Raw genomic sequence first — 72,089 nt, 5'->3', positions numbered from 1 at the left:
GTAAATCCCTCCCATTGATCTGCCAACAGCAACTAAGTCTCAATTACAAAAGGAGAGTGTACTCAGCCCACACGAAGGGCACACCTCAAGTACCCAGCTTGGCTGACAGAAGAGGCTGTGCCACTGACCCTATAGTTCACCTACTACATTAGGCCACTCTACCAAGACACAGAGTCAAAGCAGCTCTACTTAATACATAGAAACAAGCACAGGGAGGCTGCCAAAATGAGGAGACAAAAAAACATGGCCCAGATGAAAGAACAGATTAAAACCCCAGAAAAAAAATGAATATAAGCAACCTATAAGATGCACAGTTCTAAACACTGGTTATAAGGATGCTCAAGGAACTTAGTGAGGACCTCAGCAGCATAAAAAAGATCAAGTCAGAAACAAAGAATTCACTAACTGAAATAAAGAACAATTTACAGGGAAACAACAGTAGATTGGATGAAGCCAAGAATCAAATAAATGATTTGGAACATAAGGAAGCAAAAGCAGAACAAGAAGAAGAAAAAAAGAATAAATAATAATAATAATAATAATAATAATAATAATGAAGGTAGTATAAGCAGCCTATGGGACAACTTCAAGAGATCCAACATTCACACCATAGGGGTGCCAGAAGGAGAAGAGAAAGTTCAGGAAATTGTAAATCTATTAAAGAAATAATAAAAGGAAACTTCCCTAGTTTGGTGAAGGAGATAGACATGCAATTCCAGGAAGCACAGAGTCCCAATCAAATTGGACCCAAAGAGGACCACAGCAAGACACATCATAATTAAAATGCCAAGGATTAAAGATAAAGAGAGAATCTTAAAAGCAGCAAGAGAAAAACAGAGTGTTACCTATAAAGGAGTTCCTGTAAGACTATCAGTTGATTTCTCAAAAGAAACCTTGCAGGCAAGGGCTGGAAAGAAGTATTCAAAGTCATGAAAAACAAGGACCTACAACCAAGATTACTCTATTCAGCAAAGCTATCATTTAGAATGGAAGGGCAGATAAAGAGCTTCCCAGCCCTTATTATATGAAATGTTAAGGGGATTTATTTAAGAAAAATACGATCAAAACTATGAACATTAAAATGACAACAAACTCACAACTATCAGCAACTGTATCTAAAAAATAAAAACAAAATCAAAAACAAACTAAGTAAACAACCAGAACAGGAATAGAATCATAGGTATGGGGATCATTTGGAGGGTTACCAGCTGGGAGGGGGAGAAAGAGGGAAATGGTTCAGGGATCAAGCAGCATAACTGGTAAGAACAAAATAGTTGGGTGGGTGGGGGTGTTAATAATAGTATAGGAAGGGGAGAAGCCAACGAACTTACACATGTGACCCATGGACATGAACTAAGGGGAGGGGGCATTGCTGGAAGGAAGGGGGATACTGGGCGGAGGGAGAAAGGGAAAAAATCGGGACAACTAAAACAGTATAATCAATCAAATATACTTAAAAATAAAAATAAAACCCTTCAAAAGGTTCCCAGTAACTTTGGCTCAGGTATAAACTCTTCAGCCTGGATTTAACCCTCTGTGTCTCCCTCTCCTCCTGCCTATCCCCACATGATCTGGTTCTTACCTCTGCTGCCTTAGCCAATGTTGAAACTAAGACTAAGCCATACTTGGGAGGGAGGTGGTTGAAAGCCCGACAGGTTTTCTATTGCTGTGTAACAAACTGCCATAATTCAGCAGTATAAAACAACACATTTATTATCGAAATTTCTGGAAGCAGGAGGAGTCTGGGCACAACTTAAACAGGCCCTCTGTTTAGGACCTCACAAGGCTGTAATCCTGTGTTGCTCAGGATTGGGTTCTCCTGGAGTTTCAGCTGGGGAGGTGTTCACATCCTCACGCTCATGATCTTGGGGAGCATTCAGTTCCTTTGGGCTACAGGACTCATGGCAGCTTGCTTAGTCAAATTCAGAGACACAGAGATGCTTGCGAGACGCATGTGACAATGTTATGTAATCACATAAACGTGGTCATACCCACCCCTTTGTTTCTGCCACATGCCATGGGTTAAAATCAAGTCACAGGTGCTGGCACCACTCAAGAGGACACGATTATACAAGGGTGTGAACACAAGCAGGTGGGGGTTCACAGGGCCAGTTTATGTCCATCCACCCACAGAGTCTATGCTTTATAGCCCAGAAGCTGCACTAAAGCTCTGGAGAGTCTTCCCAACAAGCTTAAGGTAAAAGGAGAAGATGGACAGTGTCTGTCATCTTCCAACATATACGTTAAACACAATACTTTAAGGATTTTTTTTTCCTCTTATTAGACCTGAAGGTCTTTGCAGGAAGGTACCATATTTTTTATAGCAACTCTAGCGTCATGCCTGACACACAGCATTCCCTCACTGCAAATTTGTGACAGTGAACAGACACACTGGTTTGGGGGTATACAGGTAACTATTTAAACACCTACATAAATTATCTTCAATGTGGTGTTTCTCTCTCATAAGTTTTGTAGAAGTTCTGGTGATTGTTTGCCTATCTCAATCCCTGGATACAAGCAAAATTTCAGATTATAAGCTGTCTCAGAAATCCTGTCTTTTATATGTTAAACAACCCTACTTATGAAGTGATATTCTAGTTAATATTTCCTTGATCACAAATAAATCGTGTCAAGGGCCAAGTTTTGCGAATATCATCCAGAGGCCTCTGTGCTATAGGAATATAGGAAGGGAGACGGCACATGGAGATACTATGGCACAGGCTTGGTCAAGTTGTAAATCATTTGAGAAAGAGAAGGGAAAGGTTGGACTTTGGCTCTAGTTGGACAGCTCACTAATATTTTCCTTGGGGATTTATAACCTTCTAGACCATCCCCCAACCTCCCAATGAGAAGACACATGTGAAAGCCTTTGCAACATGAGCCTTTGTGGGGAGAAATGAGAACCATCCTCAGGTGCAAAATAATAAGTAGAAAGAAAACCCATTGACTGAACCTTCCATGTTGGATGTGTAATATATTAAATATTCTACACAAATGCTTAATTTGTGGTTTCCTTCTGGGCATATGCCAATTAAACACCTATTACATGGTACCCATGTAATGCCAATTGGTTCAATCCCATAGCTCTCTTACAAACCAATAGATGAATGTGGTCTGCAGGAGTGGAGGTTGAGCAGAGAAGCATGTCGAGTCCTACAAATTAAAAAAGGCTTATAAACCATTACATTTCTGTACCTCCTGGGAAATCAAGCAAATTGAAAACTCATTCACACGTGCAAAAATATTCTTTGGGTGCACCAAATTGTACCTGAAACCAAACAGATTTTTCAGCCTTATTCCCCATCCCAGAGTTCTAGCAGAATAACCAGTCAAAGACATTCCTTATGTTTTGTTAAACAAAAGGCTCTGCCTACCTGCAGTTAATAACCTAGAAGAAGAACCATAAGATACAGTAGTAGCTAAATAAATATTGAGGAATCTTGAATGTTAAGTATTATGGTAGGCTGGAAAATATCCCCCTAAAACTATCCACATTCTAGTCTCTGGAACCTGTAACTATTACCTTATATGGCAAAAAGGACTGCAGATGTGATTAAAAACAAGGATGTCGTGAGATACATTATCATCAATGATGTTGTTATGCATTATTGGCATAAGCTTTAAATGCAAATGCATGTATTCTTATGACAGGGAGACAGAGGGAGATACATACACACACACACTCACACACACATGAAGACAATGTGATCACAGAAGCAGAGGTTAGGGTACACAGCCACAAGCCAAGGATCATGGACAGCCACCACAGGTTGTTAGAGGCAAGGCATAAATTCTTCCCTAGAGCCTCACACAGAAGGGAGCACTGCCCTGCCTACACCTTGATTTCAGCTTAGAGAAACTGACTTGGGATCTCTGGCCCCAGAAATGTTGGGAGAATAGATTTCTGTTGTTTTAAGCCAGCAAGTTTGTGGTCATTTGTTACAGATGTCTGAGGAAACCAATACAAGTACCACGAAGAAATAATGCAGGAGGATTTCAAGTGTTACAGGGAGCAGGAGCAGGCAGCTATGATGGACGGGAGAGGCAAGGACAGGCTGAGATGACAGCAGAGCTCGGAGCTAATGGTGAGAAATAGCTGACCGAGGAGACTGAGAATGACCGTTCGGAGGGGTGGGAGGGAGGTCATGGCTCTCCTGATGAGGACGATTTTAGAGGAAAGGTGACACCTGTTGGAGTGAGTTCAAGAGAGAATGAGAGGTGATGGAGTGGAGACAGAATCGAAGATACTTTTAAGAGAAAAGGGACAGTGACTGGAGGGAAGCATGGGGTCGAAGGCCCGGGTATACACTGCGTTTCATTTAATACAACGATCCTGAAAGGAGGAGCCGCTGAGGTCTGCAGAGGTTCTGTGATTTGCCCGCAGTCATACGGCAGAACAGAGACCGAGCAAAAATTCAAAACAGTTTTAACTCTTAGTACAGAGGTCTTTATGATATAGTAACACAAAAGATAAAAATGGCTTATACCAGGAGGAAGGAGAACTGAGCCTGGGGAGATAACTGGGTCCCCTGAGCGAATGCACACCGACAGAGGCCCAGGTTTCCCGAGGCCAGCTCCGCCGCTGGAAGTCCCCGTGGAGATGTACAGCAAACATTCCTGACCAGTAACTTGGTTGATAAATACATGTTCAAGGAGTGGATGAAAAATAAGACTTGTCATCCTCATGTATTCCATGAGCAACTCCAAGGAATCTTAGTGAAGGAAATGTTGTTAGTAATAAAAAGAAAATATTTTGATTATAAATGCTAACTGATTAGACAGAGTAGACAAGTGAAAGAGTGATAGCATATGTTCTGGTGTTAAAAAGAGTGAATGTTTTCAGAAGATCCCCAATAAAACTAAATTGAAAAGAAATATAAGAATTTTAATTTAACAATGAAATCAATCACAAGCATCCAGTAGGCGTTTTGATCATATTGAGTGTGATTCAGCTGACTTGCAGGATTCTGCAGTAATCTGAAACTCTGAAGGAAGTGAGAGCTACTTAGGGCTCTTATTTCACAGTCAATCTTTATGAAGTGCAGATGGCAGTCCCTTCTTTCCCAGGTTGTTGGGTGGATTAAATGAGATGAAGATGATGAACTCCTAGCCATCAGCTGTCCATAGGAGGCCAGCATATACAAAATATTCTCCCCTACTCTCTTCTTCCACTTCCTCCTCCTCCTCCCTACTCCTCCCCCCTCCTCCATCACCACCACCACCAGCCACAGGTCCTGGGAGATCTGGCTCTGCCTACCCCTGCCAGCTCATGTCCACCCACTCTTCCTCCTGCTGATTATGCTCCAGCTACACTGGCCTTTGTTCTGTTCCTTGAACACACTCTGCTTGTCCTCCCCTGAGGACTTCTGCTCAAGCTGGAAAGCTCGCCCCCAAGATCTTGGCATTGGGGATTCTCTCTCTTCATTCAGCTCTGAGCTCATATGCCATCTCCTTAAAGAGGCATTCTACAACCACCACATTAAATCCCTTTCCAGTAATTCATCCTAAATCACAGCACCTTATTTTAGTTTCTTCATAGCTCTCATTTTCTGGAATGACCTTTGCCCTGTGTCTCTACACTGATGGAAAAGACCTAGTCTGTCATATTTCTTCCTTCTCACCCAGCACCTGGGACAGTGCCTGGCACAGAGAAGCAGCAGTCCATAAATATTTGATGGAGCGAATCACTATCTATGGAGTACATACACACACTACTTTATGTAGAGGTAGCTGTGTGATCACAGGTAAGATGCCTGGGATCTTTATTCCAATTCCCTGCCAGTGAAGGGTGATTGAGATCTCCCTGCATCGTGAGCATTCAATGAAGTGCTCCAAGTCAAGCACTTAAAGGTGCTAGATACCACAGAGTAAGTTCTTAATAACAGTTAGCATGCATTTCCTGTCAAGCAGAATCATTGTCATATGGTACAGACTGTAATACCGCACCCACACTTAGCAACTTCTCAGGACTACAGTAGCAAAATCTTTTAAAAAAAAAACATATTCTAGGATAGCCAATTGTAATGCAGTCATTAGGGCCCTGAGGTCTACCAAAGTCAAAGGTTATATCTAGTTTAATGCTAAAAATTCTTTGGTAAACATTTCTAATTTGGATGATGAAAGAGTAAAAGATATCCGAAGTACTGTGAAAACCCACCACTTGACAACCACTTAAATGGAAAAATATCAGTAAATCCCAAGCACTGGTGGCCTAGCCACTCCCTTCCCCGACTGTTACTGTTCAGCAACTTGCACAAAGTCAAGATTTTTTTATACGACAGGGTTATAGATCAGCTTCAAGAAACTAATTTTCCCAAGTTGGAGAAAATGCTCTAGAAGTTAGATAGAAAGGAGGTCCAATGACCATTTTCAGGAGAATTGAAACTTATTTCCAACCCTCAGGCCCTGGGCACCCCGTTGTGACCTGACAGGTGGAGGTCAAAGCACTGTTGAAAATGAATCAAAGAGCCAGGGCATGTGGAGCCGCTTCTCCCAGATGCAGAACCACAGCCTTCCAGCTGACGCACTTGCTCAGAGCCTCACACGACCTCTAATGACGGTGAGTCTAAATCTGTTGTCTTTCTCACCTGTTAAGGACTTTTCAAATCATACTGCAAAAGTATTAGGAAAATCTGCAGGAAAATAGGAAATTTCAGCAGCTCATGTCCTTCTAGACATGTTGATTTTTCTCAGTGGTGGAGGTCCTGCCCAGTGATCTTCATAGCTGAGGTGCCCCGTGACCTTATAGAATCCTGGGGCCGCAGAAGACACCGAAGCCAGTAAAAGTGATGTGTCTTGTTCAAGGCAGAACCATGGCTACAAATAGGCTTCCTGTTTCTAGATTCAGTATAGAATTCATTTCAATAATTGGCAACTGGGTTTTGACTGTTTGTGATCCACTGGACGAGGGGATGGCTACACGGAACACCCTCTAGTTTCTAGTAAATCTCTTGGTCTGTCTGCAGAGCCCTTTGTAACAGGATAACTCAGTCTAAACTCAGGTGTAAAAAGAAGCATAAAGTTCTGTGTTTCTTTAAATGCTTCTGAATGCTCTACCTCTGAGCCGTTATTCCATCTCAGTAATTACTGAGGCTTCCTTCTCCATAGTCCCACCCCACGGCTGGGCCAAGTGCTTGGGAGTTTTATACACCAAAGCTTTCCACTGCCCTGTAGTTATCAATCCACATCAGTTAGCTCAACAACTTGAGTATCTTGGATGAGGCTGGAAACTCTCATGCCTGGGACCCAGCCTCCCTAGGTTGCCAGTGGAGGTCCTGAAAGGCCCCCTGGGGCAATGCCACAAAGCAGAGTTCCTGTCCTCTCTATCCCTTGAACTCAGCGCCAAACATCTCCTGCCTCTTGGCCTCTGGGACTCCTCACCTCCCCAGCACTCCCTTCTCTCCCCTCACCGCTGGGATCCCCCGCATTATCTTTTCAAAAAGCTCAGCATGTCAAGAAAAAGGAAAAAGAAGCACTGACTGCAAGCAGCTTCTTCTTTTAGGTCCTGCAAAAACCCCTCAGGCGGAAAATACTAGGGCTCTAGCTACCTAATTAAAATTCAGAAGAAGAAAAAAAAATTCAGCAAACAAAATTCAAGTGAGTATCTCAACACATTGCTTTCCCTTACCAACACAGGCCTTGCTGCCTCTGGGTCCCTGGTGTATCATATTACACTTTTCTAAAAACTAATGGGAAAGCTTTAGCTAGACACCCAAGACAATTTGATTTAAAGTATGCATCCTTTGTGCACATGCCAACACACACACACACACACACACACACATACAGTTTTGGAGCAATACACTATCTGTGGCTGTATATGTATAAAATATTTGAAGATCTATTTCAGAGCTTTTTAAAATTGTTTCCCAAAGTAAAAGTAATATAAAACTATGTTAAAAACACTGTCTATCAGAATACTCTAAGCTATTTGTCTCACCCCAGAGGGTTAGTTGAGCTGGTCAGGAATATGCAGCCTGGTTGTTGTTAGCTAAACATTTCATCAAAAAGTTCTCTATTCCAGAAGTAACTGCTACAAGTTCTTCGGCTGTCCCTTTCGCATCAATATCAGACATTTTGCTACCACAATGCACATTCAAATTGGTTCTTGTCAGTGAAAGCAATAATATCCAACATATGCGCAGTGGCTAAACTATCTCGGAGACGTGTCCAACCCTTAAATGAAAAGGGTTGAGGAATCTGGACTGCACTGTCCAATGTGGCCGCCACTAGTCACACGGGGCTATTGAGCAATTGTAATGTTGCTAGTTCCACAGTTAAGATGGTAATATTTTGGAGGTTCTAGGTTATATAAAATATATTATTTCAGTTATATGTTTGTTCTTACTGTTTAAATATGGCTCACATTGTACGGCCATTGAACAGCCCTGGTCTTAAAGATCTTTTAACTGTAGGGATGGTACCCTGGGTTTGATCCCTAAATGGTCTTGGGTCCTGCCACTTGTTCAGTGGATCATTCTGTGTTCCCAGCAGAACTATCTGACATAGCTGAGTCCTGCCACTGGAATAGTGACTCATGTAACTCAGGCCTCATGCGTTGTTGGAGGCACTAAGGCAGCTAAAACAGAGGTCAATACATCAACCTACACAGAGATTACAGAAGAGGTGCTTTTGTATCAATTTACTAAAAATTGACCATATGACAAAATTTGATCAGAAAACTTCCTTTCATTATAACCTAGTAGCAAAGTTGCAAAGAAATAGCTAATCTCACCTATTCTAGAACATTGCTTCTAACTCAGAGACTCTGGCCCTGAACAAATACTTTAAAGGGCCCTTTTCTGGGCTTTTCCTGACACATCCCTCCCCCAAGGCAGTGGTGTGTGCCAGAGGTGTTTGACTGCAGCCTGGCGGGGCTCAATACAGTGCTGCTTCAAGCTGATGAAAGTGCTGATGTAATGTAGGGGCCACAGGATGCATGTCAGTGACCAAAGCATCAAATGGTCCAAGCTGGATCACTGCCTGGAACAGACCATCCCCTGGTGATGGATAGGTATGGCTGCGGAACTGTAAATAGGCTGTCTGTTTGCACTAAAATGGGCTGGGACTTGAAGGCCATACATCCATCTTCTCCATCATACTAAAATAAAGGTGCAACAATTCCTCAGAATTGTATTTATATCGCATGTATAAACTGGGAGATTTATAGTGATCTTTATTGACATATAAATTATATTTATGATACACACATATATTCTATATCCTGTGCAAAATTCTTAAGGTAATGACCTCTAATGCATCATGCTTCCTACTATCTATTTCTTCACTAGTCCCTTCCCACTGAAGTCTGGCCTTGGCATGAGACTTGCTTTGGCCAATGGAACATCAGCCAGTGTGATGGTACAAGCAGAGGCTCGCACATTGAAGCTTGCTCTCTTGCTACCCCAAGCCCACTGTGCTATAAAGCAGCTCAGGTTTTTGTAGAGAAAGGCCTAGATTGTCTTATCTGCACCCAACGCCTACCTCCCACCTCATCCACCAGTTGAATGCAACTGTTCAAGAGAGCCCAATGAGAGCAGCAGAACTTTTCAGAAATGTAGGAAACAATAAATGTTGCTGTTTAAATATTTAAACATTTAAAACATTAAAAAAGTTTTTTTGAATGCTTAAAGCCCCTGGGTTTAGGGGTGGTGGACTATGCAGCAATAGGAATCTCATATAATCCACCCATTAAAGATGACATGCTCCCTGCCCTAAAAGGCTTCTCTGCATCCCACCCACATCTGCGTAGCTTGGTATGAGGTTAGTGTTACACATTTATGAATTAACAAAAATGTTACATGTGAAAATCTGGATTTTAATATAAAATAAGGTTGATAATCTGATTCATATAAAGACTTCCTTGTAATACTGAAAATATGATTCTAAGTGTAATGCATTTGATTTTTAGAGTTTCCTTGACTGCTGCATGAGGTAGCCATGAGCTAAATTTACAGCCTTTATAAACTGCTACACTAATACATAGTCTGTCAAATCCTCATCTTATTTTTAAAATGTTGTTACCTATAAGAGACAGAAAGTCCTGCTTCCTGAAAATCTAAAAATCATTCAAGTTAATTTAATATTTTGTCATAAGAAAATAAGATCTACACTTTAGTTAGGGAAGCAAGGCCTCCCATGCACAAAACTGTTAGAAAACTAAAACTATATGAGTAAATGCCAAATTAATGAGCACCGTAAATAAGTGCTTTGAGACTTGAGAAAAAAGGAGAGACTAATCTGGGCTGGAATTGTAATGAAGAGTCTTATAGAAAAGAAGCTTCCAGTTAAATCTGGCAACTGAACACATTCATTCCCTTCTGATACTGCCTAAAATTATGGTACAGGGGATTTTTTTCAAGGCATAAAATAAGGACAAAGAAAATAGGAGAATAGGCAATAGCAACAGAATTTTTGTACAAATAGTATCTGACTTAGCAGACTAAAGAAAGTTGAAAGGTGAACTGGGAATGGGAGAAACCCGGAAGCAAGCCAGTCCACTTGGCAGGACCACTGCCCTGAAAAAACAGACTCAGGGGACCAGAGGCACCAAGTGTCTCTGAATGCAGGTGTAGCAGGTAGAGTTGAAGGCAGGAATGCTTTCAAGAGCTTGCATGCTGACCCCTCCTCAGTGCTGACTTGTGGCCGTCCTTTCCTAACCCTGTCTGGGTCTGAAGCTCTGGATCTGGCAACACCGAGTACAGCTGAGGTCAGAGGTAGCATTCTGACAACAGGACTATTACACTACATGGAAAACTTCATATCAAATCAGACCGCAACTTCCCTTTTCCCATGTCTCCAAGCTCATCAGCAGCTAAGTGTATATTTTAAAGGCAAGAGATTAATGGTACCCTCTGGGGGGAAGAAAAAAAATGACTATTCAATAAAAAAGACCCCTAAGGATACTCATAGTCAAAACGCCCAGACTACAAATAAAACTCTGGTTAGATTTGATGGACCTTACTCTTAAATAGAAGGGATGGCCCATGAATCACCAGATAGTTCAGGACAGCTTCTAACATGAATGAAACATAGTGAGTCAAATAAACAAAGAGACAGTGCAGAGAGGGGAAAAAAAAAAGTCTAATACAGTAGAGTTAATATCGTCAGATGACCTCAGAAAATATTTCATAGCCATTATGCTACAAACAAGATGCTGGGGGAAAAAAAAAGAATATTCAGAGAAAAAGAAGGGGAAAATGAAGTGATTGGAGAAATTTTATAAATCCATATAGAAGGTTTGGAAGCCAAAGTGGAAATAACGTCCCAGAAAACAGAACAAAATAAAGTGAGATGGAAAGTGTGAAAAACAAAACTTGAAATTAGTCTCAGAAGCCAATTATTAAAATAAAAAAGAATTAGAGAAAAGAAAGTGGGGGGTGATGAAAGGAACGAGAAAGTGTTAAATAAAGAAAGAATAGGAATTTCCAGACTGTGAGTACATATCAAGTTATAACAGAATGAATGAAAATAGAAGTGAAATTTTATTTTAAGATTTTATTTATTTATTTTTTAGAGAGAGGGTAAGGGAGGGAGAAAGAGAGGGAGAGAAACACCGATGTGCAAAACCACTTGCCTCTCACACATCCCCAACCAGGGGCCTGGCCAGCAACTCAAGCATGTGCCCTGACCGGGAAGCAAACCAGCAACCTTTCATTTTGCAGGCCAGTGCTCAATCCACTGAGCCACACCAGCCAGGGATATAATGTGAAATTTTAGAAAAATGTTAGACAGAATTTTCCTTTAAAAATCTTTCAGAGATAGAAGAGAAAGATCAAAATAAAAATCAGAAATTAAAATGGCATCTGATATATATAGTTAACACTGGAATTTAAAATAAAAGGAAACAGTAAAATCCTGAGGAAAAATGACTTCCAGTCTAGAAGTCTATACGCAGACAAATAACCAAGTCTGAGAGCAAAATAAAAGTATTTTCAGACAGGTAAGATCTCAAAAATTTGGCCTTCCTTGTAATTTTTTTTTTTCAGGAAGTTACTAGAGTCTGTGCTTTAGCAGAACAACAGAGTAAACCAGGAAACAGGAAGATGGAAAGTTTAGGAAGCACGAGACCCATCTCCAGGGAGAAGCACAGGGAATCCCCAGGTTGGCAACAAAAGGAGATCCTGTCGTCAAGGACAGCCTGTGTGCTGCCGGCCTGGAGAATGGCCAGTCCAGTTAGGAGCCAAAGGACACGACTTTCAGGAGGTCTGTGGCCAGTAATGAGACCAATCTAGAGCACATGTCTCCTGCTGTGATACTGAGAAGGATACAACGCCACTTCGGTAGTAGTTCTGCCCAAAATGCATAACTTGAGTCGGATCGTGAGGCAGGCAAACCCAAACTGAGAGACACTCTACAAAACAATTGATCTGTACTCTTCAAAGTGTCAGTTTTGTGAACTACAAAGACAGACTCAGGAACTGCTGTAGATTAAAGGAGACCAAAGATATATCACAACTGAACGCAATGCATGACCTTGGATATGTTTTTACTACAAAAAATGTTATTGGGACAATTGGGAAAATCTAAATAAGGTATATAGTTTATAGAATCATATCATCAATGTTACCGTATCATATCAATAGTATATTAATTTTCTGATTTTGATCATTGTACTATGGCTATTTAAGAAACTCCTTGTTTTTAGAAAATATACACTGAAGTGCTCGTAAATAAAGGGGAATGACACTGCAACTTAGTCTTAAACAGTTCAGGAAAAAAAGTGTTATCTCTGTCTCTCTGTAGAGAAAAACATACAGCTAATGTAGTACAATGTTCACATATGGGGGATCTGGGTAACAGGTATCCAAGACTCTTTTGTACTATTCTTGCAACTTTTCTGTAAGTTTTAAATAATGTTAAAATGAAACACATATAGGAAAGAAGCTTCACTATCACAATAAGTGTATTTGGTAGCGATGCCCAGAGTCCTTCCCGAAGGAGGTCTATGATCAGATAGCCATTTGTTGGGGGGAAGCCAAGGACCCAGATCTTTAAAGGTGACAGTGATACCCAGAAAACCAAAGCACAATTCTGACCTCCAGTTACAGCAAAGGTACCTAGGAGCAGGTAATAAATGGATTTCTGCCCTGTCCTACCCACCTCACAGTGGGCCTTCTAGGTCCGTGGAGCTACCTAGTGGTTATTTCTTTAGTTCCTAAATGTGTAAATAAAATGACATACTTACTAACATGAAAAACTCTCACATTGGACATTGGTTTCTTAAGTAAGAGAATAAAAGAATTGAAATAGGAAAGGTCAAATGGGAGCCCCTGAAACTACCCTCACCTTTAGTCAAAGTAACAAATTAAAAACCAGTATTGCTTCCTGGGGGATGAGAGTGATTAAAGTCCCTCAGACTTAAATGGTACAGTGGTGAGGGTCCAAGTCCCCCTTTATATTCTCATTTAATGCACCCGAATGGGCCCTACAAAAACCTGATGACTCACGATGGGGAGCAGTGGACTGCCACACACTTAATCAAGTAGGAGCCTCAATAGCAGTTACTGTGCCAGACGTGGTTATCTTTACCGGAGAAGATTAACACAGGGTATCGAATGCGGTACACAGCTAGTAATCTGGCTAATGCCTTCTTTCTTTAATGTTTTCCCCCTTTATTTTTATTGTTGACACTATTGAAGATGTCCCTATTCCCCCCACTCTTTGCCTTCCTCCATCCAATCTCCAGCTCCCCTTCCCTCCTGCCATCCCCAGGCTGTTGTCTGGGCCTATGGGTTATGCACATCTGTTCCTTGGCTAATCCCTTTACCTTCTTTCATCTAGTCCCCCCCCCCAAGGCATTCTTTCCCATACAGATCAGGAGGGAAGATCGAAGCAGGTTGCATTCCCATGTGATGGACAACATTCGTGTACATTCGTGATTTTGTCCCAGATTATTGATTCTTCTGCTCTCTGTCACATCATAGTGCCAAAGTTACCTAGAACATCCAGACATTCTGCAGACTATCACATTTGTCTACTATAATGATGACATCATGTTAATCAGACCTGATGACATGTCTTTGTAAGATACATGGGCTCTGTGTGTTTAGGGGGTTATTCACCATTTGAGAAACAGCCCCTGGCATGCTAGAGACGGAGCATCTTATCATGGGAAATTGAGTGCCTGTATATGACCATGTACCGTAAATGCCCACCATGACCCATGTAGTCTCAGAAGCAATCAGCCATGAGATTAAAGTGGCACATCTGGGATTAGGCTCAAGCAGGTCCAGAGGTCACAAATCAGCTGTAAGAACAGGTGACCTAGATTCCCATGACAGTTACCGCTATTGCACTGATGCCTTTCCCTTGGCGCACACCTATGACCTGATGGGGGAGCTCCCTGTCGTCAGATGACCAGAGAGAAGGAAAACATAAGCTTAATTATTACACTCAGATCCCTCGGAAGTGAGTCTGGGTCATCCTACCAAACAAGTCATTGGACCATAAGAAGTGACAGCTGAGGGTGAGGAGAGTCTATAAGCAATGGTAAAGGAGGCAGATGATGAGTGTTAGTTGTGACATCAGGACTAGTAATACCAGTACTGCTATACTTTTCCCACTAACCCTCCTCTGTATGTTTTTCTAGAAACTGTGACTAACTAGAATCCTGTAGAATCTGTTTTAGTGAGATAAACTTAAGGTTTATGAGCAGGGAATCTGAATAGGGTGGACTATAGTAGATGCTATTAGTTTTCCACTCAAATCTGATTACGGGGCTGTGTACCCATTCCCTTGGGTGCCTCAAGTATTGGCTAAAAATAGCTCAGAGGCATCCTTTCTATGGAAACATGCCCTCAGCCAAGGGGAACTGTCTTGCCCAGAAGACTACCACCCCCACTCTCCACCACTACCAACGTCGCTAAAGATTAATGGGATGTGGGGTATGAGAGTGTGATTTATGCTCCAGACCTTTCCTCGCCCACCCCCATGGAAAAGCCACACTTTCCTGGAAACTACATTCCTCGATTTGCCTCTTTCTCTTTCATGTTCCACACTCCTTTGCTCTTCCACAGATTTTCCCTCTAAACATACTTCTTTAAAATCTACAGACAGAGTATTTTTGCTACTGATTTTTGTGAAGGTTTACCTTAATAAGTTAGCTGTTAACCAGCATTACTTATTATTTTTCCCAGTGCTAATTGCTTATTCGTAAATAAGTTTAGAGAAAAACAAGCCAAAGATGGGGTTGAACTCAATTAACATGCCAGGATTGTCAAGAGAGTCACATTTTCTTTTGTATGTCTGTGAGGTGATGGCGAGGAGAGGCCTGGAGCATAGGGTGGAAGAGTCTCATGCTCCCTCCATCCTCATCTTCTTCATCATTCTATCACTTCTGTCCTGATACTGCAAGGAGTGTGCCCATCTTATTTTCAAGAGTTTCTAAAAACATGGTAAAAGCAGCATTTTAGAAAGGTTAATTTGGAAAAAATTTAAAACAAAACAAAAGGATTGGGGCTAAGACAAGGAAAAGGAGACAAAGTGAAGAGTCTAATACAAATAAGCACCTAGCTATGAAGTGGTGAAAGCTTACATTTTTATCGTAGCAACAGAAATGGAAAGGAAGAAATAGAAGTGAGAGTTATTTTGTGTGACCCTAACCCAAACATTCTCAGGTCCCACCATTCTCTGGGCTCAATTAACCTTAAGACAACATTAATAACCCAGTTTTCCCGGATCATAACCTCACCTGCTAGTGCAAACCTCACCTTCCCCATTCATTCCTGTGCTACCCAAAGAGAGCCTCATCCAGGATTAGGAACAAGTGAGATCATGTCCTTGTGCCTCTGACTTCTCCTCAGTGTTGGCTTCCTCCACACTATTGGAGGATGGTGCCTCAACATTGTGGACCTGAGGCTCCCTGAGCACTGACTGCTGTTCCCAAGGCTTTGAAACCCTTACAGCAACAAGGAGCTGGTTTCCAGCCGAAATCACACCAGAACTACACAGTGTTTGTGCAGCACTGAGGACACTAACTTCTCCCAACCCCCGTTCATTCTTCATGGAGACTTGTGGCATCAAGAGCACTGATGAAGAGTTTCTTTAGAGTTGTTGATGATGTTGATTATATATTTGGTATATATGTTGATTATATACCAACGTCTCATTCACTGAGTACAGGATTCCCTTCTTATTTGAGATTTTGCTTTCCACAGTTTCAGTTACCCATGGTCAACTGTGGTTTGAAAATATTAAACGGAAAGTTCTAGAAATTAACAATTCCTAAGTTTTAAATTGCATGCCTTTCTGAGTAGTGTGATGAAATCTCATGCCATCTGCTCTGTCCCACATGGAACATGAATCATCCTTTGTCCAGTGGATGCACACTGTATATGCCCCACCGATTAGTCACTTAGAGGCCTTTTCCATTATCAGCTCAACTGTCAGGGTATCACAGTGCTTGTGTTCCAAGTAATCCTTGTAGTAGCCTATTCTGCTTCAGAATGCCTGCATTGTTCCCCTCACTTCATCTCAACACACCTCATCTCACATCATCACAAGAAAAGAGGTGCAAACAGTACAATATTTTGAGAGAGAGAAAACATTTACATAACTTTTATTACAGTATATTCTTATAATTGCTCTATTTTATTACTAGTTACTACTGTTAATCTCTTTCTGTGCCTAATTTATAAATTAAGCATTATCAGATGTATATATATGAAAAAATAATAAAATAAATATATTTCATACTATCCAGTATTCAGGCATCCACTGGGGGGTCTTGAAACACATCCCCTGTGGATAAGGGGGGAGCCATTGTATTTCATAGGGGTACATGCTGCCTTAACCAACTACACTGGACCTTTCTTCAAGGAACCTACTTTTTCTGTATTTTCCATAATGTGTGTAGTGGTACAAGGCATATTGATCAAGTTCAAAAAAAAAAATCCCAGTTGAACAATTAACCAATAGAAACCTCAACAAGCTTCCCAAGTCATTGCTTAAAGAGAACAAACTTTCATTCCATATATGATAGAAGTGACTGTAAGTGAAAGTGGACTCTGTTAATTCGACCATATGATCATTTATTATTGTTTGGAGGAGATAGCATGCTGGCAACCAAGACCTTTGACAGAGTTAAACTAAAAATAAAAAATGGTCCAAGCAGTAGAATGACCCTTGGGCATATAAGAAGTACCTACACACTGTCAGCAGGTATTTTCAACCTAACAAGAAAATAGTCTACCAAGAGAGGTGAGGCCAGGAAACAGAAAAGGGGGAGCTGTGGACGTGATGTCGGCAGTTCCTACTCCCAGCCCTCAGACAGCTGGGAAAGGTACCCCACATCATGTTTTGAAACAAAACAAAAAGAAATTTTCTGCATGCACACACCCGCCCTGAGATGGAAGCTAGTGGAAATACACTATTCTGTCCAGTGGCTGGCTAGCTCGGATGACAACACCACATTGCTTAAAAGCAACAAAAGTTCAGATTTGATCACTGAATTGCTATTAAGTGACTACTTTATAAAATGTATTCAGGCAAGTACTTCGTTTCCACAAAGAGATGTGCAGAGCCAAGCAAAATAAAGCATTAAAGCATGCTCACTGATAGCTACAAAGGCAGTTTGTGGTAAGTTCTTGAAATTTTTAGTATAGTATAATGGGATATTAAGACAAAGGATAAAAACCTGTATTTAATTTTGTGTTGAACTGGTAAAAAAACAGGACAATCAAGAATTTTCCTCCTGAAGCAGCTCATTGGTTTTCAGCTACACCCTAGTTGCTAGATCAAGAGGAGGTAAGAATAAACCCATCACCACAACTAGATCAACTGTTCAGAAAGACAAATCCAGCTGATAGCAGACTAAGAGTGTCATTATTATACAAAAAAACAGTTCCCAGGTGGAAATAGAAGTTCAGTGCTTCACAAGAGAAAGTCTGGCAGCAAATCAGCTCCTTTCAAGGCAGCAGCATCAAGGCCTGCACTCAGCAACCTCCCAAGTCCTTCAGTTGGATAGGGAGGCATTTGAGGTAGGAGGTTCTGCACAGGCAGTTAAATGCAGAGGTGTGCTCCCTTGATTTGGTAGCCTGAGAAAACTGGGCCAGTCCATTACTACTAATAATGCAGGCAGAGAAGCAAAGACAAGAATACGTGGCTTTTGAAGAAAAATCCCTCACAGGAAAGCTGCTTTGCTCAGTGTAGGTAGAAACACAAAGGGCTGCAAGAAAAGTCACATCCGCTAACACTTTTATCTCCTTGCTGCCTAGCAACTTTCACAGGTGGTATGTGAAGAGGGAAAATTCTCGTGGAAGCCCACGAATAAGCAGGCACCATGTCTGTAATGCCGTCTCTCATAAGCTTTAGTAACACAAACTGTGAAGAGCTGTCCTGTGAGAGAGCAGGCTGACCAGACCAATAAGGTTTGGGAGAATGTTCTTATCTTTTCATGTGTCTTAATGTAGAGTCTTATTTCTGGTTGGTTTCCTGAGCTTTCTCCTCAGCCTGCCAAGAAGAAGAGGGAAGTTGCTATATTATTTGAAGCCAAAGAAATATTATGATTTAAAAATACACAAGAGCACCCTTTTTCACTGCCCTCTCACTCCAGTACCTCAGCATGACAGTCCCTATTAATGCTGGTGCCAGTCCAGTGACAGAGAGCAGAGCTTGCTCTCTTCATCAGAGATGCCTCCAGCTCCTAGAACTAGCTTCCTAACTTTGACCCAAAATTAGGCTCTCAGGGATTCTGAAGAAACAGTAAAAGAGGGGAAAGGATCATTGCATAGAAAATTACTTTCCTAAGCAGAAATGGGAAGACTTCTCTAACTACAGAACAGAACAGTATTTAAAAAGATAAAAGAGGCAGAGAAGATGGCAGCGAGTTAGGTGGGAGCAGAGTCCACTTCCACCTGCATGTAGGTGAAACACCTAGCCGATCTACTGAGGAACAAAGCAAACAGCCAACAGCACCCCAGCGTTTATGAAGATAGGAGACCAAAAAGTATAGAGGACACTGAAAAAACTGCTTCAGGACAAAACGGTCCCTGGGACCAGCACGGGGACCAGGGTGACTGCAGCCCCAGGCCTGTGCCCACTGGGCCTGCTGCAGGACTCCTGGGAGAGAGCGGGTTAATGGCTCCCTCCCCTGCCAAACAAGGCTTGAGCAGCACAGAGAGAGACCTGGTTGCTTGAAGTTGCAGGGAGGGAAATAAGGACGAAGTGGTAAACCCACGGAGACCATGAGCGCTGGCTGGGGAGAGTTGAGAGTCTAGCTGGAGAGGTGGGCTGTGTGAGAGGACAGGTCTTTCCTTATATGGAGGGAGCAGCAGGACTGAGCAGGAGAATTTTCTCAAAAAGAAAAAGACCCTTGGGGGCACTTTGGGGAATTCTCCTGCAACAGCAGCTCCAGTCTCCTCTCCACCCGGCTGCCTGCCCAGCGCTCCTGTGGGGATGTGGGGGGCATCCCAAATCCGAAGCACTGGGGAGAGTACTCACCTCAGAGGGCCTCCAGGCCCACATCCTAGACATCAGGGAGAGTGCACACCTGGGGGGGCCTGAGACCACATACAAGATACCAAGGAGAGTATGCACCACGGAAGGCCCCACTTGCATGCACCATAGCCTGGAGGAGGGTGAAGGCCTAAACCTGTGGGTCCAGGGGCTGCTAGAGAGCTGGGCCAGAGGGAGAATGGAGAACAGCTGGGCTAGGCCCCCTGAGTCAGCTGCAGCCAAAAAGACCAGCAAAACTGGCTTGGCCAGGTTGAAGCCAGCAGGCTTGGGGGTTTTTTTCTTTCTTTCTTTTTTTTTTTTTAAACTAATTATTTGTTTTGTTTTGTTTTTTAATTACTTTTAACACCTTCTTCCTTTCTTTCCTTCGTTCTTGTTCTACTCCTTCTTTCCCTCCCTTTATATCTCTTCTTCCTTCCATCTTTTTTTTTTTTAATCCCCACAAGTGAGACAATAAAACCTGGAACTCTGAGAAGACCAGAGTTGGACACAAAGAGCGGACAACCCAACAGCTGAGACAGTGAAACAAATTTCACTTTGCTACTCCAGAGAACTTGCAAGTTATTGTATATTTGTATTATTATTTTTTCATTATTCTTACATCACTCATTTTATTAGTATTTTTGTATTTCTCTTCTTTCTGTTTAGTCTTCTTCCCTTGACTGGTTAATTTGTATTGTTTGACTGGTTTCCCCTTGTTCTCTCTTTCACAGTGTATTGCTAATTAACTTTGTTTCACTTCACTTGGGTTCCATTAGCACACTACTCTAGGACCTATACTCCCTATTCTAGTTATCCAGATCACATAGATTCTGTCATATGATTCTTGCTCCATTACTATTGTAAATAATAGCTGTTCCATACATCTGTAAATACTATACAGAACACCTCCCAGATCTCAGCCCACTTCACTGTTTCCTGAACTTTATTACTGGTGTGGTTAACTCTATTCTCTCACACATTATAACTATTTTCTACCCCTTACTCTCACTTTACCTCATAATCTGACCTCCCACAAGCTCACAGCTTTCTAGATCCAACTCATAATCCTTCCCCGCACCAACAAGAGTCTTATCTTCTTTCCATCCTTTGTAAAAAGTGGCTAGGTGGGTGAATTATCATGGTTACCACTATACATATCCAAAGGATCTCCTATCTCTGCTCTAAGGGCTGGTACTTTAAATATCATACAATACACTCCTGCTGTCTTAAGCCATTTCACCTTCCCCCTACAACTTGTCACAAAAAAAGAGTAGGTAGAAGCTGTGAACACCAGGATACCTCCTGGAAGAGGAAACCCACCAACAAAGGAACCACCAACAGCTAAGAACAGAAGAAGGCAACATATTCAACATATCTTGGAAATCCTGGCCACAGCAATCAGAAAAGAAATAAAAAGGCATCCAAATTGGAAAGGAGGAAGCAAAACTGTCATTGTGTGCAGATGACATGATAGTGTACATGGAAAATCCTTTAGACTCCACCAAAAAACTACTCGACCTAATAAATGAATTTGGCAAAACAGCCAGATACAAAGTCAATACTCAGAAATCAAAGGCATTCTTGTACACCAACAATGAAACATCAGAAACAGAAATCAGGAAAAAAAAATCCCATTTGATATAGCAACAAGAAAAATAAAGTACCTAGGAATAAACCTAACCAAGGATGTAAAAGACCTGTACTCAGAAAACTACACAGCACTGAAGAAAGAAATTAAGGAAGACACAAACAAATGGAAGCATGTACCATGCTCATGGATTGGGAGAATTAACATCATCAAAATGGACACACTACCCACAGAGACTTATAGATTCAATGCAATCCCTATTAAAGTACCCATGACATATTTCACAGATACAGAACAAACATTTCAGAAATTTATATGGAACCATAAATGACCCCAAATAGCTGCAGCAATTTTGAGAAAGAAGAACAAAGCAGGAGGGATCACAATACCTGATATCAAACTGTATTACAAGGCCACTGTAATCAAAACAGCCTGGTACTGGCATAAAAACAGGCACATAGACCAATGGAACAGAACAGAGAGCCCAGAAATAAACCCAAGTCTCTATGTTCAATTAATACTTGACAAAGGAGGCAGGAGCATAAAATGGAGCAAAAATAGCCTCTTCAACAAATGGTGTTGGGAGATCTGGACAGCTACGTGCAAAAAAATGAAACTCGATCACCAACTTACACCATACACAAAAATAAATTCAAGATGGATAAAAGACTTAAATATAAGTTGTAACACCATAAAAGTCCTCGAGGAAAACGTAGGAAAATCTCAGACATTCCACACAGCAACATCCTCACAGACACATCCCCTAAAGCAAGGGACATAAAGGAAAGAATAAACAAATGGGATCTCATCAAAAATAAAAAGCTTCTGCATGGCTAAATAAAACATCATTAAAATGAAAAGAGAGCCAACAGTATGGGAAAACATATTTGCCAATGATACCTCAGACAAGGGCCTGATCTCCAAAATATATAAAGAACTCACACGACTCCATTCCAGGAAGACAAACAACCCAATTAAAAAATGGGCAAAGGACTTGAACAGACATTTCTCCAAGGAAGACATACAGAGGGCCCAGACACATATGAAAAGAAGCTCAGCATCTCTAACCATCAGAGAGATGCAAATTAAAACCACAATGAGGTACCATCTCACACCGGTTAGAGTGGCCAACATAAACAAATCAACAAACAAATGCTGGAGAGGATGCAGACAAAAGGGAACCCTAGTGCACTGTTGGCGGGAATGCAGACTGGTGAGGCCACTGTGGAAAACAGTATGGAATTTCCTCAGAAAACTAAAAATGGAACTGCCTATTGACCCAGCAATTCCACTGCTGGGATTATACCCTAAGAACCCTGAAACATCAATCCAAAAGAACCTATGCACCCCAATGTTCATAGCAGCACAATTTACAATAGCCAAGTACTGGAAGCAACCTAAGTGCCCATCAGCAAATGAGTGGATCCAAAAACTGTGGTACATTTACACAAAGGAATTCTATGCAGCAGAAAGAAAGAAGGAGCTTATACCCTTTGCAACAGCGTGGATGGAACTGGAGAGCATTATGCTAAGTGAAATAAGCCAGGTGGTGAGGGACAAATACCATATGATCTCACCTTTAACTGGAACATAATCAACAGAAGAAAAAACAAACAAAATATAACCAGAGACATTGAAGTTAAGAACAATCTAACAATAGCCAGAGGGGAGGGGGGAAGGGATAGTGAGGAGAAGGGTTTTAAAGAAATACTATAAAGAACACATGGACAAAACCAAGGGGGAGGGTGGAGGTGGGGGAGGGAGGTGGGTTCGGCTGGGGTGGGGTAAGAGGGGTGGGGATAAAATGCAGACAACTGTAATTGAACAACAATAAAATAATTGAAAAATTGAAAAAAATAACAGAAAAATAAAAAGATAAAAGAAAAATACCTAAACCCAAAAGAGGTGTATCTAGAGATATTGTGGAGAATTCCTGATTTTCAAATCTAGTAGACCAAAAAATATTCAAAATTAACTTTAAGAAAGATGATTTAATACAGATCTATACATATAAAAATAACTTTGCATTCTTTAAAAAATAGATGTTCTCAAATGCTTCTGGAACAAAATGTGTTCAGGTATGAGATTACCGAAATCCTTTTAAGACTTATAATATGCAATAAAACTGGAAATAAGTAAAAAACAAAAACTAATATGTGTATACTAACCACTTCAAGATTTTAACCAAAAATACCCTAATTTTTGATTCAGAAAAAAGTAAACCATAAAGTTAGAAACTATTCATAAATAATGAAAATATTACTAACAGCAAGCATTCAATTGTTACTTGCATGTCAAATACTTCTTTAACTACAGAGGTACTTTATTTATATTTGACCCTCCTGTTAACACTATCAGGTAGATGCTATCATCTCCATTTTTCAGGTGAGAAAACTGAGGCCCATAAAGGTCAAATAACTGGCCCAAGGTCATATAGACAATAAATGGCAGAGTCAAATCTTGCACCAAGGCAGCCTAGTTCTAAAGTCCATGTCCTTAACCACTACACTGTGTAACTTCATATAAAAACCCACAGGAATTGCCAAAGACTTAAATAGGAAAGTGCATACGCTTAATAGCTTTTTATATTTAAAAAATAGATTTGTTAACTCCAGATTGCAACATGATGGCAGACTTAGTAAATGATCCTATTACCTCCTTCTGCACTAAATGTCTGGGGGCAGGGGGTGGAGGAAATGGAAATGGGCATGCTCTGCCTAGGATCACCAATGTCTGCATTGACGGTGTCAAGCTGCAGTGTGTAGATCCATGTGCATACATGGACGGAAGGTAAGGATTGGGAGGAATCATGACTTTGACCAGCAATGCCATTAGTGTTATAGCATCTGTGTATATTGAGTCAAAATTAAATTGTACTGTAATTGTACATTACATGAGTACATCTCTAATGGTTTTGATTCCAGTAGCTTGCTGAACTGTTATAAATGGGGACTTCTAGAATAGAGTTGAGAGCTCAGGCTGTGGTGTCAGACCTTGGTTTGAGGCTATGGCTTGACCACCTGCTAGTTTTATGACCTTATGATGCACCTTAACCTCATTTTCCTCCTACATAAATGGGAAAAACAATAGCCACCACCAATTCTATCATTTCCTGGGGTTGTTGGAAAGACTGACTATAAGGCACTTAATATGGTTTCTGGCACAGAACAGCTTCACTCTCTCTCATTGTTTATGTGTTCTATATACATACATTGTTGGGCTAAGTAATAGCTATTAGCAGACCAAAAGTTGAAAAATATCCATGCTCCAAAAGTCAGAAATAAGGAAGAAATAAATTGTCGGAGGAAACCATGAGATTTCTCTGTAATAGCGGGCTAGGATATGTAGACAGGTCTTTTGGAAAAGAAGAAAAAACCTAAAATCTCTGGGTAAAGTACTTAAAAATAAAAGAAAAACAGACATCTTTTTTTTTAAGTTAGGAGCTAACAATGTAGTTAGAAGTAACCGGAAGAAAAGGAACTCTAGAGAGAAGTGAAAACAGAAGCCACTTTTGTCTGAGACAATCTCTTGCTCCTACTAGACTTGAACTTGCATGTGAAAATATCTGCAGGAAACAGAAAATTCACCAAGTGATCTTGTATATAGGAAAAAGAACCAAATAGAACTTCTAGAATTGAAGAACGTGATAACCAAAATTAAGAACTTAGTGGATATGTTAACATTAGAGCAGTCACATTCCTGAGTAGGGACAAGAATCAAAAGAAGTTTTCCAAGATGTATCCCAGAGAGACCAACACATGATATAGAAGAGCTGATAAGAATCAGGAGTCATAAAGTCAAGGGTATTTAATTGGGGTCCCCAAAGAAGACAGTGGGACAGAGACCACATTTGAAGACACAATGGCTGAGATTTTTCCATAACCAATCCAGGTTCAAGAGGTTCAGTAAGCCCTGGCTGGTGTGGCTCAGTGGACTGAGCACAGGCCTATGAACCAAAGGGCTGCTGGTTCGATTCCCAGTCCCTGGGTTGCAGGCTGGATCCCCAATGAGGGTTGCTTGAAAGGCAACCACACATTGATGTTTCTCTTCCTCTCTTTCTCCCTTCTTTCCCCTCTCTAACATAAATAAAATATTTTTTTTAAAAACTCAATGAATTCCAAAATTCAGAATAAATAAAAATAAGTTCACATGCAGACACATTATAGCAAAGCTGCAGAAAACCAAAAACAAGGAAGACACCCCTAAATGAAGTCTGAGAAAAAGCAACAGTTAGACTGTCAGGCTGATAGCAACGAGACAGGAAACAATCAAATGCCCTTTTTCTGTGTTGTGTTAAAGATCATTGGCCACCTAGAACTCCATTCCCAGTGAAAATATTCTTAGAACCAAGGTAAAATAAAGACACCCTCAGAAAACAAAATGAGAATTTGCCGCCCAAATACAGGAGAATCTAACACATACCATTCAGGTAGGAGCAAATATGATCTGACCATTGGATGTGAGAAGGACTTGTGAGTTCGTTAAATAAACACTGGACGCATAAACCAGATCTCGTCAGTTTAAATATGAAAAGGGCATTGCATTTACCAGAAGGAGGGTAAAGTTAACTTCAGACTTTGATACATGGTGTAATTTTCAGGATAACATCTAGAAAGGAATAGAAAAAAGAATGTATAATGCCTAAACTAGTAGGGAAAATGGAATTATTAAAAAATTTAAGATGCAAAAAAGGAAAGAGTACAAGAAAACAGGATAAGCACAAAATATAAGATAATATGTTAGATTTAATCCCAAATAAACATTTAATTGAAATCACATTTAATTTAATTGAAATGTACAAAAGAATGAGGAAAATCTACATGAGCATATAAGGTGATTTTCAGGATATATTTTTAAGTGAAAAACATACAAAAACCTGTATGTCATCTTTTCTGTAAGAAAATAAAAATAGGAATATACACATTTATTTTTGTAAAACTGAACAAAGGATAAATGAGAAAATCAGAGGCCAATGGAGTGCGGGGTGTTGGTATCTATGGAATGGAAGGGATAGAGAAGGAATGAGACTTCTAAGTATAACTTTTTATACAGTTTTGACTTTTAAAGCATGTTAACGTTTTAAGCATGCAAAAAAATAACTGTAACAAGAATAGAAAAAACTCTAAAACTGAATGGAAATCAAAACAAAAGAACCCAACCATAGTTTCATTCACATTGATACATAATTACACAGAAGGAAAAATTATTCTAAATTTCTGAACATAGCAGTCTGACAATATACCCTCAGTGGAATACAGTTTCATCTAAGAACGAAATGAAAAACGCAAAGAAACCTTAAACTTGACTTAGTAAATTTTTTGTTGATAAAGCAATTATGAAACATTCTGAATTAATTGCAGGATTGAGCAAAAATATTGTTGGGACCCCAGGTTCTCACTGTGGGAGAAGAGAGGTTCGAATACCGAATGTGCACAGGAGAGAGAGACCCTGTGTTGTTAGAATGGAACTAGAGACATTATCAGTAGAAATTCAGTGCTTCTTAGCTCTTTCCTCACAGAGGGCCTGGAAGCACTTACATCTCTTGCCAAGGAGTTCACCTAGCATCAGATCTTAGTTTTGAATACTATTCCCCACTATAACAGAACATTATGATGTCTTGGAGAAATGACTGGTTTCAGGATTGAAAGAGGAAAAATAAAAGAGCAGCCTGGAAGGCCTCGTTGCACCAGAGAGTGAAGACATGCTCGACAACTAATGGGTGTAATCGAAAGGACACAGGAGTGTGAGGGCTCACAGTGGCCACTGGGGATAATTTAAACCTCAAGACCAGTAATAACAGGAATAGATGATAACACTGAATCAACAAGATAATCCATGAATCCAACCTGATGTTAAAACTTTGTTTTAAAAGGGATGGTGCAAGAGAAGGTAGAAGAAAAAGCATTTCCTTAGAGTAGAATGCCTAGTAATAAATGTAGAAGGAATGACAGAAATAGAAAATCATCACAATAGGAAAAATCACCAATGGATAAAATATTGGGTAAGAGATTGTTGGAGGGCAGATTGTGAAGGAATGTGACAGGCACCCACCTTAACTAGTGCCAGTACCACCCATCAAACATATTACTAACAATGGGACCCACTGGGTCATGCACCCCTAAACACAGCACACGGGGGAGAACACAGCGGTGTCTGCCTATGCGGCACGGACAGAAATGTTTACCGGGGCCTAATCAGGAACCGGGATACAGACAGATACAAACAGAGACACATGCTGCAAAACAACTGAGCTGAATTCTTCAAAAAATAAAAAATAAAAAGTAAAAGAGGCCGGGGACCTGTTCTAGCCTACAGTGAAAACTAAATGCAGTTCATAACCCCTGGGTGGATCCTGGGGGTGGGGAAATTTTCTTAAAGACCTCGTTGGAACATTTTGGACTACCTGAATGTGGACTATATATTAGATGATAACACTGTATCAATGTTAAAATTTCAGAGTGGATAATTATATTGTGGTAGGAGAACGTTCATGTTCTCAACTAAAATGCTCAATCAACCAACTCTCATCCAGTTCAAAAAGACCTCTGTGTGTGTGTGTGTGTGTGTGTGTGTACAGGTGGGCAAAAGTAGGTTCACAGTTGTGAGCACGTGAAACAGAGTTTATTCTTGTATTATATATTTTTCCATGTGAACAACAATAAACCTACTTTTGCCCACCCCTGTATATACATATATTTAAGAATTTTATATATATACACATATGTATTTGTATATAAACATATTCATAGAGAGAGAATGTAGCAGAGTGTTAATGATTGGTGAGTCTAATTGTTGTTTATCATTATTCTTGCAAATTTTCTGTAGATTTGAAATTTTTCCAAAACAAAAAGGTGGGGGAAATTTAACTGAAACTTTTAGTCCTTTAAAAGACAGAGATTACCCTGAGAGGAGTGGCTCAGTGGGTTGGGTATCGTCCTAAGAACTGAAATGTCAGCAGTTCAATTCCCACTCAGGGCACATGCCTGGGGTGCCAGCCAGGTCCCTGGCTGGGGGCATGAGAGAGGCAAACGATCAATGTTTCGCTCACACATCGATGTTTCTCTTCCTCTCTCTCTCCCTCCCTTCCTCTCTCTCTCAAAAATAAATAGATTCTTTTTTTAAAAAACAACGATTATACCAGATTTAAATAAAGAAAGTCCAGCTATATGCAGAATATAAAAGAGCCACACACTAAAGGATTGGAAATAAAGATTTAAAAAAGAGAGCCAGTTGGCCCTTAATATATATTTATATTAACCACAGGTGACAGCTTGATTAGTTGAGACACTGCTGCGTGCCATAGGTTACCCACACTCCATTTCCCATTGGCAAGAGCTGAGCCCTGCGCTGAAACCTAGACTCATCCCAGAACACCTGTGTATGTGGGGGTGGAGGGGTGGGGATCCACCTTCTGGGACCACTCCTGGTACCAGTTCTATTTTGGTCAGGGTCCCGGTGCGAGATAGAAACTGCATAGGAATTTCAACGTGGAAGGTTAACAAGAAGAACCATTTACAGGGAGTCTCTCCAAATAGATAAATACCCTAGAGCTGAGGAACAGTAACCAAGGAAAGAATAAACTCAGAAGATTGGCTCCTTCCCCAGGCTGAGAGTCACATCCTTCCAGAGGACAAGGCTGCAGCCCACAGGATGATGGAGAAGTGCTCTAGGAGCCCAGGGATGTGCTAGTTCAAAGTGGGTGAGGAAGGAGAGGCTGCCTGCGGGTCAGGAAGCCTTCTGCTGCGTGCCGCAGGCACAGCGCTAGTCTGAGGACTGGCAATAAAAAGCTGAGTGAGTGAGTTACCCTGTAATCATTAGAGGGAGAGGAGGCAACGTTACAGAGAAAACCAAGGCACAGACACCTTATGGAGGTTGCACACTTGGAAACATTTGAACTGAAATTCAAAACCAGACCTGATTCCAAAGTTCACCTTGTTTCCAATAAACCACGCTGCCTCCCTACCATCTGCCAAGCTGCTATGAAGTACTGGTGATAAAGTTTCGCACTCCAAACAACCAGTGCTCGCTGAACATCTAAGAGAATCGCCTACATCCCACAGACACACAACACCCAGAGTAGTGCTTAGCTGCTTGCATCATTCCCTGCCTGTTTGTGCTGTTTCATAGCCTAGAGCAGCACCGCTTACCCAAGAATGCCCAAAGTGTCTCACCTGCATAGCTCCAGTTTTCTTCCCTTATCTCAGAGCTGTCCTTTTCCAAGCTTGAAAATACTACAGGAACTAGCTCATGGGGCCAGGCCTCGGGCAGTGTATTGCCACATTTCCTACCCTGTGGGCAGGGGAACTAGTCTGGCTCAAGTGCGGTCTTGCAGAGAAAAAGGCGTAACTACAAGGAGGATTCAAACTTCTGGGAAAGAATCAGCTGACCTTTAAGGACGCCTCCAAGCCAGAGCTTGGCTGTGGAGCCAAAGGAGCAACAGCTGTGAAGGAGCTCAGTCTTCACAGGTGGTCACCTGTCACTGATGCCTCTCCTTTGAGAGATGGTGGGGCGTGGTTAACACGCCTTGCAATATCTCTATTTTGTGAAGATTTCTACCTCCATGGCACACTAAGGGGAGCAGGAGAAACACATGGCTGGGATTTGGAGAAAATACTATTTCCTACAGAAAATGCAGAGTAGTTTTTTATTTTTCTCATAACAAGCCCCTGGCCATAATCTAACAGGGAAGGAAATAAGCATGACATAATTATTCTCCTTAGAGATGAAACTTCATAGTAATACTACTTTCAACTGTGTAGGTCACCACCAAGACCAGGTTCTGATGTGGAATTTAGAGACATGACCTAATTTGTACGGCCCGAAGTGCTCAGCCCAGGTCAGGCATTACTCACCTGCTCATTCCATCTCGCCAGTGAGGCAGAACCCGCCCTGGGAAATGTGAACTGAGAGTAAGTGCCTGCAGCTGCTGCCACCCAGCAGGATGCCACCCCCTCCACGCCTCCCTCGGAGCACAGGAAGCCGGGGCCTCCTTCTGCTCTGCTCCCCGGGTCTGAAACCTACTTCCTGGGTCTATGTTTTTTCTCAGAGTCAGGATGTCCAACCATAAATCTGATTCACAAATCAGCGCACATGTGAGGAGACACATAGGCAGCCTACCACTATTTACGTATATTTTGTAGTAAGATAGAGCTTTCACCTTTTTTTATTAAGTGAGAACAATTGCAATTCGCTTCCATTCCTAACAAGGACCAAAAGAGTTCATGTGACCCTGTGCAATCTGAGGGGCTTGCCCTGGCCACGTGCCCTTCTGAGAGAAACAGCCCTAAACAGCCCTCCATGGAACTACGTGGCACTCTGCCTTCCCTCTCCCCACTTCCACAACACTGGTGAACACCTGACCACAGGGCAGTCAGTCCAGACTTTCGGTCTGGCACTAAAAGATGAACTTCACAAATCAAGATATTCTTTGCTTGGAAACTAGAAAGCTGAAAGCAGCTGGAATGTCACATAACTGGAAAGTGACCTAGGAAAGTCACATAGCTAGGGTACCATGGTCCAACGAAACTCAGCAGCCAAGGGCAAGAGCAGAGCAGGAGAGAGAGAGGAAGGTGGGCGCTGCCCTGAGAGTTTCCTCAGTCCCTGGCTGCTCAAGGCCTCCACTGCGAGTCCAGGAAGGCGTCTGCCATTCTTGGCCTGTTCTTGGATGTCTGTGACATTTCCTTTTCAATCCAGACACTCTGAGAGCTCTACCTAAAGAGGATGAGCATGGCGGCTGACCCGGTAGCATAAAAGAGGCAGCAAAATCCTGTCCTCAAAAGGAAGGCTGATTATGAAAATACTTAACAGTTGTGTGGCAGAGGCTCTGCTCGTCGTAATGGGGGTCTGTGCTGTCAGATGCCAGCAGGAGGCTGACATCTTGTCAGAAAAGTCAAGGCCTTTGCAGGAAGGCCATCAAGAATGGCTTCACGCCCTTCTCTAGATAAGGCAAGGCCACAGAAGCTCACTGTAAATTGTCACGTGTGATACAGTCTTCAGATTGCTCTGACCAAGCCCTGGCTCCTCAAACCTCACTCCCCAGTCAATGGTGACTGCAAGGAGTAGAGTGGGTGGGACTAACAGTCATTTCAAATTTTGGTTGTTCTGCATCCACATAAGTTAGAATAAGTCAGGTGTAGCCATCAGAGCAGGGAGAAAATCTCCGTGAAGCTCTTGGGGGAGATTGTGTAAGTCCCTGTAGGTAAAGAAATACAGTGCTGGTGGCCACGGGAAACAGTACAGGCATGCCACCTTCCCATCAGACTAGAAGGACCACTCACCCCTTTATGCAGCCCCTGTTAGGCACTCCAGCTTCATCAGTGATAGCCAAACATTTTTGTACAACCCGAATAAAAGTCACAAAAAATAAAAATATGCAGCCCCTTGCATATTTTTAAGGTGATATCTAAACTTTTCCCCCTAAGCTTAAACATTTGCAAAGAAGACAACTTCCAGTTAAATATCAACTTTTTAAAATAAAAATGTTCCATTACTCTCTTCAATATAAATGTAAAACTGGCTAGTGAAGTGTAATACGACTGGAGGGTGAGATAGGGAAAATCCTCTTTAAGAGGCTGATATCTAAATGACCCATAATCACCCGCACAAAGCATTAAGGGGAAAGCACTTTAGGCAGAGGTAACAAGTGCAAAGGCCGGGAGGCAAGAACAAGCCAGACTAGTTTGAGGAACCAGAAAAATGCTAGATTAGTGGGAACATAGCAAACTGGGGAAAGAGTAGTAAGAGATGAGCTGTGAGGGGTAGAACCCAGGAGGCTGTTTGTACTGACTCTCTTCTTTATGAGCTCCACACTCCCCACCTCTGAGCCCCTGCACTGACTCATGGGAGGCTGACCTATGTCGCTGTCAGTGGGCTCAGTTGACTGGTGACTTCTAGTCCAGGGCGTGCTCCAGCAGGTCCGAATAGGGAAAAGCAGGAGGGTGGTGTGTTTATTTCCCTGGCTGTCTTTGTGCAGGGTCCATAGGCCAGCTGGGTTCCTCCAGCAGGGGCCCCAACTCCTACCCAGCCTGTGTCTGGTTATGTGCCTTTCCCCTCCTTTCCTACTCCCTTTCATGCCTGGGATGGTACTGCTCAATTTCTTATAGTTTCCCTATACCCTCCCAACCTTGGTAAAAAGTCCCTTTATTTAACTCTTCTCCAATTCTCTAATTTGTGGGTGTCATCGATTTCTTCCTGTTACCAGAAAAAGGACCTGGCCCTGAGCAGGTCTGCCTAGGCCAGCCCATAGTGTGTGGGGTCTTGACTTCGTGCAGGCACGAGTTCCCAATACAAGTCCAGGTGATTTTTAGAGGATGGTTATTAAAGCCAAAGACAGTGAAACAAGAAAGGGCCCAGGATACTTGCTAGGTGGGGAAATGAGCCTAGGAGGGGCTGCTTTGACTCACTGAGTCAGAAAAGGGGGCTGTAGGAACAGGTTCAGGGGGTTAACCCTGAGAAGCACTTCTGCTGCCCTTTGATTCCTGGTAGCAAGCCTCCTGGGGTCCTTACTCCTGCGGGGGACAGAGGGGGAGTGGTTCAGAGGTGATCCTGGGAGGGAGAGAGCATGCTGGGACCTTCGTTTTGAGGGGTTTTAAAGACTGGGGGTTTGGAGTAGGTCTTAGGGGAGGATCTCAATAGAATATTCATCAGTTTTATGCTGACATCCCAAAATTTATTATTTCCTCAACTTTATCCGTCCTTGGGTGTGGTTGGCAAATGGCACTAATTGGATTTCTGCTATCAGTCTCCCTGAGAAGGCTGATTTAAGCTATTTACCCTCTGGTTGGGAAGGAGAAGTACAAACCATTTACTCTTAAGTGGCTTTGGTTTAGGGAAGATAGGATTTACTAGGTGGCTGCAAACTGCTTGGCCATTTGACTATCTGTCTCAGTTTTCCTATTCTGCCTGTCCTGGTTTACTACCCTGTCCCACTCCTGGGACCCTAGTTGGTACATGATAAAATGCTCACATATTAGTGGTAGTATTCTTAGATCCTTTGACGTTTGTCTGCCATTCTGCGAAGCTACTCCACGAATCTCTTTTGGTTTTTAGCATTTGTTTCCAAGTGCCTATTACAGTGTTATAGGAAATGCATAGTGACTGTATACAGGATGCGTGACAGAACTAAGTGATACTTGAGAGACAACTGGTCCACTGAGAAGAAAATACCGTAGGAGGCCATGAAGTTCAAGTCTGGAGCACATTCCCATGCACAGCCCTCTCTGGGGAATGCAGCCAGTCACTGCAAACTCCATTCCCCTCTCAGGTTAAAAACTTTCTCTTCAGCCTAGTGTTGGTTGGAAAACTTCCAGTCATGACTATATTTAGTCATATTTGGGGAGGAGGGAGTGGCAGGGCAAAGGCAAAAAAGAAAAAAAAGAACGTATATGTACCCGTATTTTGCCAGGTATAATGCACTCCCGTGTACAATGCACGCCCGTGTTTTTGTGCACATTACACATGGGATTATTATGCCCATTATTATACATGTGGCATGTGGTCATGTATACCCATGTATAATGAACATCCTTAATTTTCCCTCAAAAATTTGGGCAAAAAAATGTGCGTATTATACACGGCAAAATACGGTACTCAATGTAGCTGAGGTCAGTTTACTCCTAACATAATTGTCTGGGAAAGCCTCAGTCAGAGGTCATATGACCAACAAAACAAAACAGAGCCCTTTCCCTTCACTTGGGTGGACACTGGCTGCTTTCATTCATCTCAATCCAAGAATCATCATGTTAAGTCATGACTCAGTCACACTGTGGGAGCCCTAAGTGGCTGCAAGGCCACTGCTGATGGGAGACTCAGTCCCTTCTAATCACAGCAACCACAGCTGTCCTGTTTTCTTAAAGCACGTTTCCTTCATCAAGATAAGATAAATATACTGACCAAAGGAAATTCACAGATATCTCAGAGGGGAAGAGAAGATAAGAGTGAATTGCCCAATTTAAAGCAGGAAGGAACGTGGGCAGAGGAGAAAGTTTCCCTGACCTCAGCCTGTGAGCCAGTTTCCCGCCACCCTGAGCAGCTGCTCCTGGACCGAAAGCCCTGGCGCTGTATACTCTAACCGGACGTTCTGCTCGCACCTTGTGAAACCAGAAAAGGCCGAGCAAAAGGCAGAAAAGGCTCAGGAAAATAAGCAAAGAGGAAAGGATGTAGAGGTTGGTTAAAAATAAAACATATCAGATGAGAATTAAGTCCTGAGAATGTTATCTCTCCCTACAGGAGTGTGGAAAAAAAATAGGCTTGTCAAGGAGAACACAGGCCACAGGATGAATAAGCATAAAAAGAGGAGGAAATGACAGCGCAAACGAGCCACCGCCACCGTGCAGGGGAAGGCCCCTGTGGAGGTGCTGACTTTCCAGGATTGGGCAGATAACCAAGGGGCTGTTTCTGGTGGAAAGAAACATTTTGTCCCTTTATACATTTTTTCGAACAATTTGCTTTTGGTTTTCCATCGGCATTTATTACCTTTTCTGAATAAATAAAGAAATAAATAAATGTCCTTGGGAAAGATTCTTGGGAATTCCTAGTTCCCAGCATTTTTATAGCAGGTAACCTGGTCCCCAGTGAATGCTTCAAAATCCCGCTAGTGGGTGAATACGTCCCTGCCGCTTGCTAGTGTTTCCTCCCTCCTCACCCAGACAACTACCCACCTCATCCCCCAGCACCACCCCCAACAGCTTTTCTGAGATCTGACCTGAGTTTGGGCTGCTTCTAAAGCTCTCTTCAAAACAGGCCCACCAAACCCAGACCCTGTTTTAATGACCACGAATGGTAAATGAAGTAAATGCTCCTTCCATTCCTCAGTCCCAAGTGACCTAATTCTACCCCCACCAGGCATCCATCATAAGGGATATGCCCTTTTCCCCTAAACAGGCACAGAACAAAGATTACTTATTAAGTTAATTTTTAATGACCCAGTGTTTATCTGCTACTAAAGTAATGAATTTCCCTCCACAACTGCTCTTAAATCCGTATGCGAAATTGTAACAGTACAACAACAGCTCTGAGATGTTTCTCTAACTTTAAAAAATGAATCACAAAATGGTCTTTGTAAATTTTCTGGAAAAGTCTCCACACTCAGGAGCAAGAGTAGCAACTATTTCCAAAAAAGAAGCTGACTTTTCTAAGTGCTAAGTTTATCAAAGGTCAAACAAACAGGATTCAAGAAAGGAATCTGGGACTCTTTCAACACTCAGTCTTTCATAGTATTTAAGAAAAGTGCTGTGTTTTAAAGAAATTAAAATGGCATTCTTCTACAGGCCACCTTAAGGAACGAGGGTTGGGGGTTGGGTGAAAGAAGGTGAAGGGATTAAGTAAAACACACACATATATACATATCCCATATGTATCACATGTGTGATACATATACGGTATATTTGATATATATCACACATGTGATAGATATAGATAGATAGATAGATAGATAGATATAATATACGTGTATCACACAGACACAGACAACAGTGTGGTGAAAGCCAGAGGGAAAATGGGGTGGGGGTAGGTAGAGGCAGGCAAAGTGGGGAAAATGGTAACAGAAAGAGACTATGCTTTGGGCGAGGGATGCACAATGCAGTGTGCGGATGATGTTTTGTTGAGGTGTGCACTTGAGACCTGTATAGTTTAGTGAACCAATGTCACCCCAATAAATTCGGTTTAGAAAAAATAGGTAGAGATCACCCAAGTGCCTTTGAGAATTAAACATGTTTTTAAATCTCCACTCAATAGCACTCAAAGGTGATAAAAGTATTCCTTGAGATGACAAGGCCTTGCTCCGTGTCTTCCCTTCATTTCCATTTGTCAGATATTTTTATTTGTCAGTAACAGGACTCCACTGACACCTCAGCTCTACCTCAAGCCCAAACCGGAATGTTAGGTGTGTTAAGAGGAAAGAGTTCTGTTTCCTCTTCTCCCTCAGTGCATTGACATAGGGATGTAAGGGTGGCTGCTTATGCACTGTCTAAATGCCCCAGTGCTCTGTGGCCCGCTGGGAAGTCTCCAAACTGCACCAAGAAAATCCAAATCTTTTGCACTCCCAGGTGGCCCACACCGCTTAACTCCGCCATATTGGCGACAGCACACCCCATACAGCTCATACACCCCATACAGCATTGGCCCGAGACGCCAGTGTGGGACACACACCCAAAGTTCCTCCACAATCCTGTTACACAGTTAGGAAAGAGCCCGTAGGGCAATGGAGTCAGTCAGGCTCCCTCACGTGGATATCCGGGCGACTATGACTCAGCAGTGTTCGTACAGCCATGGTAAGGGCCTGCATGCGCAGAATCAATCTCCGCCACACAGCCAGTAATGTCATATGTTGGCACCCCGCAGGGTTTGTGTTCACTTAGTATGTAAGGGAGTCGGGACTTTCCGCTGACGAAGATCGCCCCACCCCAGAACGAAGGCAAGTCAGACATCCCAGGGCTCCCGTATTTTCTTCCAGCTGCCGGAGTCCCGCATTAACCTCCCCAGTCGCGAACAATTGCAGGATACTCTGCGTAGTCAGCAGGATTTGTCGCAGTACGGTATGGAACCATCCACAGCCCCAGAGGGGGCTTAAAGAGGTGGCCTGCCACCGGCATATGGTATTCGGTGGCAAATCTTCTTGTGGTTGGGCACCCCCACCCCTAGAGCCGGCCCAAAGTCAGTGGCGCTCCAGACACGGTAGAGGGGGCTCTGCAGGTAAGTAGGGGAGACCCTGGAAAAGCCAAGTGCCTGGGTGGCCATGGGGTCCATAGTCTGGGTGTTTCTTACAGCCTCGCGGGCCGAGACTGAGACTGCACTTCACAATACGAAGTTCGAGAACTCCAAAAGAGAGAGGAAGCCTTGGAGACTCAGATCCATGCCCTGGAGAAGGACCTCCGGACAGTGGAGTCGCAGCGGTCCCCCTCCCGGATCGTAGTGGACGATTCGGAGGAGGGGGAAGAAGAACCAAGTCCCGTGTGAGCCTGCCCAGTAGTGATACAGAAGATGAAATCACAGCAGCCGGTGGCACCTGTGGGGAATGCGGTTGGCCCCGCCCTGGTGGTTGAGCACATGACCTCTTGTCCTTATGGGCCAGCTGAGCTAGCAGATCTGGGAAAGCAGTTCCCTGGCAGCGGTCAGCAGAGCCCTTGGTGTTGTGGCTCCTCCACCTTTGGGATTTAGGAGTGGATAGTATTACGTGCACTGATGAGATAGAAAAGTTAGCTTCCATTATGACTCACCCCTCCCTGCACCAGCGGCTGCAAAATAGCCAGTGGCATGGAAGAGGACAGGGACCTCATTCCCTGTTAGAATGGCCATGTCTGTATGGTCTGGGCGGATGCAAAAGATGTGCTGGACACTGTGAGCAAATGGCAGTCCTATGTGGACTTGGTGCAGATCTTAGGGGAGCGGGGCATGTTCCAGGCTGTGTTTAATGTCAATACTCAAGGCCCTGATGATGAACGCTTTACCACAGGGGTGAGGGATCTAGTACTGCAGCATGTCCCCTCTGCCTCTTTTGGATCCCTAATGGCTATTTTGGCCCTGTATGCTGGGTGCCATATTAATGAGGTCACCAGAATGGTGGCAAGTCTGGGAGAAGTGGAGAGTCGCTGCAGCAGAAAGGAGTTCAGATGGTGTCTCGAGCCCCCTCTGTCCCTCAGGCAAAAAGCGAACCCAGGTGGGTGACTAGGACTCAGATGTGGTTAGATCTTTAGGCGGCTGGAACAGGTCGAAATAAGATTGACAGGAAACCAAGCACCTACTTATTAGAACTGTGGAAACAGTTGTGAGCTGGCTGATGTTTCCTGCAGGCCCAGAAGAAGGAGATGAAAGGGAAACCCGGGATGCACTCAGGAGGCCTGTCCTGTCCAGCTGGAAGATCACCTGGCTGTGCCAAACTTCCAAGAAGAGGGAACAGTTATCCTTTGGAAATTTGAATAGGAGGAGGGCCGAGGAACCCATCTACAGGTGACCAATGGGGATTGGAGGGCGCATGTGGAATTGGCTGTCCACTGCTCCCCTACAAATGTCCAACGGGTCATGGCTCTAGTAGACATGGGGGCAGAGTGTACGCTCCTGTATGGAAACCCGGACAAGTTTCTGGGGCCTGCAGCCTATAATTATGGTTATAGGGGGCCCAGTGTGAAGGTGAAGGCCATGTGGCTCTCCCTGAGTATTGGGCAATTGCCATCCCCCACCCTCCGTGAATATACTGTTTATGTGTCCCCCATTCCTGAGTATATCCTGGGCATCGTTGTGCTCCAAGGATTGTGGCTGCAAACCACTGCAGGGGAGTTCTGCTTGAGAGTTCGAGTGGTAAAAGCCATTCAGTGGAGGCATGCCAGACATCCCCCCACTCAGCTGCCGTCTCCATGATGAGGGACGGCAGTTAAGCAGTACCGGCAGCCTGGGGGTGGTGAGGAGATTACAGCAACTATAGGAGAGTTGGAAAACGTGGGGATAACTAAGGCCGCCCACAGTCCCTTCAGCTCCCCTGTGTGGCCAGTGGGGAAGCCAGATGGCATGTGGAGAATGACAGTAGATTATCAGGAACTGAAAAAGATCATTCCCCCAATACATGCAGTGGTCCCTGCTGTGGTGGACTTGATGGACCGGTTAACCAATGAGCTGGGAATCTACCACTCTGTGGCTGATCTGGCAAATGCCTTTTTCTCCATTGATATTGCTCCAGAGTCGAGAGCAGTTTACTTTTACCTGGGAAGGCCAGCAATGGACCTTTACCATGCTCCCTCAGGTGTACTTGCACAGCCCGACCATCTGTCACGGGCTTATAGAGGAATACCTGGCTAAATGGCCACAGCCCGCCACAGTGCACCTTTTTCATCACATTGATGACATTTTGCTAACCAGTGATTCTCTTCCAGTTAGAAAAGGCAGCACTGCAAATGTTGTCACACCTGAGGTCATGTGGCTGTGCAGCCGATGAAGCCAAGATGCAAGGGCCTGGATAATCTGTCAAAGTCTTGGGGGTTGTCTGGGCAGGGGAGACAAAAGTAAGCCCTGATGCGGTAATAGATAAGATTCAGGTGTATCCTACCCCGACCACTGTAAAGCAGCTCCAAACGTTTTTAGGCCTGCTTGGGTACTGGAGGGTGTTGGTGCCCCACCTCACTCAGGTTATTCACCCCTTAACCATTTTGGTAAGAAAAGGAGTGAGATGGGACTGGCCCCTGACCTTGGAACAAGCATTCCAAGGAGCAAAGCACATCATTAAATGTGCTCAAGCCTCGCATGCTTTGGATCCTGCCAGACCTTGTGAGTTAGATGTGCATGTGACACGGGAAGGCGGGGTCTTTGGCAGCAATCGGGACAGCTACAGCAACCTCTGGCAACACCAGTGGAACAGTGCACATTCCTTATGGAACGCCACCTGGACTGACATCTACGATGGGGCAGAGGAACAGTATGACCGGCCCTGGCTGTTAGTCAGCTACACCATATGGGATGACTTGGGTTGGCTCCCGGCTGAGGCAGTGGAGTTGGCTGGACCAGCCTCCCTGTCTATTGAGAACCTCAGAGGACAAGCCCAAGTGGGCTGGACTCTGATAGGTCTGTGTCAGAAGCATGTTCTTAAGCATTACTGGGGTGTGAAGAATAATGCATGGGCTGTAGTTCCCACTGGGGCCCTCTGGGTGTGTGGCTCACATGGGTGGCCTTACCTGCCCAGAAATTGGACTGGCCATTGTACCCGGGGGTGGCCTTATTTGCCTGCCTAAGTTCAGAAAACTCTCACAATCTGACCAGTCAACTGGGAAGCATTTCAGGTGTAACATCAGGTACAGAGTACCGGCTGGTTGTACTACCCATTAGCCGTTTTTTTCTCCTATAGTAACTGAGGCCAAAATAACTGCTTTGGCTTTGCACATTGCTTGTGCACTGAGTGCAACACATGATTCCTTGAGCCTCTTAAATGAGGAAGTGTATCAGTTGCAAAAAGTAGCCTTACAAAATCTCATGGCCTTAGACATGCTCACTGCATCACAAGGTGGGGTATGTGCCCTAGTTGGGGCTGAATGTTGTGTATATGTTCCGGATGTCCATCACAGTGTTAGCCAAGCTTTATGAGCATTAGCTTCTGAGACCCATGCTATCAAGCTCCTGACAGGCGATCCCCTGCAGGAAGGGTGGGTATCCTTAACTACTGAATGGCAGTGGGTCCTTGCTGTCTTGGACAGCAGTGCTTGTGTTTTGGTTGTTTGCTGCTGCAGCTTATACTGCTGTTGCAGCATTTGGGTGCAGGGCTCTGCCCTCCTCGCCAAGGGACCCTCATGGAAGACACCCTCATGTAGACTGTATGGTGAAGAACCCCGAAGGGTGGAATGTAGGGACAACGGAGTCAGTCAGCCTCCCTCACCCAGATATCTGGGTGACAATGACTGAATAGTATTCATACAACCATGATAGGGGCCTGCACGCAAAGAATCAAACTGTTATGTAACAAGTAATGTCATATATTGGCACGCCGCCAGGGTTGTGTTCACTTAGTGTACAAGGGAGTTGGGCATTTCAGCTGGCACAGATCGCCCCACCCCTGAATAAAGGCACGTCAGACATCCCAACGGCTCCACGTATTTTCTTCCAGCTGCCCAAGTGGGCCCCACGTTAACCTGCCTGGTCTAGAACGATTGCAGGGCAAGCCCATTGCAAAGTCAGAGAGAATTCAAGTATGAAGTTGGTGTTTTCTGCTCATGTGGTTTATATTGAAAAATTGGCATTCCTTTAGGAAAACGGGCATAGACCCTTGTTGATAATCAAAACATTATGTAAAAATATTGAGTAGCAAGCATTCATGTAAAACTCCCTCTCCCCAAACTGCACTTAGTCTGGCATCTCCTCAGCAGGTAGGAGACCCCAAACACAACAACACTCAGTTGGAAGTCTTGAGTTAAATCCTGGTGTGTTACCCTATCAGCCTGTAACCTCTGATAAGCCACCTAACCACTCTGAGTACAGTTCCTTATTCGTAAAAAGAGCGAGCTGTCTCAGAGGCTGCAAAAAATAAACATGTGAGAGCACACGCCACAGGCATGGCATATAGGTATTCTCTGAGTACTTAAGAGTCATTTTACCAATTGTTTTATATCGTGACTCTAACTAATGAGCATGCCTTGTGAATGTAAAGGAAATAGTCCATGGTAAATCCACCCTCTCAGGGGGACTAACCTGTCACCAAGGTGAGACAGCAGCATATTAAAAAATCACACTTGGATAGTCGACTGGGTCTGCAACCAGATTGGGTCTTTAATACAAACCAGCATATGCTATCCAACAGACTTCAACTATAGCCAGCGTCATTTTGAAAAGAACAATTTATTTCCACTGTTTCAGCAATAGTCTCTGACCACCTAGCTAATCAGAATTCTTGTCATGCCATTCAGAAGATTCAGGATTGAAGCTAAGTCAATTTTGTATTATTTTCATTTGAAATAACTTTACCAAGAACATCCCTTGTACTTGTCCTCATAGTTAGCAAATATAAAAGTACCTGACATGTCCAAAACCCTATTTTATACAAACTGCTGACCCAGCATGGTGTTTCTCATCATTGCTTTCTGAAACACAGGAAATTTGAAGACTGTGTGGCCATATGACCCAGCCTCTAAAGAAATCTGAGTTATTTAAAGAAGGGAAAACAAAATTATGTCTGAATAGATAATTCGTGATTCAGACAGCCTAGTATTTAATTGGTATTAACTACTCTACTGAAGATCTACTTAATGCACTTAGGCAAGACTTTTTATTTCCATGAAATTGGATCTTTGGTTCAAAATTTAATCTCCTGCCGAGGACTCTGCACTATGTAGGTGACGTAACACTGAGGTATGCTCTTAATATTTCATTGCCAGGAATATAAAAGAAATTGATCAGATTATTTGCCAAATAACATTGCTTTAGCAAGACTAGGTCATTGCCTAAGTGGGCTGTCAAAGAGAGAAGCAAAATAGGAGACACTATTATAGCTGTATTTTCCAGCTTAATCTTCCAGAACTCAAATTCAACCATGAAAAAAATCAGTGCATTAAAAGTTGATTTAATATATAGTTTATTAATTTATAGGACCTTTGTCTGAATCAAGTAAGCAAGGCCTAAGAGGTTTGATATTTTGGCAAGGCAAAATATGGACCAAAATAAAAGACACAAAATATATTATTGGAACAACATGGTAGTCTTTCAGAATATACTCACTGTCATTTCTGACATTTGTAATTATGGGAAAAAACCTTAGTTACTATTTTATAGAATACAAAATTCTCAAGAAACAACCTTCTTTCTTTCTCTTTTAATTAAGTTTTCCAAAATTGTTCTGAAGAAAGAATGTACTCTGCCCCATCTGAAGCTATTCATATAAATTACTTCTGCATTCCCAGGGTACCAAAGGGCAGAATTCTCTGTTCAATTGTCAGGTTCATAGGGGTCAATGACCTCTTCAAACAGGTAAACAAATATGAAATGACATGATGACCAATGCTTTCTAAAACTCTTAGCCTAAAAGTGTAAGTCAACAATGAAAGGTGCTTGCGTATGTACAAAAATTCCAACAAGTCCTTCCTGCCAAAGATGAAGGAAATTAATCAAACCATTGAAATGCTAAGGTAGGAGAGCGAGTTTATTCAAAAGTATTTACTGAGCCCTTACTGTGTGCCAGGTACTATTTTAGGTGCTGGGAATACATTCCTGTTACCTTTGTGCTTAAGAAGGATACAAGAAAACAAACACAATAAATAAGAAAGTTACACAGTAAGTTAGAAGGTGATGAGTACTATGAAAAATAAAAAGAGCAGTTATGAGAATGAAGACACATCTAAACTGGAAATTTTCTAAAACCAAAAAAGGAAAAAATAAGCTTCTTTCTTGCAAAGTCTATATATCTGTAAATGGCCAAAGAAAATATTCCTGGCTCTTTAAAGTTCATGGGATTTTCAAACAAGTAATTAAGGGATTTTCAAAATAGGAAAATGGAATTGGAAACTAGGAAAAGTAACTTCACAGAGCAGGCACTGGATACAGAGTTCTTGAGGAATCTTTGCCTGCTGCCGTGGTAGATCCCTCCTCGGTCCTAGCAGACCCCATGACTCTGGCCACCAGACCCGCTGCCAACCACAGTGGACCTGGAGACTCAAGACTCTTGAGACGAGCATCTTGGGACAGAAGATGTGAAGAATTCAAACAGTTTTTCAGGATTTTTTGTTTTATTTCCATTTCCATTTTTAATAGCACCCTATTTTTAAAATATTTTCTTATCTTGTTAAAGAAGGTGGAGCTCCTTAAAAAGAAACACTGAAAAATGAAAATGTCCACATTTCCAACCCCACCTCGCTCTCAGATTGCTCAAGATGCACACATGTTTGTTTATCGGCAGACCCGGGTCTTGCGACACCAGCATCAGGGGTTGCCATCTCTAAACTACCAGGTAAATATTTTTCCCTTTGCTTTAAATTCAAATTTAAATTCAATTTCATTTCAATAAAGCAATCAAACAATCAATGTCTAGTTTTTGCCCCTGAAGAGTTAGGCTCTCCAAGTCAAAGTGAGAATAGAAAATAAATGATGTCATTTTTTATCAGAAAGTCACGTGTTCAGTAAAATGGGGCAGAGGCAAGAAGTCCATGTTGTAGGATCAGGAAAAAGGAGTGTCTACCCACAGGACACCGATAAATGGATGGCTACGCCAGCAGCCCTGTCTAGAGGTAATAATGTCATTAGGTTGTGATAATTCTCCAGAAACCCCAACAGCCCTGGATTAAAAACATCTGGAAATTGTTCAGATGACACAAATTCCTGTTTCTTGCTATTAAGGCTTCAATGATGCCTCTCTGTGGCATCTGTCACCATTTTTTTTTTTCTTTGCAAGCCTCCTCCTTTCAAATCAGGAAACGTACATAAAGTGCAAATCAGATTTATTCCCTCACCCATGCTTCTGGGCTCTCATTTTGATAGACGGTATTAGCAAATCTATCCATTAAACCGCTGGCCACAGAGGTCTTCTGCAGATATTTTCAGAGTTGGATAATGAGTTCATCTGGCAAAAAGAGTGTCTGAAGGTGGATGCAGTCTTGGCAAAAAAAACACCAAGTACCGTTTTGCAAGATAGGGATGTGAATGATGCAAGCAGTAGGGGGGTTGCTAGTCACCAATTCACTGAAGAAGCCTTCTTTGGGTCTCAACTCTTAAAGAGAATTCAGGGACTGTTGTTACAATGAATGAGGCCAGCGGATTTTGGAGCACAGTCAGTCTTCAGTGAGGGCAGATTCTGTTTTCCCTGGGTTGGGGACAGAAAGGAAAATGAAGAGGGTTAGGAGCCAGATCTGATGAGTTTAATATCACACATGTCATTCAAAAAGCCTCTAGGAAATGCTCCCGACTTACAGAACAGAACTGAGCAGACAGGGCCTGCTCAGCAGGGCTTCCCAACAGGGCTTCGCAAAATGGGTTTTCTTAAGTGTTTGATGGGTATACAGTCCAAATGGGTCGTGAATTAGACAATGTTACATATGACTTTACTGCAGGATTTCTTAGAATAATTTTTCTTGGTCAATATGTCAGTGAGCACTGTGACTCTTCAAGAGAGGGACACAATACGTACTATTTCCCATATTTGGGGGCAAGGAGTTCACCTCATAAACCACCCGAGCCAGACTAGCAGGATTCGTGTTTCAGTGCACATTATTGTGGGAAATGCTCCTTTACAATACTGGTTGGAGGGGAGAGGAGTGTTATTAAGTCATATTCAGTTTATATTGTATGAGCCCAGTTTTTACATTGGGAGTCACAGTCCCACACCAATATAATAAATTAACCATCCTAGCTGGGTTCCATTGTATGTCCTTTGCAATGTGCCAAAATCCTGAGCAACATTTAACATTATGCTGGATGGGTGAATATTAATAATAAAAAGTTAGCAATTTCTCATCTATTATAAACTGTCATGCAATCAGTGGGCATTCACAAAGGATGTGCTTTACATTTTTCTGATTTTCCCAGCGGAGCTAAGGCTAAGGTTTCAGGATTAAGCCCGTCAAGATGTCATTATATATGAAGGTAAGCCACAGCTGAGAACGAACAGAGTAGATGAGAATATACGTTTAAAAAATCTTGAATAAAAGTCAAGGATTGATTTGATCAAAAGTCACAGAAAATTATCAAACACATACTAGTTAAATTCCTGAATTTCTTTTTGGCTTCTGCCCTTTCATCAGCATCAAAGTACCAGACAGTCATAGCGTATCTGTGAAAGATAAGCAGATGTTGGAAAAGAGGCTTAAAAATACTACCAATATAAAAAAAAAAAAAAAATGCACCCTACATGTCTCCCCTCAGAGTCATTTGTAAAGCCAACATTTAAAGTTTTCCCTATTATTAGAAGTCCATCCCAATTTTAATTTAAAATAAACTTCTTTGGTTTCAATTCTATTTGCATGTAATAAAACATGTAAGGAATTCTAAGTATGCACCAGGCATCAATGGGGGCAATGGGAATTCAAATGATCTTGTGAATACATCTGTCTCTTCCTCAAGGAGCTCAGCTTCCAGTTGGGGAGACAGGCAATTTAACGAATAATGTAACAGGCTGTGCAGTGATCTACATGGAAAGGACTAAAAGGGAATCATTCTGCTAAAGACCGAGAGACCCAACTTGGTGGGGGGAGCACAGAGAAGAGGAGGTGACACCTGAGTGAAGCTTTAAAGCATAACTTATTTAAATGGCAGGACACATAAAACTCTTGGCATTCTTCAGTTGGGGACATGGAGCCAAAGGTGCAATGGAATAATAACGCCCTCAAGCTTTCTACTGTGTTCTCATTAATAACCTTTATCCTATCTGTGGGCTAGACTGGAATAGGAGTCCTTTTACGCATGAGTTTTCAAAAAGTTTCATTTTATAAATATTATTAGCTACTGGAATTTCAATAGCACTTGATTTTTTTCAATGGCTTCGCATCAACATTTGCTAATGTTTCCTGTGACTCCAGCCATGGAGGGCCTGTGGAACAAGGAGGGAATTCCGGCACAAACGACAGGGGCTAATTATTGTACCCCATTAAACAAGCCACAAGCAGGCTTTGGTGGTAGAACAGTACCTGCTCACCTAAGGCACACTTGACATTTACTGTGCAAGCCTGTGTGGGGCTCAGATCTGTGATTTCTGAAGGAGGACACATAAACCTTAAGAACTTTACACATGTGATTTTAATTTAATTAGGCTTATTAAGGTTTAGTCAATATCCTTCTACCCATGTTCTCACCCCCTTTCCCCTGCTGCTATTCCCAGTTCAAGCTGCACCCCACGGCACTCCAGGTATGCCTGGTTTGCAGCTTTGGCTATAAAACAAAGGCAAATGAAAGACGAAATCCAAAGTTAAGATTACATTGAGTTCCTAGATTAATACTAAACAACACTAAGTTGATCAGATACACTGAAAATCCTCCTACGCATGACCGAAGGACAGAATTATTGTATATCCAGTTGCTGGGATATGATCGGTACAGACAGCCCAAACCAATGTTATGCTAAGGAAAGGGTTAAAAAGAACCGAACTCAAAACAAATTCCTCTTTCTTTTCTCAAAGTTCTATGTCTGCTTTCAACTGGCAACTCATAAACTCATCCAGAGTTGACCAGACAGAATTCCTGGTATGTGATAGCTAACATTCTCAAGGAGTAGTAGTTCAACATGTTTTTGAAAAGAGGGATGGGAAAGAAAGGAGAGAAGAGAAAAACATTCTGGGAAATTTAGAATCCGATATGCTCATCTAATGGAAAACAATTTGTTAATAGTACAAACTGACATTAAGTTTTATATACTAAAGAATCCAAAGCTTCCACTTTAAGGAAAGCTAAAATTGACTCCAAACAGGCTTACTATCAGCTTTGGGGTGTGGTTACTCCCTCATATGCATAGGAAATGAGTTTAGAGAATTCTCTGGGAAGGAAGTGGGGTTTGGACAAGACACTTCTCCAGAGGAATCCTGGGCCTGGCCATTACCTGGTTGCATAGGAAGGCTGGACTTCATGAGGGTTCCTGCGGTCTGACCAGAAGAACAGGAGTCTGTCAAAGATGGGCTCCACATCCGCTACAAATGATTTCCCTTCTGGAAATATCCGCAGGATGCCACCGTGTAGCTGAGAGCCACAAAGAAGGCAGATTATTTCCTGGCCTCACACGTAGCAAATTAGCAATGACATTTAACACGTCTAATAACAAAGCCATCTTCCAACCTCCACTCTAAGCATATATACTCCCCAATTTTTACTTCAGCCTCCTACTTTGTACTAAATTTTACTTCAAACTTTGCTAGAGCTGTTTCCTTATTTACCTCATGCCAAAGAAAGCCTTCCCACCCCACGATCGTGACACCCATAGACACGAAATGGAGTTCTATTAAGTCGAATCATACAGAATCCCAATATTCAACAAATTTGACCTACAAAACCGCCCAGTAATTTCATATGGTTCAATCTAATATTAACAGCTTCCTGGGATAATAATTCCACATAATGTCCCCTCCAATTAGAATTTACAGCTTCCCTCTGAGCTCCACTAGCTCCTGTATGACCTTGTTAGTTGGAAGAGACATGCTCTTTTTTTCTGAACTCGCAGACCCCCTTATCTGTAGTCTTTATTACATGTCTTTCTCTTTTCATTGAATCACTTTTTTCATTTCACCTGGACACCCAATCTGTCCTGCCAGAATATAGCAGGGTAGAATTCAGGCCTCGCACATCAATGTTCCCCACAGCACAATGCCTGGCACTAGCAGGCACTCAAATATTTGTTGAATGATTTCATGTTTTGTAATATATTATCACGGACCTGACAACTTTACTTGCTTGTCTATAATAACACCTTTCAAGATTTTAAAGGACAGCTAAGGGATAGATTCTAGTCATGTTACCAAGCAGGGAGAAGAGACAAGCCATGCTACTGATTCACCGGATTCCCAGGTTTAGTTTTTCTGACCCCAGATAAAATATCCTGGCCCCTGACAGCCAGCATCTGCCCTAATAAACAGGAAATGGAGATGCAGAAGGTTCAAAAGCCAAACAAGCTTACAAAGTTCTGACTTCTCAGACTCCTAAATCATCCTTAGTGTTCAGAAAGGACACACATTCCAGACAAATGTCTGTAAGTGTGGAACCAGGCTTCATATCTCTTTCTATCTATATGTTCAAAAATACAAAAATAAACCCTAAAGCCTTTGGCATTCACAAACCATAGCAGGCTATGGCAGGCAGCCACCAATGAGATGTATCACCCCATGAGAGAGGACTGTGTGGGAAACCTCGCCTGGGGATGGTTTTATATCCTACAGTTCTATTTTTGTGGGATTCTCTCAATGTTGCTGCTGGAAGGGAAAAGCGTATCTTATTCTGCACTAAGAGTCTTGTCAGCTCTAGATTACACTAAAAATGTCAATCCCTAAAATAGCAAATTACCTTCTCTTCATCAACCATCCCTTCCATATCCTAATAATGACCCTACCCCCCCCCACCCCACCCCATCACATTCACTTCATATTCATTATTTTCATCTCATCGACTTTAGTACTAATACCATGGTGGGGGGCATATAAAATAGAAGAGATTCATCAGTGGGAATTATGAACTCTGAACTCTCCTCTAAGTCATCTGAATTCTTTTCCTCTCCTTTCTAACCCCACTCTGTCTTCCCATTATTCCAAAGTACCTTGGAATCCCAATTCTTGTTTAGATAGTAGATGCAGGTGATGCAGCGGCCGTCACCGTTGGGGTTGTCCACATGTCGAACATAACCTGTTCCATTTCCGGGGTAGCAAGCCACCATTGCCTATGAAGAAATCCCAAGAAAGACAGTTAACAAAGCTGAGACAATCTCCCATTGGTGAACAGCTGAGTAACATATTCTCCTTGGGTACCATGTGACACTTAATGGCACTGCTGGCATCTTAATTGCATGTACAGTACATACATTTGGACTCTTCAGCATCCAAGATTTAACGGCAAGTCATACCTATGGGGTAGCCCAGTAGAAAGTGGTTCAACAATATTCCCAGAGTTGTAGAACATTTTAGACAGTAACCCATATATATCTCATTAGGATGCCCACCTTTCTTCAATCCTCCTTTTTGAAATAGTGGGTTCTGGGTTCCCTCTCTAGATCCACAAAATCAGAATCACTAGGTATGGAATTTAGGGATTATGCCCATTTAACAAGTGCCTCTGAATCACCAAATTACCTGCTGTTTTAGATCTAGGACTCAAGATATTTGCATTTAAAAGAGGTGGAAACCAATCTCCAAGGAGGAAAAGGTCAGGCTTGCTCGAATGATTAGGGAAGAAGGAAGAGGGAAGGATCAATGGGAAACTGTGTCCCAACTTGTTAGCATAGAACCAGTCAGGTCTGGCTCATAAAAAAGGCCACAGACATATCTCATGTTTCCCAATGCTTGTCTTCTTCCTGTGGATAATTATCAAATCAGATGATACCCTGAAGTTCTCTTCCTTTTCCCAAGCACTACCTGTATCAACCAAGTTTAAATTTACTTAAAATATTACTTAGTTTTATACTAAGTTTTATTACTTAGATATATACATTTTCTATATTAGTGATCACAAACTTGAGACCTGCTCGATGATTTTAAAAGATTATCAAAAGGGCCGCTGCAAAATTAGGGTTATTATGTGAGGATTTACACCCCTGCCCTAATCATCCCATGGATAAATTATAGCAAGAAGCAGAAAAGCACAGGCAAAAGCTAGTTCTTCTCACGGACACCGCTATATTTCTAAAAATTTTTATAGAGATGAGAGAGATACAGAGAAGGTGTTGGAACAGGCAACACAAGATGAGGAAAGGGATGTTTTTCCTGTTTTGGTCATTGATGTATTCTCAGTGCCCAGAACAGCACCTGACACGTAGAAGGTATCTGTTTAAAATGTGATATAAATAAATGAATGAGTTTGTGAATGGCTCTTCCCTCTAAAGAGTATGTGCAGTATGTGTACATTCTATCTAAATCAATATAGATTTGTCATTTTAAAAACCTATCTTCCAATATACATGTAGCAATCCAGTTTGTATTTTCGCCTATAAATGGCAGAATTGTCATATTGGTAAAGTGATCAGTCAGGCAGAGGCCCAAACTAATGCACTAGAGTAGCGCAGTGAATCAGCTTCAGCGCCGAGGGTGCCAAGTCTCTGCCAGTAGCAACATGAAGACATGAACGAGGCATATAGAGTTAAAGGCTTCACATACACACACATTGCATATTGACTTCATAAGAAACCATGTCTCCAAAACAACAGTAAGACTGAATGGTAACTTGGTTTTGTGGTGATCTTAAAGCTTAAATCACCATATTTATCAAACTTTATATTCTTATGCAGCTAGCAATCCCCATAGCCTACCTTTGAACATCTAAAATGTCAATGCAATATCATCCAAGAGGCAAAGTTAGGCTGTTAGCTTGAACATCGTTCGAAAGGTGGAATTTTGAGGCTACCGCAATCCAGATTTAACAAATGATGGTACCACCAAGCAAATAATGGCCTGGGGAAAGGAGATTGGTAGCAGACAGAAATGACGGGCCCAGCTGCGGAAGAAGAGACAAATGAAGTAACCTCTAATGACAAGGGAAATACCTATCCCTGGAAGCAGCTATTAGGATTATGAGAGCCACCACTGAGCCAATAATGAAGGTCATTTAAGCTACAAATAATTACCATCTCAGCCTCACCTGTCTGTGAAGCCCTGAAAAGAAAAAGTGCTCCATCGATGCTACATAAACTTATATTCTTAAACAGCTCAATTCAAAGGAAAAGGTCAGTGGTCGGATGCCTGCCACCTAGTTCACTCTGCAACTAACTGTATTTCTTTTCTATAAAGACAGCTTGGGTTACATGGCCTCTAACAGTCCAGGAAGATCTAAGACTTAGTCTAAGCATCTACCTCAGGAAAAGCAAGAGGGGCAGTTCTTCAGGGCAGTAGAAGTACATATCTGCCCCAGGATTCAACTTAGATTCAAATATTGAAAAAACAGATACAACTCACAAAAGTACATCCTTAATGAATTGCTATGTCTATCAAACACAGAGAAAGAGCTAGCAAATTCCAGGGGACTTAGCAGGTGGACAGAACCTCTAAGAGTCAGCAAAGTATCTGATTGTTCAAGGGAGAGGAACAGAGGAAATTTCTCTGGCCAGAGTAAATCTTCGCCCTTTCTCCTGGTGGGTGAAGCCACTGCGTCAAGTTGGAAACAATGGAAGGAAATCACTGTGGGCCTCAGTGGGCCTGTTCAAACCTCAGACAGTCAATTTTATCAGTATTTTCTGGACAACAGCTATAGGAGATGGGTCTTGGCTTGGGCACATTCCTGGCTATTTGCTGGTCTTTGGCACTTTCTAAAACCGGGAGGCTCCTTCTTTCTCTCTGCTGTGTAGAATTCCATTGTGTAAATGTACCATAATTTTTTGATCCACTCATTTGCTGATGGGCACTTAGGTTGCTTCCAGTACTTGGCTACTGTAAATTGTGCTGCTATGAACATTGGGGTGCATAGGTTCTTTTGGATGGGTGTTTCAGGGTTCTTAGGGTATAATCCCAGCAGCGGAATTGCTGGGTCAAAGGGCAGTTCCATTTTTAGTTTTCTGAGAAAATTCCATACTGTTTTCCACAGTGGCTACACCAGTCTGCATTCCCGCCAACAGTGCACTAGGGTTCCCTTTTGTCTGCATCCTCTCCAGCATTTGTTTGTTGATTTGTTTATGTTGGCCACTCTAACCGGTGTGAGATGGTACCTCATTGTGGTTTTAATTTGCACCTCTCTGATGGCTAGAGATGCTGAGCTTCTTTTCATATGTCTCTGGGCCCTCTGTATGTCTTCCTTGGAGAAATGTCTGTTCAAGTCCTTTACCCTTTGCAATGGCATGGATGGAACTGGAGAGCATTATGCTAAGTGAAATAAGCCAGGCAGTGAGGGACAAAAACCATATGATCTCACCTTTAACTGGAACATAATCAACAAAAGAAAAAAGCAAACAAAATATAACCAGAGACATTGAAATTAAGAACATTGTAACAATAGCCAGAGGGGAGTGGGGAGGGGATAGTGGGGAGAGGGGTCTATAGGAGCTACTATAAAGGACACAAGGACAAAATCAAGGGGGAGGGTAGAGGTGGGGGAGGGAGGTGGGACTGGCTGGGGTGGGGTGGAGGGAAGGGGAGAAAATGCAGACAATTGTAACTGAATAAAAATAAATACATAAATTTTAAAAATTAAAAAATAAAATAATAAAACCAGGAGGCTTACGACACACTCAGGAGCAAGGACCACGTCAATAACAAGTCACTCATTTCTGTGCCAATTTGTGCACGGGACAGGAACAAACCCTGGAAGCCAGCTGGGTCAACTGAGCGGTTGCTTAAACCTCATCAAGCCCAGGAAGGGATTTGAGTGTATAAAGGAGAGTGCTTCAGAACAACAACAGCGCCAAAGTACTTTCATTATCACATGACAAACATTCCACAAAATGATTCGGACAAAGATAGGGAAGGTGTCTCATTTGTTATAGACTTCGTATTTGCCAAAACTTCCTGACTGGATTAGTATTTGAAATGTCAGTGTAATCTACAGAAGCATATACAAAAGGATTTTAGTTCCATTGCTGGATATGCAGATAAATCCCCAAGTCCCCTTATGCATTTACCATTACTCCCTCTGCCCCAGCATGGACCCCCCTCCCACCATCCTCAGAGGCCTCCCAACTGCTCTGTAGCCAAGGGAAAATTAGCTGAGGAATGAACCCCTCCTGGGCTCCCGGGCTGGCTCCAGACCAAAGATATGTACTCTAGACACAGAAGCAGCCATGTTCAGGCAGGAAATATGTATGTATTCTTTAAAGATGTACACAGATATATAAAGTTTAACAGCCAAATACAAGTAACAAAATGTGCTCCCCAAATGCTACAAATGGAAAAGAAAACAGCTGTTCTATCAGGGTTCTTGGTAAGCTGACTTTACAAAAAAACAGATCTCATCAACCACAAAGGTAAAGTTGAAAAATGAAAGTCCAGGATTTCCATTCCAATGCCTAAACTGAGTGTTCGTGATTGAAACCAACCACAGCTTGATTGCACAGATGAACCATTTCAAACAGTTGGCGTCAGAGACCTCCACTGCCCATCAGCAATGGCGATCATTTCAGACACATGGCTGCCCAGGGGGTGTAACTGCCCCATCCCAGCCTCCAGTTAGGCTCGTCACTTCTCTCATGACAATTAATAACACAGATTTTTGGGAGCCAGATTCACTAGTATGACTTGATCTTGAACAAGTTATAATCAAGTGGCATTCTACATAAATTTTAAATCAGCAAATTGAAACATTAATAAAGTCTTACTTTATTTGCAAAATTTGTAATAACTGGGAATCTACTTTTTTTAATGTGTCAAAAAATAGCATAACTTCGAAGTTGTCTGGCTGAACGACCTGTAAACTGGTATTTGGGTCCACTGCCAAATGCTGAGACCCATCTAACTGCTATGCAGAAAGAGCAGCCAATCTTTGTAAGGATTTGTTTTGAATTATGAACAGTCTTGAGCAGAGCATACTTTGAATAAAATGCAACCTAAGTCCAAAAAACCTGTACTTAACCTCTTTACACCTCAGTTTTCTCATCTGTAAAATGGGCTTAAGAGGACTGAAGGAGATACTCCTTATGCTGCTTAATGTTAGCTATTTTTAGAGCTGATGATATGCTCGTTTCTGTTCCTCTCAACTGGGGCTTCAGCATGCCTCCCCTTCAGGGATCTGATTCCACTTAAGTGCTTTGTAGCTTCAACTCTGTTGGCACTTGTGCGTCACAAATAATTGAAACCAATCATGCATACGTGTACATGTCAGAACTCTGGAGTGCACGCTACGCTGCCTACGCCAGGGAACTTACCGTGCTTTGCAATGAGCACCCAGTACTACAAAAATCTCATATTTTAGGGTAGTAGCAGACAACCAAACTGGATTTGTAGCCAAATGCTCCTGAATATTTCTTATCCCAACTTTTAAATTAGGGCCACAAAAAATACATCAGGTTGTATTTTAAGGTCACCGTCTGAATCTCCTAAGAAACCAGCTATCCTGCATTAGCTTCTGAGCTGTAAGTGGGCACCTTTCCCAGCTCCCTTCACCAGGTTCAGATGTTTGCTGTCCAAAGGCACAGCCTCGCCCTACAGTGCAAACCGCACTCCACGTGCCTTCTCCACAACTCCCTCTCCCCAAGTCCACTCTGGACAAAGCAAAGGAGACCCAGGATCCTTCCCTCTCCCCATTAGGCACTAATGACATGGAGAATTAGATGTGGAAGGAGTTGAGAAGAAATACACAAGACTATGCACCTTCTTTAGCTTGGAAAACCAGCCAAGAAATCCATCATAGTGGAGAGTGTAATAGCTGAAGTTTTCTGGCCAAAAAGTGGGTCTAATTTATATTCAGGTGACAACAGCCTGGTGACAAACTTGCCAATGTTTCTGGTCAGCTGCAAGTGGAGGTGCTAAAGGCTACAGGCATGGGGTCATTCTTTGTGGGTGGTTTGTGTTCAGCACATATTTTACACATACTTTTAATGTGGACGGTGGGCAAGGCAGTTGCACAAGTGTACGTTTTACGTCCTAGATCCATAAAGGCGCCTGCTGGGGAAGGGGTCCCACCTGGTAATTCATTGTGGGGGGGTTGCTAAAAACTGAAACAAAGGCACTACATGTAATTTTTCTAAAATAGAAGTTTTCCTATTTTAAAAGAAAACCAAAAATAAAAAACTTTTTTAAGTATTCAAAGTGCTAAGTGGAAACACACCACAGGAAAGGCTGAAGTGACAGGAAAATGGAAGAGGCATGATTTTTGCAAGTTTTGCTCTCTAAAAAGACAAACAAAAAAACCTAAAGATAAATTAGGCCAAAATGTCATTTTCCATTATTTTCTATTTGGCTGTGACAAGGAGTGAGAGAACTCCAAAAATCCTCTGCAGGGGCAAGGAACTGAAATCCAGAGGCCATGGAAAGCAAACTGGAATTACTGTCCTCATCTCCCTTGTTCAGGGGTCCATACTCTTCAAGGAAACCTCATAGGACCCACTGGTGTCACTTAAATTCAATCACTGTAGTACAGTACTCACAAGGCAACTTCACAAGATGGTGACGACTGTGCAATGCTTTCTCCAGCCGTTTCAAGGAAACGTCCTCAAACAAAGTTCACATTGCTCCAGGCCCCTCCTTTGTGCGACGCTAAACAAAAGAGTAAGCCCTTGACGTGATGATGGACACCACAGAAGCTTGCAAAGTGCCTCAGAATTTTTATATATTCATTCTAACTTCATCTGGATTGGCATAAAGAAATTAGTTGTAGATAACATGGTTATGTTAGAGAAAAAACAGGGAACTTTGTGCAAACTGTCGTTAGTTACCTGGCATCTTGTCTGTCATCTATCTTGTTGGTGAGGAGCAAGCCGAGCTATTTCCTTCCTCCCAGTGCCTCTCATTAAAGACTAAGGCAGCAACAGGAGGAGGAACTAGGAACCAGGCTTTTGTTGGCAACAACATCAGCGCGTCCAGTCACCGCACTCCCCTCCCCAATGTTTCAGCATCTCACCTGGCAATTTTGAAGATTCAGGACACCAGTCAAATATGTGTCGGGTAAATTCGGCAGGTCCTTGAAAACGCTGTTTTTTTACAACATTGATGAGATGCTGTAGGAACTTAACTCTTGTTTATATTAGAGAGCCTATGGTAAAATTGGCTTCACCATACATGGTTTCATCTGTAAAGTCACAGAGCCTACTGACAACACTGAGGACTTACTGTAATCTTTTCAACAAACTCCAAGTTACTGATTAAAATATTTTCTACAATTTTGTTTCTACACTGAGAACTACTTCTGTCTTCCTCAGTTGCCCTACATACCTACTAAAAATTTCTCTCTCTGAACCTGCGCCCCTAGAACCCTGCGTGACACACACAACCTCACCTGCAATTGGAACAATAATCATCATGCCTCCTAGCTGAATTTTGTTGTAATATAGGAACTTTAGTAATTCTGAAAATGAAAAGCAAGATGTTTAAAGCGACTTTCAGTGGCTCTGGTGAAGTGGGTCTGCCGGTCCCTCTGGGTCAGGGAGAGCATCCTGAGCAGGGAGTGTAGCATCTTCACTTGAAAGCCTGTCCCCAGGTACACCGTCTTATCACTGCCCTTGTTTTACTCTGAACTGGATCCTAGATTCAGGATCATCCAGACTGCCATCACAATTACCTAGACTCCGAACCCTTCTATTTAGTTCTCCTAGCTCAGTGAAAATAATGCCGTGAGAATCTTGAATGAAAGAGCTGGGCCCCCACCCCCAGCCCCCAGAAAGTGCATGCACACACACACACAATTACAGTCCAACTGTTCTCCATCAGGATTCCATTCCAGAGGACCCTGCACTTCGTGCATGAACTTAAGTGAATCTGAATCGCCCTTCCCCAAGAAGCAACTGAAGCTCTGAGAGGCCAGGAATTTAAGAGACTATTGTCATTCCTCCCGGAATTGTGGTTAATTCCTCCCCTCTGAGGGGATTCTGCCAGAGCCCTGCAATTAAGCACAGTAAACAGGCCAGGGAACATCGACATATCAATACAGGCTGCTTGGGTTTGGGAAGGCAAGCCCTTCCCGCAGCGGCCTGGCTCTGGGCCAGCCGGGTGACGGCTGAGTGACAGGGCTACGTGCGCTGCGTGAGGGTGGCAGCCAGCCCACACCCCTAGCACACAGCCCGGGACGCGGAGGGAACAGGCACGGGAGAGCACCTCCCTCCCCCTGTCACTACCCCAGTCACCAGAGAAATGTTTTGAATAAGGGCTTCTTCCTTGCAATTATGAAATCGGTACAAGCCAGCCAGGCTCAGGGTTGAGGACAGCAAGAGAGGCATGTGACCACACCCACTGACACCTTTTTGCAAATCTAATAGCTGCCATTTCCTGAGGACCCTCGGAGCCGCTTTACACATATCTCATTTAATCTCCTGGTGGGGGTGCAGGGGAGGGCAGCCGTCTGCACCAGTGGCACTGCTCCCTTTTCCGCAGAAGTCATTAGCCCTGGAAGTTATAAAGGACCTAGAAGTTATCTTCCTTCTTTAGAAAAACAAATTCATGAGTAATTCTTAAGGCTACATGGGGGTAGGGAGTCACAATATTTAACTTCGATGTGAGAAGCAGTTTCATTTGAAAAATAAAACTTTACCTGGAGCTTTCTAAAGGTTCCAGATATACCAGAAAACAAAGAATGTTTTCGACTGTCGGATCGTCAGAATACGGTTGTCTTTAAATTCTCATCTGCAACAAATCCCAAAATACTTTAGGGAATCTATGATAACTTAAATACAAATGGTAAGACAAGATTTTATGAACGGGTAATCCACAAAAAATATAGTTACTAATCAAACATGTCCTAAAAAAATGCCTGGAAACATTGTTTTTAATAGAAACCAGGAAAACACTTTAGCTGCAATTCCCAATGAATTTTAAGAGTACTAACTTGGGACACTGCAACTATGCTGCAAAAAATAAAGGTAAAGAACTTGATAGAAAACCAGATCATATATTTACATTTGCATTTCAGCACTTGGAAATACACAGCTGCTGAATGAAAGAGATGGCACACAGCAAATCAGTGAGAACTGAACAAACACTTGTACGGTGCTTCCTGCGTGCCTGACCCTGGTCTACATGCTTCACAAATATTACCTCACTCAAAAGTCATTACAGCCCCATGAGGCAGCAACCATTACTGCTTGCACCCTACAGATGAGGAAACTGAGGCAGAAGGCTGTTTGGTAACCTGTCTTTGCAAACCCAGTCAGTCTGGCTGAGGAGTGGGAGGTCCTAAGAACCAAGTCATGCCCTACCAGGACAGCTTATCTAATGTCTAACATTTGCCAAGTCACCCCATTTTTGAAGGAACTAAGATCTTCAATTCTACTTGAAGTATTCAACTCCCCCTCACCCTGGCCTTTCCATAACAATAGAAAATCAGAAAATGAAAAAAAAACCCAAAATATGAAAAATGATTGTGCTTGGAATTGAGTCTGTGAACTAAAAGCTTGGGGTGGGGGGTGAGGGTTGGTGCGTAACAAAAGCAAGGAGCACAGGAAGTTGACTCTGAACACTACTTGACTGCTTCCACTACTCACACTGCAGGACAAGCTCGATCCCACCATACACCCTCTGCAGTCTCTGCAGGGCCCCCATCTGCGTCACATGCAATTGGTCAAAAGTCAGCCCGAGTCCCGTCATCCCCTCCCCACGGGGTTGCCCTGCCCCTGCCAGGTTCTGTGGAAGACAAGCAGCCAAGGTTTTCAGACTTGTTTCAAAGTCAGAAGATAAATTAGCAATTAAGTAAAAATTTCTAAGGAAATACAAAAGTATATTCCCCTTGGGAAGACAAAGGGTGAGAAAAATTTTCCTCACGTAGGTGCAAAACTTGTTTAGGAGACATCTTAACTCTCTACTACCACATTAATTAGCAGTCACTGAATACAGAACTTTCTAAAATTATGTTAATTAGAATACAGTGGATACAGACCCATGTGGGTCATAGGAGGGGTGAGATCCAGAAGACTTCCTAGAACAGGAGGAAGTAAAAAGCTCTTCTGAGAGAAATGCATAAAGTATTTTGGGGAGCAGTGAAAGGACTAGAAATAGAGGCGTGCCTGCCTCTGAGTCTGGGGCGGGGGGCAGGAATGATTAATTTAATTGCCCCCATGTTCCTCCAAGTTAGATACAAGCCCCACTTTACAAACATACAAACTGAAAGGCAGACACAAAAAGTAATTTATGGGGCATTATAGACTTAGGCATGGTCTCTCCGCCACTAAACACTACTTCTAAATATCAGGAAAATTCTGCTAACTCAGAATAGGTGTTACTATTTCCAGAGTGACCATGACTGAAATCGTCTGCCTTCAACTCCAAGATAATGCAACAAAGGGTTCTCAGATGATTCTGTGGCTTTCCAGTTACAGGCTCAAATCCTTAACTGGGAAATCAAAGCCCTCCATGCAGAAGTAGGAAAGGTAAGCGATACATACTTTCCAACCTCTGCCTAGTCATAACTTTGATTCCTCTGTCAGCTCCACCCCACCACACATGTCAGCTTTCTGGGTTCTCCCTCAGGAGGCCATCTTTCCCAGGAGCACCAGAGAAATCACCGTAGGCTTCTGTGTGGTGATCACAGTCAGCACATACTACATGCTCAATGCAGAAAGAATCATCTGCTCACAAGACACTATAGTTTGTGCTCATCCAAAATCACTAGATTCTTTCTCATTCTTGCCAGTGACGTTAGCTCACGCTCCTGGCGGGTGGGTTAGGGAAGCGCGGAGGAGCAATACTCTGCAGTCATTAGCCAAGGCTTTTCCCCTCCATTCACCACAACAGGAAAGAATCAGTTCCAAATTTCACTCTAATTCTGGTTCTGGAAAATTAACTTTATTGGTACAAAAATAGGGGAAAAAACGAGTATGTGTATACTCAACATGTTAATGCGTGGCGATTTTTTCTCAAAAAGATCCAAATTGAACTAAAAACACGCGCATCTTTCAATTTCAGCAAAGAGTAAACTCTGCTCTGATCAAATGGCTGAACTCTGACTTTCTCTCTGTAACAGGGAAACTGTAGGAAGGCACGGCACCACCCCATGTAGCCTCCTATTCATTTTACCCCGTAGTTCTCAGCCATTAGCATCGGTGAGAATCACCTAGAGGACTTGTGTGTCTCTGTTTCACTGGGTTTGGGGAGAAACCCAAGAATTTGTAGCAAGTTTCCAGGTGATACTGAGAACCACACTTTGAGAACCACGTCTATTTTGCGGCAAGACCAAGAGTTCTGGGGCAATGCCTTCCCTAGCTGAGAAAAGGTAAAGGGGAATTAGTCAGCTGCACCATTAATCTGCGAACAGGAGGTGGGGGCAGAGCAGGAAGCAACAGGCATTCCCGGGGCAGTTTCTGGCCCCGGTTCGGCAGCGTGGCTCCTGAAGCCGGCAGGAAACACTCCAGTTGTAACTCTGTAGCATGCTGAGGATGACTGTCACATCAGTCATCCTCCCGGGTGTGACTGCTGATAGCTCTCTTCAGAGTCCAGTGAGAGGCACTGAAAGCACCCCTTTGCCCTCTCAGATGAAAATTTATTCTCACTTTTCATTGAATTCCTTATAATCCTGGAGGCAGATATTTATTATTGTATCCATATTATAAGTCAGGCTCAGAGAACTGACTTGCCCAAGCTCAGTGAGATGACAAAATGTAAAAGCATCCATCTAGGGCGTACTAGTAGGTACTGACTAAATTAAGCTAAAAAAAAAAAAAAAATCAAACTCGTTCCTAAAGAAGTAGAAATGGAGGTCCTGAGATGCCACTTTCCCGGGGCTAAGCTGGGATCAGACGCCAGGACTCCGGCCTCACAGTCCACAGTCTTCTCTTGCTTCTCTGAGCCAGACCTGTATGAATGGGCGGCAGGGTCCGGGCGCGACTTTCCAGGGACAAGCACAGAATTCCAACCCTGAGGAAAAAACCTTACAAAGCCAAAGTCCCTCCTTTCAGATGGGCCCTCATAACATGCTAATGTAATAAAATATTTAAACACTGTGACATCTAATTAGGGACCAGGGTGCAAAACCTTTTTTCTCTTTTCTTTTTCCTTTCCTTTTCTCTTCTCTTCTTGTCTTTGACATCCTGACATCCTTTGAATTCTTTGAAATCAAAGTTCCTTTTGAAGATGAAATTAAGTCAACAACCACCTATGAATTGTCAAGGACTGTTCAAAGCACTAAAAGTATATATTAAGCTTAATAAGCTCTGCCTTAAAGGGACTTTTAAGTAAATGTGGGGTTAGGGTAAGCAGTCAAAGAAATAAATGTACGGGGGCAGACTGGACTGAGCCACCCGCAGAGTGCTAAGACTTCAGGAAGAAGGCACTAAGATGGATTTGGAAGAGTAGAAGACAATGGGAAGCTCAGTATGCCTGCAAATCAATTCCTAGCATTTCAGAGATTGGGAGAAGGAAGGCAGTGAACAGGAGATTAACTATAGAAAGGTCAATGGGGTCAGAGAGGGTCAGATGGGGTCAGATGTGGAGGAACTTAAATGGCGAACTAAGAAGCACTCGGCATGTACAGTAGACAATGGGGGCAGAGCCCGGTTGGGTTTTTGAAAGCGTGGCAACTGCATGATTAGAGATGGGCTCTGGACCATTTGCACTCTGACAAAAGCACATTAAAATGGATTGCAGGGAGAATGAAAACAAAAGGCAAGTGATTTATGGTTAAACCAAGTCTCTTTGAAATACTCTTTCTTCCTCAAGGAATTCAACTATGAAAGCAAAACTAAATCAGTTAAAAAAAAAAAGACAAAACTTTGACCAATAATAGTGCAAGTTCCTACCTGAATCTTCAATATTCTGTTTTCAAAAGGTTTTATTTATTTACTCCAATCATTCAAATTAACCTACAAAACCATATGAATAGGAAAAAAGCCATCAAAAACAAATAAACAAACAAACGAACACACAAGCAAAAGGCTCACTGTCAATTTTGTGTGGGGTATTGAGATTTCTGAGTAATAGTCCCTCAGGTTGGACAAGATAGGTGAGTAGAAGTGGGAGGGGAAATGAGGGAGGAGCAGGGCAGATTCCTGTTCTCTGTGTCTGGAGAAGACAGCACAGGCTCCAAAAGATGTTCAGACTGTTTAAAACAATGTATCTTTACTTCCAAGCAATACTCAGAAGAGAATTATCCTGGGGGATAAAAGAAAGAAGAGTATTATCCTGAATATGTCCAAACATCCTCAAGTTCCCCTAGAGAACCACAAGTAGATGTCACTGACACCTGGAATTGAGTTTTTCTTTTGTCTGCTTCCCACTGGCAAAGACTCAAGACTACTACCATATTCTTTGTATTTGGAAATTATTCTATATGATAATAGTATTTTGGCCTCATTTTGCAAGGAAAACAATATTTCATGAGATAGGTGCATTTACTCCAAAAATTGAGAAACGTTGATCATCAAATCTCCTAAAGAATCAAAAATCAGCTTGACTTAGTGAGGAGGCATTGACAGTGTGCTGAACGTTGAGGACACTCAGTGCAGAGGTACCGAATGAATCCAGCGCAGATCTGAAAGCCTGCATTATGGGACTGCAACCCCTGTGTCTGCCAGGCTGGGGCTGGGTTGGGGCAGGGGTGAAAAACAGAACACTCAGTCACTACCAGCTCACCAGAAACAAAAATAGGAACTCATCCACAAATCCCAATATCACAAGAAGATGCAAAATTAAGGTAAGTGCCATACTGGTTTAAGATGGAAATAGTCGAAGGAAACGGGGTATCAATTCTATGTATAATGAACGGAGCTAACTAATCTCACTTGGCAAACAGACACATAGCTCTGAATCTGAGCCAAGTCAACGGCCCCTGGAGATCCGCCAAAGCCGAATTCCTTCGTCTGGCACCATAAAATGATCTGTCTGTTGCATTACAATTCCAGTGCCTCTGGATTCAGCTACCGGCCGGACACCCCTGGCAGTTGCCCAGCAGAATGCATCTGAACTATGGTTACTGTCAGAACATGTGCATCTGACAAACACTATGGAAAAAATGACACCCGTTTCTTGGAGCCGTATTAGTTCACAGCTAGAAAGTGCTGCTACGAAGGAAATCATCAAGTCTGTTGCTGTAATAATAATTAACAAAGGATCAATAACCTTCTCCATTTTTGGAATGTGCAAGCTGCTCCTCAGTGGTCAATAGGCAGAGGTGAAAATGTTACTTAATTTACCTGAGGCTGCAAAGGTGAGTCAAAAGCAGAGAGGCCTTGCCAAACTGAGCAAATGCGGCCCACAGGTGAGATGGCCTCTGAGCTTTTTAGCGACAGGCATGCTGCTTGGGGTGCTTCAGAGGCTTCTCAGAGGTGCTCTGCTCACTAGGGGACAAGCCCCGCCCCCCCTTTCAGCTTCATCAGAGAAATCTTCCACATGTGCGGTGTTTTCAGAAAGGTTCTGTAACATGCAAGGCGGCTTACTATTTATTAAATCTGAAATTTTTGTAGCCAGAGTCAGGAATCAGGAAAGAACTTACCAATTTGCTTTGGGCTGAGTGAGGTCAGAAAAGGAAAAAGTTCATCACACCCGCGAGTCGAATGCACAGGTAGACTTACATAATTCCATGAAAGGGTGCTTGTCAATTTTAAGTTAGAATCATATTTAAAATTCCCAAATAAAATGCTGATGAAGCTGAATTAACCTACCGACCCTGTCTCCCAGTCTACCTGACTAACGGAGAGACCCCAGCCAGGCTAGCTTCTCTCTACTTAAGCACCTTTGCTTAGGCCCAAGACCCACCCCAGTCCCGCCCCAAGAACTTGCACAAGACCTCATCTCTCCAAATGTAAAAACTACTGAATACTGGAGGGATTGGGTAGATGTGATTCCTGATACCTCTCGAACTTTAAAAACCTACACCATTAAAATCCTGTATAGTTTGGGTAACTTATTTTGATCACTTAATTTTAAAACAGAGAAATTGGAGAAAGTCCAAAGAAGAGAAACAAAAATGACTAATCAGTGTAAAAGTAGACTCTTTAACCAGAAAAACAAAAAGTAAAGTTGGTAACAACTATTTCACACCACTCAACTTTCAGCTTCTTTGGGTGGTTTTATAATCACTTTTTACCTCCCTTCCCTCAGCCACTTACAAGTCTACCACAGTACAAGACACTTAGCAATTTGTCAATGAATAAAATTAAACTGATACTGCCTGACTTTCCACTTCCCTGAAAGCAGATAAAGTTGTAGTTGTGTGGCCAGTGGCCCAAAATTGAACAAAATAAATTATAAAGTAATACACATACACACACCACACCTACCTTCCTTGTTCCCACGTGTTATTCAACAAAAGAGACAAAAAAAACCACTATGAAAACCACCCAGTGGAGAAACTTGCTTCACTGTCACTGAGGCCGTATTCTATAAATTATTTCCTTGGATTAATTTCCTTCCTCCAAGAGCTAAGTTATTTTTAAATACAAACCCTTTTATAGGAATCTGTCACATCCTACAGAAAAATGTTCCAGTGTTTCAAATCCAGTGCCTTACCCCCTTAAAAACCTCATTCACGGGTAGATTTTTAAGATTTTAATTGCAGAGACACCACTTACGGTGTCTAATCTTCACACCCCGAGCTCAAAGAGCTGCACTTGTCATGGGTCCTGGCATCATACTGGGGACCCCTGCTTCCACGCACTCCTCCACCACCCCGAACTGAGGCTGACGGGTCGCCTGAGCCAAGGCAAGACCATCCCACTTCCTCCAAGGGAAGAAAAAGCAGAGTCTAGAATGTTGGTCGAGTATCTGTTGATCTCAAACTGAGGCTGAGGACCTTCTGGTTCTTGGTTCATGGCTCCAGTCTTCGGTGAACCACGACTACATTTCCTGCCCTTGGGTCCTGAGAGAGGTCCTGATCTTCGATATGCATTATGCCAGTTCTGCTTAAAGTAGTCTGCAACCATGAAAAGCTCCACTGAGTAATGGATACTCCTGACATTACATGAGAAGGGTGGGCCAAAATTGTTATTGCTGAACAGCAAAGGAGCAAACCCACCCCTCTGCCACACAGTTTCTTTTATTCAGACTCACTGCCGTTTCATCACTTCTCTGCATGGTTCCCGGGGCGGGGGGTGGGGACTGATGCCCCACAACCGCATCATCCAAAACTGCTCCAGCCAGGGATGCCGACAACCAGCCTTATTAACAAACACTTTCCCTGCCAGTAGCAGTAGGAAAACACGAGCACAGCCCTACATTTTCTTCCTCAAATGTACTTCGCTGACCTGCTCCAATTTGGCGGTTTTGTCTTTTTTCTTTTGGGGGCTTGAGAAGTAATCAGTGTGAACTAGAGGATCCTGCAATTCAAAAGTGTGAGCGAATGGGAAGCCCCACGAGGCAGGGATTATGCCTGTTCACCGCTGTACCCCCAAGCCCTGAACAGTACCCCACACTGAGTGAGCGCCTGCCAAATAAATGAAAGGATGAAAAGTAGGAACATCACAGGCAAGAACACAGCCTCTGGAGTCAGACAGACCTGGGTTAGAATCCCAAATCTTCCACTTACAGCCTTATGGCACTTATAAACACTCAGATCTGCTAAGAATTTTATGTATATTGTCTTATTTAATGCTCGCTCCCTGAAAAGCTCTAAGGAATTAACCCTCATTTTACACTTGGTAAAACATGAGCAACTTTTCTAAGACTACAAGGTCAGTAACCCCCAGCCTAAGCCTCAAACTTAAATGTATCTCTTTTTTTAACTGAATTTATTAGGGTGGCATTGGTTAATAAAATTATATAGGTTTCAGGTATACAATTCTATAACACATCATCTGTATATTGTACTGTGTGTTCACCACCCCAAGTCAAGTCTCCTTCCATCACCATTTATCCCCCCTTTACCCTCTTTTCCTCCCTCCACCCTTCCTCCCCTCTGGTAACCACCATGCTACCGGCTACGTCTATGAGTTTTTCCCTAATTTTCATGATACGCTGCTTCTTACCACTGACTTTGTGACCCTGGGCAAATGATTTAATCACTCAATTTGCTGAAGATTGTGATTCTGAAGACTAAGTCAGACAGACAGTGTGTGTAAAGTGCTTATTAGCACAGTGCCAGACAGAGCAAACTGCTCATTAAAAGGTAGTTATTATTATTAGTTACTCACTAGTGAGCCTATGGTGAGATGCTTCAAGCAGGACATTCAGTTCCATGAATTACACGTTCTCTGGAAAGCAGCCATTTTCTAGGCAGCCAAAGCAAAAGGAGCAAATTATAACCAATATTTATTTTGGATATGGTCTAAATTCTCCAAGAGGAAGTAACAGACAAATCTCCTGATAGCCTAAGAGCAATGATCACGCTTGAAGTTAGGGGGCGCCATATTGCTGTGCTACATTATGGAAACCACTTTCCCAAAGAGAACTGAGCACCCTAGGACTTTTCTCCAACCAAGTAGGTAAATTCTGACCAGTAACAACTTTTTTGGTAGTTATTACTGCCAAAATTGTGACCAGTAGTAACTTTTTTGGCAGTAATTACTGCCAATGGGAGAGGGAACCCTTTAATATTTCTTTCCACAGTCTTCCACAGCTTCAATTTCAATTCCAGTATCTATTCCTATTTTATTCCCAATGCCTTTGCTATTGCTTCATTGAGATAAAGGGCATTGTTACATCATTCAATGACCTTTACAAAATCCAGGAAAAAAAAGTATGTAATCAGGATCAATATACTAATAAACCCCAAGAATTTAAAGTACCTGAAAACCAACTGTTCTAAAATAAATGTATGCATTGGCTAATGTTAAAAATGGGTGATGGGAGCTCAATATACTAAACTCTGTAAATTAATATATGTTTAAAATGTTTCATAATAAAGTTACAAAGAAAAGTTTAAAATAAATTCATATGTTCTGCTTTTTAAAAATTAACTTTTTCTGAAAACCCGCTTGAAGGATGCAGCAGGAAACTGGGCTCCATCACCACTCTGGAAGCAGCACAGAGTAAAGTACTCAGTTGAAGGAAGAGAAGTAAATAAGGTTAAATTAAGGTGAAACTAATATAAATCATGTAGAAATGGAATGTGTTTCTGCAATGCTTTAACAATGAACTTCAAACAAGAGAACCAATGGAGCAGACTCTACTAAGGAGACTTCTTTACACAAGCAAATCAAACTTTAAAAAAAATTTTACTATAATAATTGTTTACTCAAGCCTGGTTTGCATTTGGTTCTAATTGGTTGGGAATATCCCAATCTAGAGGTGGTTTTTCTAAAGGGAAGGAATGAAAAGCTTTGAGCCAAAACAACCAAAGGAGAGCTGGAAGTATGGGTGTGGACAGACAGATGTGTCTTCGGTGGACAAAAAATGAATTTTCTCTTTTCAATTCACAGTCATTTTCTATTAAGTGAAAAGTTATTTGTTCTACTCAGAAGATAACCCATATTGGAAATCATGTCTATAGATCTTTTTTTCCTTAGCCAGACATACACAGTGCTTTTCATTCAATTTGTGGAGCTAAATTCTAGCTAGTCAAAACCCTGCCACTGTTCTTAAGTCAAAGCTAAATAAAAATACTTAACATTCAAACATGTTAGTGGCCTCTTTCTACCAATTAACTCTGACACCCTCAGAGCAAATTTTGTTCCTAGAATGCTGGGGAAGGGGTGGGAGACAAGGGGGAGTTTCCTAATACTTAAGTTTAAAGGAAAGTTTTAAAAACTGGTAAGAAGTCATCTTCTCTTTCAATTTGAAGCTATAAGCACCTCTCCAATACTGAGGCCAACTATTCCCCTCCCCTCTCCCACCCCACCCCAGCAGGGCAAGGTGCAAAAATAAGACTAATCAAGACAAACAACTTTCTAACCCACCACCCAAATGATGGAAGAAAAATAACTAGCATCAACCTTCTACTGAGTCCAGCTCATTCTGAATTTTCCCCAAATCAAAATAGAAGTTAGAAAGCAGCATTTTCTTCTAAGATTTACTCTTTGTGTCCGATTATTAACAATGCTTTCAGATATCCTATTTATGTTCTCCTACTTGAAAGGTATACAGTAATCTGTTTGTCCTCTACTTCACTCACCCACTCCAACCCCTTCCTTTCTACACATTTCCAGTCTCCACCACTTGCCCTGTATTGGGTGTCCCTCTCAGCTTATGGGACAAACGAGACAACAATAGTATGTTATCACAAGATCAGTCTTAAATTGAGAAACACAACCTATATGGTTCAAGAATGAATGGTACATAGGTGAATGTGCACCTTCCTTCTCACGCTGGCATGTTTTGCCTTGCTGTGTTAAATAAAGTTTTCTACAGTTCTGAGTGCCCCTTGGCCAGTCCACAATAAAAGAAATGCAAATCACTCTCAGAACTGCCACAGGAAAACTGGCTGGCTTATCATTTGTAGAAAATACTGAGTAGCTAGACTATACCAAAATAACGTACACAGTTACTGCACGTTCCCCTACTTCTGCCAATCTACCTATAAATATTTCCAAGATAAATTGCCACCCAGGGAGTCACTTCTGGCTGTGAACAAACACATAATTCCTTTCCAGAGGTACTGACTATCCTCTCCTGCTCACGTAACTGGTGGTTTTGAGTAGATTTCCCCATCAGCTGATAGTTAGGAAAGGGAAGTAGGTGGTGTAGGCTCAGCACCGGGAGAGGATTTTCAAAAGCCCGAGAAGATCTAAGTGTCCTGAACGCGGTAAGCCAAGGGCAGCACTCCAAAGTGAAGAGGAGCTTTACTCCTTCACAGGGCAAACTCTTCCCCTACCTGCCCAACTCCACAAACTGAACCCCCGCACTGCAAAGTCACAACTGTTTCCGGAATTTTTTAAGAGTGTGTTCACAGCAATCACTTTGAAATCAATGAAGGGCAACATTAGGTGACTTTAAGGTAGACATTTCAGGTCATGAGTTTACGTGTGTCTCGATCACATACAATGTTCCTAACAACCCGTCCCTCATTTGGACCTTTGAGAACCTCCATGTCTTTAAATCAGACTAAAAAGCCACCGTTTGTCTGGCTTATACCAACCACTAGAGCCATTATTTCAAAGTTATCAGAAGGTCATTAAAAGGATAACCCGAAGTTCCTCACATGGGTTTTCCCCGAGGCGGGGCAGGGGGGTGGGGGAGGTGGGCTGGGGAGACCAGACTGACTTTTTTCTCCTTGGTGAAAAACTAAAGTTCTCTTGTAGCCCTGCGAAGGCGACAGACAACGGACTCTGAACGTCTCTGGTCCCTGCGGGCTGCAGCACCGGCGGGGCGCCCGCGCGCGTCCTACCTTGGACCTCTCCTTGACGTAGTATTTGCCCAGCCGGCTCCCGCAGTACAGGACCAGCCTGTCGATGAGGGACAGGAGAAAGTTGATGGCCTCGCAGCCCTCCTCGTTGCCCCCGATCCACGTGATCTGGTCACCCCGCAGGTGCCGCTTGGAGACTCCCGCGCGCGGCCCGGCCAGCTGGCCGTCCCGCAGGACTCCGTTGCTGTGCAGCTGCTTGACGCGCTCCAGGACGCAGTCGCCCACTACCTCGCCCAGGAAGTTGTCCAGGTAACAGAAGCCGACCTCATGCAGACAGGGCACGATGTACTCCAGGGCGATTTTCTCCAGATCCAGCCTCATGATGTGTCCCAGGGGCATCTCGCCCTCAGAGTCGAGCTCGGGGACCCCCAGCGTGCTCCGAGGGTGAGCGACCTACGAGCGCGCACAGCTGAGACGCTGCTGGTGTGGCCCCGGGTTCAGCTACCTGCAGCTGACCGAGTCCCCGAGCCAACGCAGCGCCAGAGAGAGGGGAAACTTGCTCGCAACTGGGAAACGGGGATCCAGTTCAGGGGCCAGCGGGACTTGTGGGAAGCTCCAGGACCGAGCACCAGACTGACTCCGTGAGAAGTGAGAGGGCCCCTTTTGGAGACACAGAGCAACCAATGGTACGGCGGCGGCCCCAGGCGGGGAAAGGCTGCGATCCAGCGGGGCAGACGGCCCACTCGAAGCGTCACAGGCCCCACCCAGGCCCCGCCCCTGTACCGCCTCCGGGACCGCCCTTCTCCCCCGCCAGTCACCGCCTCAGGGATCTACAGCAAACAGCCGCGGTTGTTTGTGACTAGCGGAGAGGCTGGCTAACAGATGGGGTTTTCAGAATGCTATAGATTTGCACATGTTTTGCATAAAATTCAAGACCAAACTTGAAAACATGACTCCCAGCTCTGAAAACACAAATGGAAATAACAGCACCGTATAGAATGCCAGAATGCCGCATTCTGGCTGGTGGCCTCACATTCGAACAAAATAATAAACTCAGGAACAAATTATTTGTATACTAAACAGTGATCTCTTTCTAGGTTTACTTGGTGCCTTTTCTTATTCCCTTTTCCTCTTCTGTCTGACCCAGATCAGGAGGTTTTAAACCACTGAGAGACTGAGAGGAATCAGTTTTAACTAAAATTAACAAACATTTTCCTAATCCCTACTCTATTCAAGGCCCTCTGTGCCCAGTGAAGAAATGCTGGGTCATATCTGATTGAACCCTGAAAACACCATATATTGCTTTGTTGGATGTTTTCATCAACTAATCTTTCAAATTTACTAAACCATGGTTTTCTGCAAGTCTGCCTTCAAAACTAATTCCATGTTCATGTAACAGCCAGTTTAAGTAAGTCTCCCAAAAGAGAGACTGTATTCTCCTCTCACTTTCCCACAAGAAGCCACACTACGTGGGAGGGGTAGATAGCACCTAGAAGACTTTTGGTTACCCAAAGGTAAGCTGAGTGCTTCACAGCTTTTTAATTTCCTAATGAAAGCCAGAGATCAAAATCAGGAAAAAAAGATTCAAAAGTTGCACACAAGTCTATTACCATACTTTTAATTTTACATTAGTTTTATTAAGGTTCTTCATTTCAGTTCAACAGAAGAATGTGCAGACAGGTATCATTCATTTTGTACACAATTCTCCAAAGCTTTTTCACCTTTATTCTCCTTCCAATGGTCCTCTCCTCTCCGCATCAGAGGGGAGGAATGTGGAAGGAGGAATGGAATGAAGCCCAGGCCAAGAACAAAGAGTAGAACGGAAAGGGATGCTGCTGCTACGTGGTGGAAAGAAGCAGGAAGAAGGAATTTTGAAGAGGAGCCGTCACTGGGAAACTCTGGTGAAACTTCTAGTTCTATTGAGAAGAGCTTCTCTGCCAAGGCAGTGATTAGTTGGCACCATTGGTACAACCTTTCAGCAAGAGGCACACCAACTAGGGTAAAGTTCTGACTTGGCCAGCCTCAAGGAGCTAAGTTCCCTCAGCAGCTCTGTGATGCCCACATCCCTGGACCTCCACACTTAGCAGCTAGTAGGTACCTAATAAGGTGGGCCCAGGTAGACTGTGGCTTTCGGTTTGTGCAGTTTGGGGGACTGTTGCAGACCTCAGAAGTAGATATCCCTGTAGAAACCGGAATTTAAAAGGGAGGGAATAGCCAATAAATCTTGGTAGGTAGCTGAAATTTTTCTAGCTGAAGGTTCTTCATAAATACACCTGACACTCCTAGGAATTACTAGGAGGGACTTGACAGAGGACCAGAAATCTGCAGTAGCAGGCGGCAGAGGTAGTGCAGCAGCATGTGTGTTTCGTGCCATTGAGACGGCTCTGACTCCCAGCGACTATGAGCTAGCGATGCTCACAATGCCCTGTTCTCAACAACCTGTGGACTCAAGAGCTAATGAGTGAAATTACAGGTCCACCTCTCAGCATGAACATGTTGACCCAAGACTTTAAACCCCAGAACTGGGCAAATTTGGTCTACCATTCAAATAGCATTTCAATAATTTTAAAGTTCTAACTAGTCTAATTGCAATTAGAGCAATAGTCTGTAAGCACATGCTAGTGACTGATAGTCTTAAGCTGTTCTAGATTACTTTGGTTGCAAAGCATAGGCAGTTCAGAAGGGTATTTAATCCCTTGCCACCGCCCCTGCTTGGCAAGGGCACTGATTAATCAATCAATCAAGGGCCTCTCCATCAACTTGTGGCTGCCAGCACCACACTTGGCTGAGGAGCTGGAGATAGTATGACTGGCAAAGAGCATAGCACGTGGTTACACGGAGCGGGGCAGACAGGCTAGAGCCGTGCTCGGGCTCTGAGCCTAAGCGTCAGCGGGGCAAACACCAAGCTAATTGCTAACGTGCACTTGTTTTAGTTATTTGCCCATTAATTTGTGTCATTGTAATAATGAATATTAAAATACTTTTCATATTAATAACTAAAACGCATTAATGTGCCTGTAATTTAATTACAACAGCAGTCGTCGTCTTCCCGTATACATCTGTCTGCGGTACAGATGCAGTCATTTTCAAGCATGTGGATGAGACAGGGTGTTGAATTTCTTTGCCTTAGAGTTTGAAATGAAAGGGATGCTCCTAATCATCTGGGCAATTTCATTTTCTTACAGATAAGGAAACCAGGGCCCAGAGGGGCTGGATGTTG

At 42.8% G+C, this 72,089-nt stretch overlaps 1 protein-coding gene across 1 annotated transcript; it reads right to left on the bottom strand.

The window, feature by feature from the left end:
* Window positions 1–41,310: 41,310 nt before the first annotated feature.
* EGLN3 (egl-9 family hypoxia inducible factor 3) lies at window positions 41,311–69,576 on the bottom strand. The gene is made up of 5 exons (XM_024551331.4): window positions 68,912–69,576; window positions 48,705–48,824; window positions 47,004–47,140; window positions 45,172–45,245; window positions 41,311–44,279 (listed from the first exon to the last, which is right to left on the bottom strand). Exons 1-5 carry the CDS (start codon window positions 69,266–69,268, stop codon window positions 44,248–44,250), a joined length of 720 nt encoding a protein of 239 aa, XP_024407099.1. The 5' UTR covers window positions 69,269–69,576; the 3' UTR covers window positions 41,311–44,247.
* Between the last annotated feature and the right edge of the window lie 2,513 nt (window positions 69,577–72,089).

The sequence above is a fragment of the Desmodus rotundus genome, chromosome 7 (assembly GCF_022682495.2).
Source record: "Desmodus rotundus isolate HL8 chromosome 7, HLdesRot8A.1, whole genome shotgun sequence".
In the NCBI taxonomy this organism is placed as follows: Eukaryota; Metazoa; Chordata; class Mammalia; order Chiroptera; family Phyllostomidae; genus Desmodus; species Desmodus rotundus.
Note: the sequence above shows the minus strand (reverse complement) of the source record. Positions and strands in the feature narration are given on the sequence as shown.

Bases quoted from the DNA above. Each gene is read 5' to 3' on its own strand.
- EGLN3 (XM_024551331.4), bottom strand. From the start codon at position 69,268: ATGCCCCTGGGACACATCATGAGGCTGGATCTGGAGAAAATCGCCCTG. The intron at 47,141-48,704 runs GTACTTTGGAAT...TGTGGCTCTCAG, and splicing joins ACAAGAATTGGGATTCCAAG to CTACACGGTGGCATCCTGCG. The intron at 44,280-45,171 runs GTATGTGTTTGA...TCCCCAACCCAG, and splicing joins GAAATTCAGGAATTTAACTA to GGAAAACAGAATCTGCCCTC.